At 35.7% G+C, this 62,854-nt stretch overlaps 10 protein-coding genes and 1 non-coding gene across 12 annotated transcripts in view; 8 read left to right on the forward strand and 3 right to left on the reverse strand.

Annotated features, from left to right (window-relative positions):
- Nucleotides 1–2,224, reverse strand: part of LOC132167375 (mitochondrial thiamine diphosphate carrier 2) — a 5,999-nt gene extending 3,775 nt beyond the window's left edge. For both annotated transcript variants that reach the window (XM_059578328.2, XM_059578327.2), the window contains exons 1-3: nucleotides 1,976–2,224; nucleotides 1,541–1,695; nucleotides 695–811 (exon numbers count right to left, since the gene is read on the reverse strand). In XM_059578328.2, the coding sequence (XP_059434311.1) occupies nucleotides 695–811; nucleotides 1,541–1,657 (234 nt within the window). In that variant the 5' untranslated portion in view covers nucleotides 1,658–1,695; nucleotides 1,976–2,224. The remainder of the gene's footprint in view (nucleotides 1–694; nucleotides 812–1,540; nucleotides 1,696–1,975) is intronic.
- Nucleotides 2,225–5,110: 2,886 nt separating this feature from the next.
- On the forward strand, nucleotides 5,111–8,936 carry LOC132187382 (uncharacterized). Its single transcript, XM_088512763.1, has 5 exons — nucleotides 5,111–6,197; nucleotides 6,307–6,538; nucleotides 7,260–7,843; nucleotides 7,951–8,096; nucleotides 8,424–8,936. Exons 1-5 carry the CDS (start codon nucleotides 5,111–5,113, stop codon nucleotides 8,934–8,936), a joined length of 2,562 nt encoding a protein of 853 aa, XP_088368889.1.
- Nucleotides 8,937–10,272: 1,336 nt separating this feature from the next.
- On the forward strand, nucleotides 10,273–10,827 carry LOC148587693 (uncharacterized). The gene has a single exon (XM_088512764.1). The coding sequence runs from the start codon at nucleotides 10,273–10,275 to the stop codon at nucleotides 10,825–10,827; it is 555 nt and encodes a 184-aa protein (XP_088368890.1).
- A 2,688-nt stretch (nucleotides 10,828–13,515) lies between these two features.
- Nucleotides 13,516–19,003, forward strand: LOC132188902 (PWWP domain-containing protein 1). The gene is made up of 3 exons (XM_059603433.2): nucleotides 13,516–13,652; nucleotides 14,020–15,159; nucleotides 16,549–19,003. Exons 2-3 carry the CDS (start codon nucleotides 14,106–14,108, stop codon nucleotides 18,777–18,779), a joined length of 3,285 nt encoding a protein of 1,094 aa, XP_059459416.2. The 5' UTR covers nucleotides 13,516–13,652; nucleotides 14,020–14,105; the 3' UTR covers nucleotides 18,780–19,003.
- A 341-nt stretch (nucleotides 19,004–19,344) lies between these two features.
- On the forward strand, nucleotides 19,345–20,601 carry LOC132188928 (protein SRC2-like). Its single transcript, XM_059603435.2, has one exon. It carries the CDS (start codon nucleotides 19,509–19,511, stop codon nucleotides 20,361–20,363), a length of 855 nt encoding a protein of 284 aa, XP_059459418.2. The 5' UTR covers nucleotides 19,345–19,508; the 3' UTR covers nucleotides 20,364–20,601.
- Nucleotides 20,602–24,323: 3,722 nt separating this feature from the next.
- On the forward strand, nucleotides 24,324–25,678 carry LOC132187296 (glutathione S-transferase F13-like). The gene is made up of 3 exons (XM_059601601.2): nucleotides 24,324–24,470; nucleotides 24,586–24,634; nucleotides 25,227–25,678. The coding sequence occupies exons 1-3, from the start codon at nucleotides 24,324–24,326 to the stop codon at nucleotides 25,676–25,678; spliced, it is 648 nt and encodes a 215-aa protein (XP_059457584.2).
- A 3,333-nt stretch (nucleotides 25,679–29,011) lies between these two features.
- Nucleotides 29,012–29,808, forward strand: LOC132167141 (RNA binding protein). Its single transcript, XM_059578042.2, has one exon. It carries the CDS (start codon nucleotides 29,082–29,084, stop codon nucleotides 29,643–29,645), a length of 564 nt encoding a protein of 187 aa, XP_059434025.1. The 5' UTR covers nucleotides 29,012–29,081; the 3' UTR covers nucleotides 29,646–29,808.
- An 11,434-nt stretch (nucleotides 29,809–41,242) lies between these two features.
- Nucleotides 41,243–42,082, forward strand: LOC132187211 (protein SRC2-like). The gene has a single exon (XM_059601485.2). The coding sequence runs from the start codon at nucleotides 41,276–41,278 to the stop codon at nucleotides 42,080–42,082; it is 807 nt and encodes a 268-aa protein (XP_059457468.2). The 5' UTR covers nucleotides 41,243–41,275.
- A 1,693-nt stretch (nucleotides 42,083–43,775) lies between these two features.
- Nucleotides 43,776–43,846, reverse strand: TRNAG-CCC (transfer RNA glycine (anticodon CCC)). Its single transcript has one exon. It is a non-coding gene; the product is annotated as a tRNA-Gly (tRNA).
- A 5,686-nt stretch (nucleotides 43,847–49,532) lies between these two features.
- On the forward strand, nucleotides 49,533–49,926 carry LOC132167792 (flowering-promoting factor 1-like protein 3). Its single transcript, XM_059578817.2, has one exon. The coding sequence runs from the start codon at nucleotides 49,600–49,602 to the stop codon at nucleotides 49,924–49,926; it is 327 nt and encodes a 108-aa protein (XP_059434800.1). The 5' UTR covers nucleotides 49,533–49,599.
- A 10,481-nt stretch (nucleotides 49,927–60,407) lies between these two features.
- The window catches only part of VAMP724 (vesicle-associated membrane protein 724), a 3,921-nt gene continuing 1,474 nt past the window's right edge, over nucleotides 60,408–62,854 (reverse strand). The window contains exons 2-5 of the mRNA XM_059578918.2: nucleotides 62,207–62,348; nucleotides 61,989–62,112; nucleotides 60,980–61,042; nucleotides 60,408–60,890 (exon numbers count right to left, since the gene is read on the reverse strand). Of these exons, the coding sequence (XP_059434901.1) occupies nucleotides 60,741–60,890; nucleotides 60,980–61,042; nucleotides 61,989–62,112; nucleotides 62,207–62,348 (479 nt within the window). The 3' untranslated portion in view covers nucleotides 60,408–60,740. The remainder of the gene's footprint in view (nucleotides 60,891–60,979; nucleotides 61,043–61,988; nucleotides 62,113–62,206; nucleotides 62,349–62,854) is intronic.

The following is a 62,854-nucleotide window of genomic DNA, read 5'->3' on the forward strand; positions in this document are numbered from 1 at the left end:
TAAATTCATTTAAACCTGATGTTAAAATAAAAATTCAAAATAAACCTCCTAGAGCAGTATTAGATGGTCTTAAACGATCTATCAGGGGTTGGGAGGGGAGGGGGGGATGAGCAGAATTGAGTACATTGCACTATCAGATTTACAATACTACCTGAATACATGCATATGTATTGTAAAATTGTAAGCTAGGCATCCAGAAATAGGCGTGGCAGGAAACTACAAATTAAAGAGTAAAAGAAAGAATATTTTACTTTACAAGGCTCGCTGTATTTGCAAAGTAATCTACTTCAATGATTTTTTGAAATGAAATGTATACACCAAGGCTTGAAAGGCATTAAATCAGAATGATCACGCATTAAACCTTCCCTTGACATAAACAATGTGGTTTTAACCTATAGTTCAATAAAAATTAAAACCCAGTCAACTAGGAGCGAACCATAAGGATTGAGTAGCTTAATTTCTCAGAAGTTCAAAACAGCATGCTCAACTTATTAGATGCCTTCCTATAACTGGCAAGATTGAATTGCCTATTGACCTAAATAAACGTTGTCTATAGAAAGAGCCAAGATACAACAGACATCAACCTACGAAATTGAAAACTTAATATGTTGCCAACATAAACTGACACAAGAAAACATCTATGGGGAAAAGAAAAAGAATAAACGATGATATAACACAAATTGAGTCAACGTACCGGTAAGCCTTCCTCCCTGAATATATCCTTTGTTGCTTGAAACATTCCAGTGTATTTTGACGTTCCAGACACATTGTTCCGAAGCAAAGCCCAAGAAGATGTGGGCTCGAGTTGAACCTGTCAGCAGAAGTTAAAAAAACAAAACATTTACGTTACTTCACCACCGGCCTATAAGATGTAGAAATGCATCAACCCATAATCACAGATCCAAAAGTATAAACACAATTGTACACAAAACTGAATCAGCCATCCCCTTCATCCTTCAAGTCACTATTTTTTTCACAACCCACCAAAAGATACCTAAAATCTTTCACCTTTATCTTCCCCAAAAGTCACAATAACTTTTTCCCACTAGGAAAGTGACTGACAAAGCGTACCTAATTGTAAGCCATAGTATGTCAAAGAGTTTGAGCCTGTCTTACAATAAAGACATTAGTGAATTCATGTAGAATACAAAGATAAAACAATAACCATTTGACATTCAAATATCATTAACATACTATTAAAAAAATATTGTCATGCGTGTGCAAGTGATTGACAAATTGATTCCTAAAATGCGCACAATATAGCAGCCAACACAGTCCCCCAGGAGTAGCTCAATCAGCTGGGGACCAAGCCTCATGAAGTGGAGGTTACTAGTTCTAATCCTCTCACCCTTTTTCCCAACCCTTGTATGGACATGTCAAAATATATATATATATATATATATATATATATATATATATATAGACACATTATGTCGAAGAACTACTATTTTCAGCACAATGTAAGGCTCAAGTTCAAACATTGCATTCAAGATTGGCATTGGCCACATAAAATTGAAAGACATGGAACCAAAAATATAACCTGGAATCTGATCTTAATCACGTCAAGCGGCGATGTGACCGTCCGTGATATACCACCGGCTATGGCCCCCGCCGTAGCGTCTATCAGCGCCCGTTTCAGCTGCCCGGGCTCTTCCATTCCCAAACAACCGCCTCTTTTTCAGGATAGTCTACAACCTAAGAAATTAATTTCAAAAACAAACACTCAGAAAATACAATCTAGACTCCTAAAATCTCCGACGTATATATTCGCGTATAATAGAAAAATCACAGCTAGACAACGTGCGGAAGACTGATAATTACGTTTTTTTTTTTTTAAAAAAAAAGGGAAAGTTGAACCGAATTCACGAGAAGACAACCAAAAGAATTAGGGTTTGCACGATGTGATTGTTACATATGATAACTCAAAAGATTAAGTTCACGGATTAAAGCGAGAGAAAATGAGAGAGAAAGGTACCTGGAAAGAAGAAAAGGGCGGATACGAAACAGAGCCGCCATTAAAGATCTTTGGAGAGAGAGAAAGAGAGAGTTGATTCTTGCCGCCTTATTGGAATGGGATTTTGACGGCGACTGAGAGAGTATGGGCGGGGACTGGGGAATCATACACGGGATTCTGGGTTAGTGGCCCCGTGGATGTGGAGAAGGTACAGGGGAGAGAATGAATAAGATCTTTGCTTTCAGAACAAAAAGAGAAAAATTAAGAAAAAAAAAAATGTAAGATCTTTGTCCTGGAATCTATTAAAATATTAAAAGGTTATAAGATTTTCATTTGAAAAGTATAATATTGGATAATTATGGTGAGTAATTAGTAACCATCTATATAAGGAAATTAACACAAAATAATAAGAGAAAAATACATTTAGTCCCAAATTATCACTCATTTGACGCTGACTTTTAGAAGTGACATTTAACTCCCACAAACTATCACATCCGTACAAAATTACATCTCATGTTACAAGTTGGCCTTAAAATATATGAAAAATATTGCATGTGATTTTTTTTTTAAAAAAAAAAAAAAAGATTATGCATAAAATTTAATTTTTTAAAAAAAAAAACTAAAAGGTTAACTTGTTATTAAGGGATGAATTCGCCACCCTAGTTGAGGAGCGGTCAAACCATCCCTATAGTTGTGGGAATTATTCGACCTACCCTTTATCCATTTCAAAGGTGGTTAAATCATTTCAAGGGTATGTTTGGTTACCTTCTAACCAGTTTGTTGTGCCCAAACTAATTGAAAAAACAGAGTAATGCAATAAGTTTGCTTAGAGTCATTCTGAAGTCATCACAAATATGATGTGACTTTTAAAATCACCAATAGATTAAAGTTTAACACATCACATCTCAAATTCAATGATAATTTTAAAAGTCACATTACATTTGGGAGAACTCTAGGATAACTCTATGAGGACTTATAACATTACTCGAAAAAACATACTCACATCATGGGAATGGCCGAACCATCAACCACCCCTAGGTGTTGGGGGTGGTGGCTTAGCCAAACATCTTTGGATAGTAATATATTTCCTTAGGAATGTGTTTGTTTCCTTTCTAAAAATAGAAAAGATGAAAACAATAAATAAAGGACAAAAATTTCCTCCAAAGCAGTTTGAAGGAAATATCCTCCAACCCATGTAAAATAGTGCCAAATGTTTATAAACATTTAAAAGTCACATTAAATTTAGTCTATTTTCAAAAAAAAAAAAAAAAAAAAAAAGAGTCTAAGTTAGTAAACTGCTATTAATGAGGTTAAGAATTTAATGTACATTTTAAATGTTTATAAACACTTGACACTATTTTTTATTTTTTTTTAACAGTTAAATCACATTCATTGATAAACGAGCATAAGGCTCAAACAACACAGAGCAAAGCTTTGAAGTAACCAAAGTCGAAGTTACGGGGTTACAAGCATAAAAAATGACGTATTACATTCCAGACTCATACAAAATCCTTTAAGCTATGATTAATTTTCAAATTTAACAACAGTTCTACACCAAATAGACTCAAACCAATGCATAGGTAGCTCTTCTTACTCGGCTCTTATTCCTTGGCATTGAGGGCAGAGAACCCCAAGCCAAAACTCATCATCCTCGACCCAAAAGTCAGGATAACCTTCACATCCACAATCCAAAGGTCTAGACCAAATCAACTACCCCTAAGGGCATCAGGCGGGCAGATCGAGAGAGAGGACTGAGCATTATTACAAGCAAAAACAAAACCGATACAAAGAAACAAAACAAGACAGAAAGAACAAAAAAAACGAAAGCCAGACAAAATTACAGAGAAATAACCAACAAAAAAAAAAAAGCACATTAAGAGGATGACAACAGCCAAACAGAAGAGCCGATCGTGCACTCGCCGGAAACTGAAAATAAAAGGGGGCATTGGAAGCTCATCACGGTGGGGGACGCGAGAAAAAAGCCCAACAGAGGATAGTGGGCGGCGGAGCAGGCACGGAGGAGATCGGTGGCGCACTCAAATGTAGATGGAAGTTTGAGTGAAACCCATGAACATCACCCACACCGAGTGCTTAAACAAGCAGAAACAACAAAAGCAAACACAGGAAAAAAAAAAAAAAAAAAAAAAAAAAAAAAAAAAAAAAAAGAAGAGAGAATGCAAGAAAATAAAACAAAGAAACAAGAAATAAGAAACCCAAAACAGAAACCACGTCAAGGAGGAAAGTTGCTCAGGGAAAATGGCCGAAACGCGAAGAACTTGGATGGAGCCGAAGAGGACAAGCGAAGGGGTGAGGGGCGATGTGGGTTCGGCAAAGGCAGTAGATCGGGCAAAGAATGGCCGATCCAAAAGCCTAGAGCAAAAAAAAGAACAAAGGAGGGGGAAGTGGCGGAGAGGAAGAGAAAGGAAAAAATCGCCCAAAGAACTAGGGGCATTAGGTAAATAGGCTAGCTCGTTAAGAGAAAAGGGGCGATGAGAAGGGAGAGGGGAGGAGGGCTGAAGGGGGAGAACAAATGTTCTCCCCCTCCAACGGCGCTCTCTACTAGAGATGAAACCCTAGCAAAGAGGGGAGGGGGAAAGACAACACCTGCGTTATTATTACTAGTCACGCATCACTTGACACTATTTTACATGGATTGGAGGATATTTCCTTCAGACTGATTTGGAAAAAATTTATGTCCATAAATAAAATATTGCCTTAGGAATGTGTTTCTCTCTCTCTATGCAAATCGAAGGAAGGAGGATCATAAAATCCGAGGAATCTTCAAGGAAATCTCTCATTTATTCTCTCTTGACAATCTCTCTTTTCCATGGACTCCTTCTCTCCCTCAATCGATTTTTTTTGGGTAATTGTTTAAGTGTATTTTGAAAAAATTTTAAAAGTGGGTCATGAAGGTTTGCTGAATTGGGTGATGCTCTTTGATGTTTAATTGGAAGTAAGGGGAGACCAAAATTATCTCTTTAAGTGTTGTTCTAAATTTGAAATTGGATGATGATATAGTTGATGTAATTTTGACGAGGTTTTCTCTCTAGACTTTCTAGAGGAGAAGTGAAAAGTTTTCCAAGTCTTTGTAGATTGTGGAGGAAGGTTTGGGTGTTATCTGTAGTACGTTTGATCTCGAAGAGAGTGGGATGGCTAATGATTTGTCTTCTATGTGGCAAGATTTCAACCTTTCGGAAGGTGAGAGTGGAGGTAATAGTCCAACAACAAGCAGTTGAAGAGATTGCAACAAGAGGAAATTCTTGTTTCGTGGGGAAACTAATTGCTGATAGGATTATTGGCAAGGATACTATAAGATCTAAATTGGTGCAATTATGGAGACCTTCGGGGTCGACGTCGTTCAAGGTTATAGGGGAGAATTTGTTTCTGGTCGATTTTGAGCATTCATGGGATAAGACTCGGGTGTTGGAGGGCCGACCTTGGGTGTTTGAAGGTAGTTTGTTTTCTTTGGAAGAATTTGATGGAATAACACCTCCTCTGGAGATCCCGTTTGAAAAGGCGGCGTTTTGGGTGCGGATGTTTAACCTTCCGTTAGCATGTATGGGTCAAGCAGTAGGTTTTCAAATTGGTTCTACAATGGGGATGGTAGAAGAAGTTGAAACTGATGACGAAGGAATTGGCTGGGGAAAATACTTGCGTGTAAGGGTGAAGATGGATCTAACGAAGCCTATTCCTCGCGGTAGGCGTATCACTCTTTTAGGAAACACGGTGTGGGTACCTTTTCAATTTGAAAGGCTTCCTCATTTTTGTTTTCTCTGTGGAAAGTTTCGCCATGGAGTGGTAGGGTGTAGTGGCATTAAGGAGGTGAAACCGCAATTTGGTCTATGGCTTAGAGTTAAACCATCTACTTGGCATAAGGATTCGGGGCAGCAATGGTTTGAAACGCAGAAACGGGATTATGGGTCTCCATCGAGTCCACCAATGAGAATGTCCAATCCTCATTGGTCGAATAGTGGCCAGGAACAAAATAGATCTCTGGTGGTGGTCAATGCCGGAATGCAAGGTGAGTCCGATGAGATGGTAGACCGGGGGAAGGAGAAGATTCAGTTTTCGTCAGTTGTGGAAAGTGGGGCAGTTATGGGAGAAACGGTTAAGGAGATTTCTCAACTGAAAGGGGATGGTAGTGGTACATATGCAACACATGAAGTGGAGGGGGCTACGTGTTTGGTGGACAGTTTGCATGGGGATAATTATGAAGATATTTCAGATGATTATGGGAGAAACGGTTAAGGAGATTTCTCAACTGAAAGGGGATGGTAGTGGTACATATGCAACACATGAAGTGGAGGGGGCTACGTGTTTGGTGGACAGTTTGCATGGGGATAATTATGAAGATATTTCAGATGATTACGTGTCTTCTTTCAGCTTGGTTTCTAAAGGTGGTTTGTCTAAGCCCAAGGAAAATCCAACCCAAGTGGAGGGGCCCATGTTTTTACAAAATTATGGGCATGTAGTTAAGGCCACGCAGGTTGAGTCTCCAGAATTGAGTGGGAATCATGAAGTCGGGGTTCTTCAATTCCGAGCAGTGAAGGAATCTAAGAAAAATGGGGTGACGAATTGGAAGAGGCGTGCGCGGGCTGATTAGATATTACCATCTGTAGTTCGGCTGGTTGGCCATGATAGGAAGAGGAAGAAAGGTGATTTTATGGGTGATAGCTCGGCAAATGATGTGGGTCAAGCTGCAGAAAATTTGGGGATAAGTTCGAAAAAAAAGAAAATCTGGTTTGGGGGTGGCGGTGGCTGATTTTCAGCCCCGCCAACCGAGATGAATCTTTTAAGCTGGAATTGTCGGGGGCTTGGGAACCCCCAGACAGTCAGAGACCTTCGCCGTTTGGTGAAAACTAAGAAGCCTGGTTTGATTTTTCTAATGGAAATGAAACTACATAAGAAAAGAATTGAAGAGGTACGAATTAAAACAATTTCAAAAACTTGTTTGTGGTGGAGAGTTTGGGTAGAAGTGGTGGCCTTGCTCTTATATGGAACAGTGAAGTTACTGTAGAGATTTAGAATTATAGTAGACGCCATATAAATGCTACAGTTATATCTCCTTCATCAATAATCCCGTGGAAATTTACGGGTTTTTATGGGCATCCAAAACCTCATAAAAGAAAGGAGGCATGGAGTTTATTGAAATATCTGAGAACCTTCGAACCAATTCCTTGGGTTTGTGCAGGGGACTTTAATGAGATATTGAGTAATTCCGAGAAGTGTGGAGGGCGTGGACGTGCTAGGGGTTTGATGAATGATTTTCAAAATGCTTTGGAAACTTGTGTTTTGCATGATATAGGGGTCCAAAATATACTTGGACTAATGGTCGGGAGGGAATTGATTTTACACAAGAAAGATTGGACAGAGTTGTTGCTAACCAAGAATGGTGTGAATTATTTCCTAGAGCTGAAGCTATTGTGAAGGCAACTATTAATTCTGATCATAACCCAATTGTGTTGAGGGTGCAAATAAAAGGAGGAGACATGAGAAGGAGGCGTGGTTTTCGGTATGAGGCGAGTTGGGGATTGGAACCCGAGTGTTACAAGATAGTAAAGCAGATATGTCGAGAAAAAGATAGAAGGGTGGGTCTTTCTATGGGTCTACGGGAAATGATGAATGAAAGTGAGAAAGGATTTTTGGTTTGGCAGCATGTTAATGGCAGTCAGGTGGGAGCCACAATTAAACAAAAAGAAGCTTTATTGGTTGAACTCCAAGGGCGTGAAGGTCCATTGGAAACTCAAAGTATTCATACTTTGAAGCTTGAATTAAATTGTTTGTTGGAACAAGAGGAGCTAAAGTGGAGACAAAGAGCAAAAAAGCATTGGTTGAAAGAAGGAGATCGTAATACAAAGTTTTTTCATGAAAGCGAAAATCCAGCCAGTTGTATAAGATTTTAGACGTTGAGGGTCGGGTGTGTGATGAGCAGAATTCTATCGGCCAAGCCTTCATTCGGTACTATAGTCATTTGTTTTCCACTGAATCCATATCAGATCTGGAAAATTGTTTGAGGAGCTTGAAGAGCTGTGTTACACCAGCAATGAATGCATCCCTTGTACAGCCATACACGGTTGAAGAGGTTTCTATAGCGCTTAATCAAATGCCTCCACTTAAAGCTCTTGGGCCAGATGGTTTTTCTGTAAGTTTTTTCCAAACACATTGGGGTACTATGGGTCCAGAGGTTAGTAAAGCTGTGATTGAATCTCTAAATACGGGTCATTTGATTCTTGATATTAATTCTATCTATATAGCTCTTATCCCAAAGTTGAAAAATCCTGTTTGTGTAACGGATTTTAGACCTATTAGCTTGTGTAATGTATTGTATAAATTATTGTCTAAGGTGTTAGCTAATAGACTTAAAGTTATTCTACCTCATATTATCTCAAAGAATCAAAGTGCTGGTATTCAAGGCAGATTGATTTCAGATAATATCCTGGTAGCATATGAGACATTGCACACTATGCAGGCACGAATGTGGGGAAAAGATGGGTATATGGCAGTTAAGCTTGATATGTCGAAGGCTTATGATAGGGTAGAGTGGGGATTTCTTGAAGCAGTGATGAGAATGATGAGTTTTGATGCCAAATGGATTCACCTTATTTTAATGTGTGTCAGCTCAGCCACTTATTCAGTTATTGTGAATGGTACTCTAATGGGTAGAATTGTCCCATCGAGAGGAATAAGGCAAGGTGACCCCATCTCTCCTTATTTATTCCTTTTATGTGCAGAAGCCTTAAGTTCTATGTTGACAAGAGCAGAGTCCAGGGGTACACTTACTGGTGTTCCTACTTCGAAAAAAGGCCCCCGTATCAGTCATCTTTTCTTTGCAGATGACAACCTGTTGTTTTGTAAGGCTAATCCTCACCATTGGCGAAAGATGTCAGATTTATTGCAAACCTATGAGAATGCATCGGGACAACGATTGAATAAGGATAAGACATCTATCTTTTTTAGTCTTTATACTTTGCTTGAAGTCTAACAAACTCTGTTGGTATTGATGGGGATCCCAGAAACAATAAGGTACGATAAGTATCTTGGGTTGCCAGCTTTGGTTGGTAAATTGAGGTCTCAGGCTTTTAAAAGTATAAAGGATCGGGTATGGAAGAGAATGCAAGATTGGAAGCTGAATTTCCTTTCTCAAGCTAGGAAGGAGGTATTATTGAAAGCTGTTGTTCAAGCTATACCTACATATAGCATGAGTATTTTCAAGCTCCCCAAAGGTTTAAACTTAGAAATAAATGCTCTAATGTAGAAGTTTTGGTGGGGCCATCAAAAGAATGATTCTAGAATTCACTGGATGAGTTGGAATAGAATGGGAGTTTCTAAGTCTCGGGGGGGGAATGGGTTTCAGGGATCTTATGTGTTTTAATAAGGCCCTTTTAGCTAAGCAATGCTAGAGATTATTTCATGACCCGGACAATTTACCTGCCCAAATCCTAAGGGCTAAGTATTATCCAACAGGTTCAATTTTAGAGGCTCAGCTGGGTTCCAAGCCATCATATGCATGGAGAAGCACTCAGGGTGCGATTGATCTTCTTGAAAGTGGGCTTATATGGCGAATAGGAGATGGGGTGAAGGCTGGAATTTGGGGAGAAAAATGGATCCCAACCCCCACTATTTTTATGATTCAAACTCAACCAAGATTGATGTCTGCCACAGCAAGGGTTCGGGAACTAGTTGATACTAACACAAATTGGTGGGACTTTCAACGTCTGAGAGATAATTTTAGTACGGAGGAGGTGCGGGCAATTGCTTCTATTCCTATAAGTGGTGTGGGAAATCCAGATGTGAGGGTATAGAGGGGTACTGATTCTGGGATATTTTCAGTTCGTAGTGCATATCATTTAGCTATGGAGTTAGAACAAAGGAGTAAACCGAGGTGTTCTAGACAAGTGGAGGAAAGTGAGATTTGGAGGGTTCTATGGCAGCTTAAGATGCCCAATTCTGATAAGAATTTTTTGTGGAGAGTTTGTCATAATATTCTTCCGACACGTGACAATCTTTTGAAGAGGAAAATATTAATGGATTCCCGATGTCCTATATGTGGTCTTGTATCAGAAACGGCCACTCACATTTTGTGGTCTTGTCCTTCGGCCTCTGACGTGTGGAGTGTTAGAGAAGTGTTTTTTCAAAAATTTAATTCTTCAGGTTCGGACTTCTTGCAACTTGTGGAAGAAATATATGGGAAGGGAGGTGTGGATATGCTCACTGTATTTGCTAGACAGTCAAAGAATATTTGGATGAGGAGGAATGAGGTGATCCATGGGGAAACTTTTATTGATCCGAATGAGTTGGTTCGGTTAACAAACTAGGCAATGGTTGAGTTCAGTCAAGCAAATCGGTCAGCTACTCTAGCAGTGACGCAGGAACAAATGAGACCATCTTCATTATGGTTGAAACCTACTGTGGGTTCGTTCAAGATTAATTGGGACGTGGGTTTCAATTGGGCCATGGACAAATTTGGTATGGGCGTTGTGATTCGTGATTCAGATGGTAGGTTTGTAGCTGCTAGAACAATCTCACGGAAGGGTTGTGTTGATCCATCTACAGGTGAAGCTTTGGCATCTTTTTCTGCAATGTCTTTTGGTAAGGAATTGGGTTTGTTATGTATTGTTATGGAGGGAGATGCACAGGTAATTGTAAAAGGGATTAATTCTCTTGGAAGGAATTGGTGCAAATATGGACATATAATTGAAGATATTCGGAGGGTGCTGCAATCTTTTCATGGCTGGAGTTATCAACATGTGGATCGAAAGGCAAACATGGCAGCTCATACGTTGGCTAAATTGGTAGTCGACACTTTCATAGATAGGACTTGGGTGGGTAATACCCCTAGCTGTATCTGTGATATTATTGAGAGGAAACTATAAATCCCCTCACTTTGATTTCTTCTGGAATGAGATTTCTTTGAGTTTTTTTCACAAAAAAAAAAAGAAAAAAAAAGAAAAGAAAAAGAAAGTTGATGTAATTTTGAGTTTTAGTGAAACCCATAAAATTTGTCTGTGTTTTATGAAAACCAAAACTCTATTTATCATTGGTTGTGTCCTACATCCCACGATTTTTATATGCATTTATCTAATTTTGGGAATCATGAAGACAGTTATTGATGTGCTAAAGGAGGGGATCAAGTATCTATACATCTATTCTTGGATCGGTTGATTGGTGGACAAAATAATGAGTCTGTAGGTCCAAGAATAGTTGAGTTGTTAAGAAAAAAAAAAATTAAAACTTGATTTAAATTTTTAGATGTTGTATATGAGTATATGGGTAATGATATATTGCATGCCGAGCGTGCATCAACAGTGATGCACGCCAGACATATATATATATATATTTTAAAAAAAATTAAAATAATAAAATAATAATAATAAAAAATTTTATGCCCGGCGTGCATCACTGTTGATTCACGCCGGGCGTGCACTATATCATTACCCATGAGTATATATTATATTTAAATAATTTAAAATTCATTGGTTAAGATAAAATGATAACTATTAATTGAAAATAATAATTAAGATTTAAAATCATATGGAAGTACTTGTAAATTTTTAAAAACCATTAATGAAAATATGTATATATAAATATTTTGGCATCTCCCAGCCTATGCACAAGAGACATGACCACATTGCGCACAAGAGACGGTGGCTTCGTTTGACAAAGTGAATATATATATATATATCAAACGAAGCCACCGTCTCTTGCGCCATATATATATATATATATATATATATGTAAAATTGGTTTATGTAGCTGATCTAATTTACAAATCACTCTCTATGTCTAAAAAATAATTTATAAGTCTCTAAGGTAGGCCAAAATAATATTTTACTCTCTAAACTCATTTTCTGTTAAATGACTTAACAAAAACCGTTTCATTGCCACCTCATACTCAATAAAAATAAGACTTGTGTTTTTTTTTTTATTTATACTTTTAAAAAATGACAAATAAGTTTATCTATATCATTTTGAGGCTTCAGCACACACTCTATGTCAAATTAAATAAATCTAATCCCTTTATATTCCCCTGTGCCGTCGTCATCTTCATCTTCCCCTCCGATTCTTGCGTCCATCTCCAGGTGAGTTGTTGGGTTTCGTAGCACGACTGAAATCGCCACCAAAGAATGAAACATCACGACGGTAATTAAGACACCTTGGTTTGGAGCTTTTTTACTTTCGCTTTTAAGATTATGGACATCTTTGATCTATGAGTTTCTTTGAGATTTTTGGGCATCTAAGTTTTTGGAGAAGTGCACTTTTGGGCAGTCTTTCTATGAAAATTCAAATTTGTTTTTGGACATTGAACCATCTTCAAAATTTGTTTATGGGCATCGGAAACAATCTATCACTCTCTCTCTTTGTGTGTCGCATGTTTTTTTATTATTATTATTTTTTTATCTATGGCAAGCACAATTGTGTTGTTTACTGGTAGGCACAATGATGAACATCAGATATTATTTTGAAGTAATATTTTCATTTTGGAGTAACATCAGGCACAAAGTACGAATGGTGGATACCACAACAGTGTCTTAGGAAAGGAAAAAATAAAATAAATAAATAAATAAAGGAGGAAAAAATTGGGTGATGGCTGGCAGTCAATTTTTATTTTTGTTTTTGTTTTTGTTTTTATTTATTTATTTATTTATTTTTTGTTTTTTTGTTGATTTTCAACTCTAAGAATCAAACATGAAGATGACAGCATGGACAGTGAATTAGTGGGAAAAATGAAGACGGCGGCAAAGAGATTAGGTTTATTTAATTTGACGTGCAGTGTGTGCTAGAACTTCAAAATGACGTGGAAAAACTTATTTGCCATTCTTTAAAAGTATAAATAAAAAATAACACATGTCTTATTTTTATTGGGTGTGAGGTGACAGTGAAACGGTTTCTGTTAAGTCATTTAACGAAAAATGAGTTCAAAGAGTAAAATGTTATTTTGGCCTACCCTAGGGGTCTATAAATTATTTTTTAAACCACAATGAGTGATTTGTAAATTAGGCCAACTACATGGATCAATTTTGTATTTATCCCAAAAAAATAAGGAAAAATGTTTGGTATAAAAAAATGAAAAAAATGTAATGAAAAAATGAAAAAGTTTTGTTTTGTAATGATTTTTTTTATTTGAATAGTAATAAAAAGTAAATGATGTAATATAAAAAGTGAAAAAATTAAAATATTTTGATGTTAATTTTTTTGGAAAATTGTGCATAAACAGTAACCAAGGAAAAGAAAGACTTTGCGGAACAAAGCCGGTACCCTTGGCTTTGTTTGCAAAAAGGGTGGATCGGACCCAAAAAACTCATATTATTCTTCTTCTCAAAATTAATCGTAATATTCTTACTTTTTTATATTATATTAATCACTTTTTATTAGTATCTAAATAAAAAAATTATTACAAAACAAATCTTTTTTCACTTTTTCGTTGAAAACATTATTATTTTTTCTTATACCAATCAAATCTCTCCATTTTTCAATGCCGCCAAACACACTCTTTAAGCCTGGGGCTCAAAGGATAAGCCATAATTCTCTGTGCACACTCTGTACGAGTACGACCTGCCTTTTCCACGCGCCACGGACTACCTTTGCTCTCTCTCTCTCTCTCTCTGTGGGTTGATGCTGAAACGCCAGTGAGCTTTTTGAGCAAAGAAATGGTGGAAAGCTCGGCATCTTCGATTACAGTCGAAGGCCAGCTTGAGAGGTACAACTTCTTCTGGGTTCCCAACCATTTTCTTCCTTCAACTCTTTAGGCGCTCAAAACTTTAGGGTGTAATGGCAAAGGGGATTGATGCGGGAGAAAATGTAAGAATGTTTTGTATTAAAAAAAAAAAAAAAAAAAAAAAAAAAAGTAAGAAAAGTGATTTTTTTATTTAAATAATAATAAAAAAATGATTGATGTGACTTAAAAAGTAAAATTGTTGAAATTGATTTTGAAATTTTTTTTTTGAATTTTTAGGTCTGGTCTGGCTCACTCCTTTGCCAAACACAGTCTTAGGGTTTTGCTTTAGCTATAATCTTTATAATGTTCCGCGAATATCTAATGAGTTTGCTCATTTGTCACTTTCCAGGGGTTTTGCAATACGTGCATACAGTGTTATAGCATGTTATCGGTTTGGATTGAGCTTTTGATGTCGAAGTCTATCTATGGTTGTCTATGAAGATGGGGTCTGAGGAAACTAGGATTTTTGAAGGTGGGGCTAATGGTGTACAATGTGGTAGCCGAGATGGTGATGTTGGTGTTAAAACTTTACAGGGTGAGAATAATGAGTATGGGGAAACTATACTTTGCTGCGAGATTGATGATTCTGAAGAAAGTGAATCTGTATTCGAGGCTGCAAGTATGGTATTTAGTATGAGGAATAGTAAATTCGGGTATAGAAATGCTAGAACTGCGAGCAGTCCAATGAAAAGGGTCACTAGAGAAACAAAAATGGATAACATCATGACTTATGATTTTAAAGAAACTGCAAATTCAATCAAAAGGGTCAGTAGAGAACCAAAAATTGAGAAAACTATAACTGATGATTTTGAAGAAACTGCAAAGAAACCATTGGGATGTGGATATGAGGTGGGAGATATGGTGTGGGGAAAGGTGAAACCGTATCCTTGGTGGCCAGGTCAGATATTTGATGAAGCTTTTGCGGTGCCTTCGGTTGGCAAAACAAAGAAAGAGGGGCATGTACTGGTAGCGTTCTTTGGGGATAGTAGCTATGGTTGGTTGAAACCAAAAAATATTATCCCATTTGATCCTCACTATGCTGAGAAATCAACCAAAACAAATGACCAGGCCTTTTTGAGTGCTGTTGAGGATGCGGAAAATGAGGCCTGTAAGAGGGCTGCACTAGGATTGGCGTGCCGGTGTCGCAACCCTTCTAATTTCCGGCCTATGGATGTTCCTGGGTTTTATGTAGTTGATGTGGGAGGATATGAGCCTTGTGGGGTGTATTCAGCGAAGCAAATTAGAAGGGCTAGAGATGGGTTTCATCCACCTGAGATGCTTTCTTTTGTACAGCAATTGGCTTTAATGCCATATAGTAGGTTGCAAGGAAATGTTAATCGGATAAAAAGTGCTGCTAAAGTACTTGCCTTTCGGATGTCTGTCTTTGAGGAGTTTGATGAGACCTATTCACACGCATCTGGGATTGAACTAGTATGCCCTGCAAGTTCAAAGAAGGTTGCGAATCAGCCAGAAAAAGAGTTGTCTCAAGGTTTATTTTTAATCATGTTTTCCCCTGAATATCTGCTATACGTTTTGTTGTTCACATATACCATATTCCATGAATCCTTGTACATCTAAGTTTGATGCTCCACATTAATATTTTTAATCGACTAAGATGTCTCTTTCATGGCTGATTAGTCTTGCTGGTAATGGGTTGGGTGTTTATTTTACTGCTGGCTTGTGTTGTAAGAACCAATTCATGCCCTGATTTATATTGTTACACTATTATGTTGCTTGCTGGGATCAGCTTTGGGAAAAGTAGCATAAAAAACCATTGCTAGAATTTTCAAGAACAAATATACATGTCCAAGATTTGGGAATGATGTCTCAGGCATAGCATTTGGTCTGAACATAAGATGGCTGCAAGTCTTGTTAGGCTATTTTATGGGCTTATAGTAAATAAAGCCTCCTTTTGAACTCAGTTTTGTAAAATCTTTATTTATGGAAATATATCTTCACATTGTTAGCCCTAGCTTAGGCACATACGTTTTAAATTTTATTCCTTTTCGGATTTGATAAAATAATGGGATGGAGTGAAAAAGAAGTGCAAATTGCTATCGATTATGTAATGCATGGCTAAATTTGTTCAAATGTTAACATCAAATTTGAACATCTCATCCTATATCCTGTATACATCTCTTTGATGTATTATATTTTGAATATTTAGTACCTTCATGTTTCTGATATTCCAGTGCTTGTTTGACTCATCAATGATATATTTTGTTGTCATTTCTTACAAGATTTTTTTTTTGTCTTACCACTTCATTTTATTTATGTTGAAGATGGAAACTTACGATAGGCTTTGTTAATTCTCCATGACCTGATTTCCTGATTTTGTTCCTATTTATTTCCAATTGTAGTATGCAATGAGCACCTTTCTATAATAGTTTGTAATTCTTTTTTAATTAAACTTATGTAAACGTATGAAGGATTATGGTGGAACCAAACTTTTCTTTTTCTTCCAACTATTTCATCCTATTCATAAATGAGAGGAACTTAGTAGCAACAGCACATGAACATTTCTTAGCTTTTTTAATGAATAGTAACAGTTCTTAACTTTTTTCAATCTAACTCTGTGGTCCTGCTATTTTACATGTAGAAGTATCCTGAACTGCTCTTCCCGGTTATTGAAGTGTGATATGCAGGAATTATAATCTCCATATGTGCTTGAGATCACATGTCACTTTTCTTTTTGTTTGTTGAATAGCACTCTGCATTTGAACTTTTTCCTGCTCTACTGACTAATTTCTCTTGAAACTACATGTGCGTGCAGACACACACATGTATATGGATGCAGACACACATGTATATGGATTGATGAATGCTGAACTCATCTTTTTTCTTTGCTCTTATACCGTGACTCTGTTACTGTTTGCAGAAACCTTGAGCAGTTCTCTCCAAATTCCTGAAGCTCGTTGCAAGAAGTCTGCAACTCCTACAAAAAATCAACATATGAGAGAAGACAAACGGATTGATCATCCCAACATTTTAAAAGCCGATCCCTTTGGTCAAGAGCAACAAAGTGTCTTAAGTCCTTCAATGTATGAGGAGGGGGCAACCTTTTCAGATAGAGAGTATGCCTTGGAAAGAAAAGATCCACCTTTTTCCATAAATACCAAGTTCACAGGCCAAGAACGTGAAATTTACACGCACAGACTGAGTTCTGGCAAAAAAATTGTGGCTATGGACAAGCAAGCAGTGTGCGAACAAGTTAGTTCAATTAATGCTATGGTCTACAGAGAACCAAATAGAACAGAACTAATTAACAGATCTCAAGGTTTCCAACAACCTCTGTCAAGTTTGCTGAAAACAGTCGGAAATCACAATAAGCTGGAGAACATGTATATGGCTGGAAGAATTACCTCTCAGTTGACCACCCCACACCCCAGAAAAGTTTTTCCTTTTACTAGCAGTCGAAGTATGAATGAGAACCCAAAGGCACTTAAACGTTCTGAAGAGGATTTGAGTTCTGAGAAAGCTGTCATGGTAGATGTAAAGAAGAAAAAGGAATCCAAATCTAGTTTGGATGTTGGCAGGGAGTATACATATAAACACCTTAAACCTGCAAATATCCAACCATTGGCAAGACAATCAGTTGGAAAATCCAGCCAAACTATTTTAGTTCATAGAGAGAGTTCACTGATGGAGCAACAGAGGAAAGAAGACGGAGCCTACCATTCCATTTCCTCTGGTTCTGTGGCTAGACAGCAAATCGATACAAGAAATGTTGAAAATGGACTTCTTCAATTAATTTCTGAGCTATTAGCTCTTGCTCTAGATCCTTTCCATGGTACGGAACAGAATATACCAGAAATTGTTTTTCAGTTCTTCACGAAATTTAGATCCATTGTCTATCAGAAAAAAATGGTGGCGTCTCCTTCTGAATCAATTGAAAATCGACCCACCAAACCGTTTGCATTTACTGTGGCTGCTGAGAGCCTTCCTGTTGGAATTGCTTGCGACCTGCCTTTTTCTTCTAAACCACCAAAGAAACGGCTCAAATCCGATCATAATGAAAAGGCTGGGCATGATGACCACATCCTTGATTGCGAAGAAGAGATGTCCACAAAAAGCCTAAAGCACCTAAATGACTGGAAGTCACTGACTGCAAAAAAGAAGGCTAGCAACCTGAAACCTCTGAAATCTCAAGAAAGAGATTGCCAGGAAATGGGTGAGATAGTTCCAAAAAAGCATATAGAAAACTTGCTAAAGAAGGTAGTCATTGCGGAAAGCGTTTCTGAACCTACAATGCTAGTGATGAATTTTCCTCGTCAATCAGCACTTCCCTCAGTTTCAGAGCTGAAAGCAAAATTTGCACGCTTTGGACCCCTTCATCAGTCTGCCACTCTTGTGTCTTGGAAATCCTCACAATGCCAGATTGTGTTCAAATGCAAATCTGATGCTGAGGCAGCATATGTGTATGCCGCCCAAAGCAGTTATCTGTTTGGCAATGTTAAGGTATATTACCAATTGCAAACCCTAGGAACTCCAGCCCCTGAATTAGGCAAGCAGCTTGTGGAAGAGGCCCAGGATAAGCTTCCGCAATCAACATCGTTGAGCAGCTCTAATTCTGCAGAAACAGAGCTCCAGCCAAAGTCATGTCTGAAGAAGCCACCAGGTGATGAGGTGAGGTCCACCACAGCTATTCCTAGTAAAACCCCACATGTAAAATTTATGTTGGTTGGGGATGAAAGTAGCATAGGAGAGCAGTTGGTAATTGGAAGCAACATCAAAAACTTAAATGATAATCATCCAGGTGGCGGTTCATCATCTTCCTTTGCAACTGTCAATGTTAATGTCGGGAACTTCCAAAGGACTAGAAACTTCCAAAGGGTCAGAAACTTCCAAAAGGTCGCACCTTCTTCACCCCCTCTCATTCGTCTCCCTAACCAGCTTCCAGACGCTCTTCACGGCTATGAAGTCGACCGCTTCGTTGAAGCTTGTAATTTGAGATATTGTCAAGCTGGGGTCAGAAACAACTGCATCTATACTTCCACCCCTAGCCACAACGTAGACATCTCCAATCAAATGTTAAGCCTTCTGAGTAGGTGCAGTGAAATCGTAGACGAGCTCAAGTACTCGTTCGGATATATGCCTTTTTGTCTCTGATCAACTGAACCATTGCAGTCATAACATCCCTGGTTTTGTTATACACCACAAACACTGAAGTAAAAGCCTGCTGAGCCTTGGATTTTCATGTAGAAAGACTTAGTCCGATGCTCGAGTAAGAAGTTAGTGTTAGGAATGTACACTTCTAACTTTAGACAGCATGATATGCTCTAATTTTTGCTGCCTTTATGATCGACTACAGTAATCCAACTTGGTTTCTTACTCTTTTTTGCGTTTGAGACATATCTTTGTAAGCATGCTGAGACATCTCCTTCCTCTTGTGAAGTTTCATCTCCTTTTCATTTATTATCTTACGTTTTAATATGATGCATATGTACATTTTGGGACCTTCTTGTAAGCTGATTTCTATCACGTTGGTGTCATCTAGATCCCAACATAAAAGATTATTTCCTGTTTATTTATTTATTTTTTTCTCTGCTGGTTAGAGTAAACAACGCGCGTTAGATGAAAAGTCAAATACAAACCCAAATTATGGTAACGACAAAGGCTGCAGGAGAAAAACCTTAACCATGGTTGATGCTTTCCAATTAACACCTTCCTTGAACCATCTTTTGTTCCAATCTATGGTTACCAAAAGTCAACAATTCACGAGCGTTGACGCAAACCCAATATAATATAGAACAGAAGTTGAGGTTGCCAACTCCAGCAACCCCTCGTCTCTCCTCTCTCTCTCTCTCTCTCTCTCTCTCTCTCAAAGATCTAGCTAACATGGAGCACAGGACCTTAGAAATCAATGTTATCTCTGCCAAAGACCTCAAAGATGTGAACCTCTTCTCCAAAATGGACGTATACGTCGCCGTATCGCTCTCCGGAGACTCACAAAACAAGCAAAAAGCCAAAACCAACGTTGACCGAGACGGCGGCACCAGCCCCTCCTGGAACTTCCCCATGAAGTTCACCGTCGACGAGTCCGCCGCCAAGCAAAACCGGCTGACCCTCGCCTTCACTCTTCGCTGCGACCGCAGCCTCGGCGACAAAGACGTTGGTGAAGTCCACGTGCCCATCAAAGAGCTTCTCAACTCCACCGGAGACGGCAACTCCATGCAGTTTGTGAGTTATCAGGTGAGAAAACCCTCAGGAAAGGCCCAAGGCGCGTTAAACTTTTCCTACAAGTTTAGCGAGAAAGTTGCTTATTATGCTGCGCCAAAGGCTGAGCCTGTCACTGCGTATCCGGTTGGGGGGCCTAGTGCACCGCCGTCCGATGGTTCATATCCTCCTCCTCAAGGAGGATATTCATATGCTACCCCACCACCATACCAAGCATATGGTGGATACCCACCACCATCTCAACCGGGTTATGGGTACCCACCAGGGCCACCACCTCAACCGGGTTATGGGCACCCACCACCTCAGCCTGGTTATGCGTACCCACCACCTCAACCGGGTTATGGGTACCCACCGGTGCAGCAGCAGCAGCAACAGCAACCAAAGAAGAAGAACAAGTTTGGGATGGGTCTGGGGGCTGGACTGCTAGGAGGAGCGCTTGGAGGCCTATTGATTGGAGATATGGTGTCCGATGGATTTGATGGAGGATTTGACGGTGGATTTGATGGTGGATTTTGATGTTTCTGGTGCTTAATTCTGTGAGAGTTTTCATCATATTATAAAGAAGATGGTTTGGTTGGTTTTGTGGAAAAGTTGGGTTTCGACTTTTTCTGAATCTTTTAATTTTTAATTTTTTTTTTGTCTTTTTTCGTGTTGCTTAGGAATTAAGAATCATGTGACATCCATCATGATTTGTACTATTATTGTATGTAAATGTAACAAAAGTTGGATAATGGACACTTCTGCATATTTTATATATGTTTTTATTTTTTATTTTTTTACATGTCTATCAAGAAAAAGAGATGGGGGATTCGAATTAGTAATCTACGCTTTATTATGTGTGATTTACAGCCGATTGAACTAGCCTTTGAAGACCATCTTTATGTGTTAATTTGTAATATATGCTTGGAAATAATTATTCCCAGCTAATGCAATTGGACCACAACACCAGGAGGAAGCCTCCTCCACCATTCTTTCTTCATTTTTTGTATATTTTTTTTTCTTATTTTGTCTGCAATTTAGATGCTAGATTTGTGCTTTGTTTGGCACTCTCCACCGGCACGCATGCACTTCATGCGCCATCCAAGCGCACGTGTTGCACTCGCTACTATCCCAACAACTCTGTTTTTTGCCACGCGTCAAATCTATGGCTTTCTCTCCAAATTGGTATCCTCCTTTTGTCTATGGAGATTCATAGATTTTGTTGCAGACCATTTTGCGATGTCCCTATGCCTCTATCGTCGGGACATCGCAAAATGTTTTAACCCATTCCCAATAGTTTGTAGGATCTATTTACACTATACCGGTTATTTTGGGCATTTGTTGCTTCGCACAATCATTTTTTTTGTGTTTGATGTATGATGTATCTTTCCTTTTCCGCTTCTTAAAAGTCCACATGCCATCTTTAAATTATCACACTCTATTGACAATGTCATCACAAAACATTTTGAGCCGGTGCTTAAATACTTGGCTGGAAATTGCAAGCCATTGGGATGGATAGTGATATTTACTCCTAAATTCTTAGGTTTGTGAAGAAAGTAAATGTGTACATGTATGCGTTAAGAAATATGACGTTAATTGGGCATGAAAAGGGAGTGTTTCAAAATTCAAACCCTCCACTTTGTTTATTATGGGTGGATCAAGGAACCTTCTTCAATCTTGTTGGTCAACACGGCATGTCACTTTACCCTGACCAAAGGCGAATAGCAAATAACAAGTAGTTTCTTTGAAATTCTACTCTCTTCTTCCTTAAACTGAGACATACAAAATTTGTTGCTATTGACTCAAAGTTACCAAAAAAGAGGCAGAGAAATGTTAAGGATATAACATGTTTAGGGTCAGCTTCCTTAAGCTTGTTTCTAATTCCTGTTTTTAGACATGTTCTGCAGAACGATCATATCATATATATAATACGATATGGGCCAAGCTCTGCAAAGCATTTGAAAATTCATTGATTGCAGGAGATGGAAGGAGCAATTTCATTTGCTTTTCCTCTCTATCTCCTCCCTATAAAAACATATAATAAGATAAATATGAAGGAAATTAAGGTGGTTCGGCATATAGCCTACATCCACACACTAAAGCCATTATAGGCTACATCTTTCCTTGATAAATGATTTGATTACATAGCTCTATTTATAGAGCTTTAACATAATTTCAAATACAAAACAAATCCCTTGAATTAAGGGTAATTAATAACAAATCAAATCATCAATAATTACAAATCAAATCCTCATTAATCAAAAGGATTTATATCCTTAACATGCCCCCGCAAGATGAACGGTCCGTTAGTGATCGTTGATCTTGAACATATCGAGTGGCTGGAGTTAATGGCACTTGATTTGAAACATGCTCTTGAACTTGAACTTCGGCGACTGTGGCCGGCACTTGAACATCGGCAATTTTTTTTTTTTTGGCCGGCATCGGTTACTTTGACCGGAATTTTGACATCGGCAACTTTTGGCCGAAATTTTGTCATCGGCAACATTTGGCCGGAATTTTGTCATCGGCAACTGTGGCCGGAATGAGCCAACTATGGACTTGAAATGGGCCACAAGGCCAAAAGATTTGCCTTTTTGGGCTTTTTTTCCAGACCAAACAAAAAGTCAATTTCTTCTCTTGCCGTTGGACCTCAAACCAAAACTTGATTCTTACCGGGTGAGATGAACAAGAAGACACAGTAGGTGTTTAATGCGGCTGCAATGACAATGAGGAGCCGTGTTGAAGGAGAAGGCACCGGATCAAAGCCGTGGATGGCCGGGACGGCGGCAAAGAGATCAAATCGGGCTGCGAATGGCGGAACTCGACACTGGGCCATGGCAAGAGGCGGTGCTGAGTTGGTGGATTGTTGGTGAAGGCACAAAGCTGCCGGATTGCATTTTTTTTTTGTTTGTTTTGATATGGTCATATATAATTGTAAGATCTACTGTGAAGAGATCTACAAAAATATTGACTATCAAGAACAGGTAAACAAGATTGAAAGAAGAAGAAGAAAAAAAAATCAAAGGAGCACTAGATCGAATAATGGCGTTAGCCAAAAGGCTCTGATACCATATAAAAACATATAATAAGATAAATATGAAGGAAATTAAGGTGGTTCGGCATATAGCCTACATCCACACACTAAAGCCATTATAGGCTACATCTTTCATTGATAAATGATTTGATTACATAGCTCTATTTATAGAGCTTTAACATAATTTCAAATACAAAACAAATCCCTTGAATTAAGGGTAATTAATAACAAATCAAATCATCAATAATTACAAATCAAATCCTCATTAATCAAAAGGATTTATATCCTTAACACTCCCCACGTATGGGTGTACAAAGTTTTGCAACTTTATTTTATATTGTTGCTGTGTTTCCTTTGCATATGTGTTCTGAGCAAATACATAGCAAAGAAAGGGAAAAACTAAACAAGACTGTTAATCCTAATAGAAGAAAAAAAAAAAAAAAAAAAGAGAGAGAGAGAGAGGAGTTGAGAATGTTTCCAAATACTAAGTTTGAAGCGTCTCACTTGACAGTATAGCATGCATGGGAATTGACACTCCTAAAAATCTTAGTAGCAGTCCATTGAGGCATAAACCGCAAATGGCGATGGACGTTGCCACGTCGGTATTCCATTCTTATGCACATCATGTCATGACTTAATTAAAAAGAGGTTACATAATTGATATTTTTCAAGTATTAACAAGAGGAGAATAACTTCAATGCAGTCCTTACACAAAACAAGGATTTATGCCAACCATTAAGAGATTGCCATGTCAACTTGGAACAAAATAAATACATGCAAACAAAACACAGGATTTAACCCACCATTCTTATTTAAAAATAAATAAAAAACCTTCAACATTGACACCGCCACCACTCGCAGCCACCCCACCCCATATGAGGTGGCACTAAGTTTTTTCTTCTTCTTATATTTGATTAATCTGGTATGGCTATGTTTTTTTTTTTTTTTTTTTTTTTTTATAAACTTTAGTTTGACATAATGGGCTTAAGTGTCACTTCTTAATTGGTGGCACAAACCCACCCCTTTGTGCATGATTGACCGCATGCAAGAGTGATGGAGCTGATGGAAAAGAGCTTTCCTAGCCGATTAATTTTCTAGAACAGTAAGTACAATTATTGAAGCTTTTATTTATATTATATATATATATATTAACACGTACAGTCTAATTGCAACTTGCACCAAAGTTTGCTTATATTTTAAAAGAATAATAAAGGAATTTCCTTTCCAAGCCAGCAAATTATTGGTAGCAAAACAACAAAAAAGGCCGGCAACATCGTATAGCTATGGAAATAAGAAAGAACATGTTTTTCTCTTGTTCATATATTTAAACAAGGAAAAACCTCAAGACCTCCTCTGTCTACTGATCACTTTTTTCAACAAGAAATTCACAAGGAAAAACCTCAAGACCTCCTCTGTCTACTGATCACTTTTTTCAACAAGAAATTCTTGCCTGGCTAGTGGGCATGGCAATTCAGGTCCATGGAGTTCCAGTATCCACGTGCACCGCAGGAGTTTTGCTTTGCCTCCATGAGAAAGGCCTTCATTACGAGCTCCTGCCCGTTGACTTGGCCGCCGGAGCTCACAAACAAGACCCATATCTTTCCCTAAATGTGAGAGCTTCTCTCTTTGTTTCTATCCCCCCCTCTTGGCTTATTTACATCAATAATTAGTACTTCTAGAATGCTAATTAATTAATAGCATGAATATTTATCCTTTTACTTGCAGCCATTTGGCCAGATACCGGCAGTAGAAGATGGCGAAGTCAGTCTTTTTGGTAAGAACAACCTACTCAAAAACTCTATCTTAAATATAATTGTGATTTTAAAAACTATATTAAATTTTGAGAGAATAGAAAAGATGGCCATTAACCGTACTCAAATGTTATTGTTCTATGAGCCAACAACTTTGTCGTGAAATAATTTTTTTTGAAATAAAAGGTTAATGACGGATGCATGATTTGAACTCATGATTTCTGTTCTGATATCACGTTAAATCATCATTAATCCAAAAACACTTAGTGCGTGTCCGTTAAACACCCTCCCACCCCCAAATACTATTTACCTCTTTTTTTTAAAAAAAATTAACATCAAAACATTCTCATTTTTTATATCACATCATTTACTTTTTACTACTATTTAAATACAAAAATTATTTCAAAACAAAATTTTTCTACTTTTCAATACAACTTTTTCACTTTTCTATACTAATTATTACACTCTTTCTTTTTTTTCTTTTTTTTTTCCTCACCAAACAATAAACAGTATTTAGGGATGGCATGTTGTTTAACAAACAACCCCTTAATTGATAGGAAAAGATGAATTCAATCATTTAATTTATATTCTAATATATACTATCCCATTGGCTAGAATCAAGGGCAATCAACCGATACTTGGCACGCAAGCACAAAGACATCGGGACGGATCTCCTCCGAGCAAATAGCTTACCAGAGTCCGCCCTTGTGGAAACATGGATGGAAGTGGAGGCACATCAATTTCATGGTCCAGCTACAGCAATCCTGCACGAAATAATTGTGAATCCCATGTATGGGATTGCTTCTAATGAGCAAACCATTGAAACAGAAATGGAGAAGCTAGGAAAAGTCCTAGATGTGTACGAGGAAAGGTTGTCTAAATATAAATACCTTGCCGGAGAAAACTATACCCTGGCTGATCTGCAGCACATTCCCAACCTTGTTTACTTCATGAAAACAACAAAGGCCGAAGCCATTACTTGTCGTCCCCATGTGAGGGCTTGGTGGGATGACATTTCCTCTAGGCCTGCAACTCTAAAAGTTTCTGCAAATATGAAGTTAATTTAGATCTAGACATGCATGAATGTATCCATTTCCTTTTCTTGTAATATTAAATAAATTTCATGTGGTAATTTTCTTGTATATATAATTAAAAAATTTCATGATATTGATGATCATCATTATGTTGAAAATGATAAATTATTGCACACTTATAAGCAGGAACAGGCCATAGGGGTGTGGCCAGAACTCTATTTTTTTTTTTCAACATGGGGAGGAGGGCCACTTCTATGCATGTGTACCTTTTGTTGTTACCATGCACAATAATTGATGAATAAAATAGAATCGAAAACAAAGAGATTAAGAGAAAGAGAGTCGACACACAGATTTACGTGATTCGGCAATTTGCTTATATCCACAAAGAGGTGTCTGTATTTTTTTACTCTTAATTCGCTAGCGCGACGTTCACTCCGTTTCCGTCTACTTTGCCTTCCACTAGTATTAATATAAGCCACCAGTTCCTAACACCTTTCTTCTATAACTCACAAACAAGGATTTTTGATAAGTGTTGGACATTGTATAATGATGCCTCTCACGTTCAAATTTAAAAGAACTCAACAGTGGTATTTTATTAGTTTTATTACAAGAACAAAACACATATGCCCACATGGCCACAACCCAAATACATTTTTTTTTACATGTCCTCACAAGGGAAGGAGAATGGAGATTCTAACTAGTAACATCCGTTTGATGAGACATGGTAACCTAAATATTCTTGAGAGAGAATATAAGAAAAATTCCCAAATAAATGAGGGTGAGGGAGGGGGCGTACTTGGGAAGCCTTCTCACCAAGTAAGGGCCGGAGGTGGCTGATTGCCCCTCTCTAAGAGGGATGCCCTTTCTCAGGAGTGGTTTAATTGCAATAAAATGATAGTTTACTATATTTAAATGTCACAACTATCAGTTTATAGACCCAAAAAAAAAAAGAAAAAAAAAAAGGCTATTAGTTTAGGGAGGTCAAATTATATTTATCCCTTATTATTATTATTGTAATTACACAATAGGCTAGTAGGGCTGGGAATTTCAACTTTTAGCCTTTAGTTTTAATTATTATGATTATTATTTATATAATTTTAATATATATAATATATTATAAACCCGGTTAGTACCCTCTTTTATCAGTTCTTATAACCGGTAATTGGAATTGACCTAAGGAGTTATTCGATTATCCGGTTGGAATTATTTGCGGTTAATAATTGTCATACTTGTACAATTAATTACAATAAAATTATAATTTGATGTATTTAAGCATCACACTTGTCAATTTATAGGGCAAAAGAAAAAAAATATTGTTTGTTGAGGGGGCAAAAATATATTTATCCCAATTTTAATTATCCAATTTGAAAAATAAATAGTACAATGGGTTAAGATTTTAATACATGCATTTACTAGGATGGGCGCGGGTCGGATTGGGTTGGGTATTGACTATTTCAAACACCCGGCCGGCATCATGCGGGTATGAAAAATCATACTTGAGACCCGGCTAGAGTAAACAGAATCCACTGGGTCTCGAGTTTTGCGGGGCGGGGTTGGGCAGGGCGGGTAATGCAGGTTAGGTGGGCGAGGCAGGGATTATTTCCCTGCATTTTTGTAATGGGTTAAATACTAAATACCCCCTGTGGTTTCGTTTTTTTATTTTTTCCCCCTAGGGTTTGATTTTTATTACAGGATTCCCTGTGGTTTTGATAATAGACTAAATTAGTCATTTCGTCAGTTGAACGTTAAGGAAGTTCACGTAGACTAATTAAATGTTGACATATGGCACATAATTAAATTTATTTATTTATTTTTTTAAAATTAAAAAAAAATGTTTTTTTAAAATTAAAAAAAAAATGCTTTTTTTTTTTTTTTTAAAAAAAAAAAGCGCAAAAAAAATTGGGGGTGGCTCTTTGGCCATGGGGTGCCAGATGGCCACATCCAATTTTTTTTTTTTTTTTTTTTTCTATATATATATATAAACATTTTTAAATTTTTTTTTTAAAAATAAATTAAAAAAAATTAAGTAAGTGTCACGTGTCAACATTTGATTGGTCCACGTAGACTTTCGTTGAGTCAACTAACGGTCAACTGACCAAATGACTAATTTGGTCTATTATCAAAATCACAGAGACGTTATATAATAAAAATCAAACTCTAGGAGAGAAAAAAATAAATAAACGAAACGCCATGAATATTTAGTATTTAACCTTTTTGTAATAAAGAGATGGGAGAGATAGACAGAGAGAGAGAATGAAAGAGATCAGAGAGATAGAGAAACCTGAAGGCTAGATGTCTGATCGTTGCTCTGAAAGGGGAGGCTGATTGAGCAGCGGCAAGGTTAGAAAGTGAAGAAAGAAAGAAGGAAAGAAATAAGAAAATGAAGAAAGATAGAAGAAGAGAAAATAATAATAATAATAAATAGGAGAAATTTCACCTTGGACTCCTGAATTACCACTTATTTTGACATGTCTCTCCAAACTTCAAAACCTCTTAATTTAGACCCCTGAACTTTCAATTGCAGTCAATTTGAACTTTTTTGTCAAATTTTAAATGTTAAAAGTTAGACAATGACGTTTACACTTCCACTTTTTTATAAAATTCTAAATTTTTCCTTAATTTCAAATTAAAAATTTTTAAAAATATATTATTAAAAAAAAAATCACAAGGTAACCAACTGTTGGGCCACCTTGTGACCTTTTTGTTTTCAATTTTTTTTTTTAATAAAAAGAAAATTGAAGGGTATTTTTGTTTTTTTTTAAGAGTTTTAAAGGCAAAAATGGACGGATATTGTTTAAATTGACTGTAATTAAAAGTTAAGAGGTCCAAATTGAGAGATTTTAAAGTTTGAAGGAGTATATCAAAATGAATGATAATTCAAGGGTACAAAATAAAGTTTTCCCTTATAAATAAATAAAAAATATGTAAAGCTGTGCGGCAGGAAGTGAAGAAAGAAAGAACAAGAAGAAAAGGAAAAAAAAAAAAAACAGAAAAGAAAGAAGAAAGAAAGTGAAGGTGGTCCCTAAGAGGTAGTTCAATCGGTTAGGACTACGCCTAATGAAGTGGAGGTCACTAATTCGAATTTGCTTCCCCCTATTGTATGGACATGTCACACAAAAAAAATTAAATTAAAAAAAAAAAAAAATTGTGAATGTGTGCGGCGGCTTAGGCCCTTAGGGTTTTGTCTGTAAATTAGGGGTAAAGAGGGGCGGGGCGGGTATCCGTGTTTTTTTTAAAAAAAAGTATATCCGAGACCAGCCCGCCCCGCAAGGGTAATCATATATCCAACCCGGGTTTGGGCGGGTTTTGCCCACCCCTACGTGGAAGTCGAGTGAGGGAGAATATAAAACAAAGAAAGGCCCATTTGTTTCGGCGTAAACCTAGAAGAACAGAAGAGGAGAGCAAAGACACAAGCTTCTTCCTCGAGACCCACGAGATGAGACCTCTGGACGAGAAGGAGACCACGGCAGTGTTCGAGAAGCTCTTCAAGTTCACCGGCAACAACCTCAAGAACATCGTCGAGCAACCCTCTCACGAGGGATCCGAATCCACCCCCGGCCGCTATTGCTTCCGCCTCCACAAGAACAAGGTCTACTACGTCGCCGACTCTCTCGTCAAGCGCGCCACCAATATCGCTCGCCCGCAACTTGTCTCGCTCGGGACTTGCATCGGCAAGATCACTCACGGAGGCAGCTTCCACCTCACGATACAGTCTCTGACTGTTCTTGCTCCCAATGCCAAGCACAAGGTCTGGCTCAAACCCACCTCCGAGATGTCGTTTCTGTACGGTAACCACGTTTTGAAAGGTGGGTTGGGAAGGATTACAGAGAATATTGCGCCTGGTGATGGGGTCGTGGTGTTTTCGATGTCCGATGTGCCCCTGGGTTTTGGCGTTGCGGCCAAGAGTACGCAGGACTGTAGGAAGTTGGACCCCAATGGGATTGTGGTGCTGCACCAGGCCGATATTGGGGGGTATTTGAGGATGGAGGATGAGCTTTGAGGGGTTTTGGGGAGGTTTTGGCAAAGGGGTCGGTATTGTTTTTGGGATACAAGAAGGTTTATGTAAGTGGGTCTTATCTGATTTTGGCTAATATGAGGTTGTATTATTTGATGATTATGTTGGATGCTTTTGAAATTACGTATCAAAAATAGTTTTTGTTGCATTCTTTTGAAATCGCCCTTTGGTTTCTGTTACATGCCTACAATGATGATATCATTTTAGATTTTTCCTGTTATTAGCTGAATGGTGGTGTGTTGTTATAGCATATAAACTATGGTCAATCACATTTGCGCAGGTTGATTATACCTGACTACGAGTTCGCTTAGGATTTCATTACTTATTTATAGTTGATATCTTGGGAGATTGGATGTCTTTGTTTGTGGTTATTAGGTCTTTAAATATGAGGAAATGTTAAATCGGTATTCACATCTTCGTTTTCGTATACATTCTATGCTAATCTGTTACTAATCAATGCTAAAACGGGATTAAGGTTAATTTGTTTGGCTAAGATTGAGTTGGTGTAGTTTTACTACATTATAGATATATCTCTTTTGTAGATCATTTACAATATACGTGTCCATACTAAGCAATCTATGCTGGAATTATTCAATATTCATTCAAGGTGGTGTCTTTGAGCCCCAAATGAGATAAAAACACGATGGGCTTTCCAAGGCAGGAACTGCAACTGCTTATAGATGGCCATCTCCTAAGCACCTTTGCTTCTCTTTCTCCCAGGTGCACTATTTTTTATATTAATGTTTATTACTTGATTAGCCATCCAGACATAGTCAAGTTTCTATCGAAGACATTATGGTAGAGACTGTTACATTTCTGGAAAAGAAAAGATAGGGAAACAAATCTAGTGGATGGGTTTCCCATTTATCCGATAAATATCTCTTGAAGGTGTCCATCGTTGCCCGTTTATATGCTTTAATCATTGTCCGAGCTACATCTGGACTCCACATACCAACTGATGTTACCTAGACTACTTACCAAAAACTAGAAAAAGTTTTTATTCTCTACTGTTTCTACTGCTCATTTTTCTTGGACATGATCCATATTAAACTGGTATTTTCATCTTCCTTTTTGTATACATTCTATATTGAAATCATACCGTAAGTTTTTATTCAAACTGTGGATGGATGGGATTAAGGTTAGCTTCTTTGGTGAAGCTTAAGATTGAGTTGGTCTAGTTGTACTACATTATAGAAGTATATCTTTTCTCGATCATTTACAGTGTACGCATCCGTACTAAGCAATATAGACTGGAGTCATTCCACATTCATTCAAGGTGGTGTCTTTGAGCCCCAAATGAGAGAGAAACAATAAATACATCAAGGACTTTCAAATGCACGAACTGCAACTGCTTATAGTTGGCCATATCCCTAAGCACATTTGTTTCTCCTTCTCCCATGGGCTCTTTTTATATTGGTGCTTGCTACTTGATTAGTCATCCAGACATAGTCAAGTTTCTATCGTGTACATTATGGTAGGGACTGTTACATGTCTGGAAAAGAAAGATGGAGAAAGAAATCTGATGGATGGGTTTCCCATTTATCTGATAAACATCTCTTGAAGGCGTCCATCGTTGCCCGGTTATGTGCTCTACTCATTATTCGAGCTACATCTGGACTCCACATACCAACTGATGTTACCTAGACTACTTGCAAAAAACAAGAAAAAGTTTTTTTATCTCAATTTTTAAAAATTATTTTGTGTATCTTTTTAATAATTTTTTGCTTATAACAAGATCTAACTATCCTCTAACTAGAGTCTGAACCAGGAAAAGAATAAATACATCAAGGACTTTCCAATACAGGAACTGCAACTGCTTATAGATGGCCATATCCCTAAGCACATTTGTTTCTCCTTCTCCCATGGGCTCTTTTTTTATTGGTGCTTGGTACTTGATTAGTCATCCAGACATAGTCAAGTTTCTATCGTGGACATTATGGTAGGGACTGTTACATGTCTGGAAAAGAAAGATGGAGAAAGAAATCTGATGGATGGGTTTCCCATTCACCTGATAAGCATCTCTTGAAGGCGTCCATCGTTGCCCTGTAATGTGCTCTAATCATTATTCGAGCTACATCTGGACTCCACATACCATCAAATGTTTACCTAGACTAGCAAAAAACAAGAAAACGTTTTTATCTCAATTTTTTAAAATTGTTTTGCGTATCTTTTTAATAACATTTTGCTTATAACAAGATCTAACTATCCTCTAACTAGATTCTGAACCAGGAAAAAGAATAAATACATCAAGGACTTTCCAATGCAAGAACTGCAACTGCTTATGGATGCCCTTATCCCTAAGTACATTTGTTTCTCCTTCTCCCATGTGCTCTTTTTATATTGGTGCTTGCTACGTTATTAGTAATCCAGACATAGTCAAGTTTCTACCGTGTACATTATGGTAGGGACTGTTACATGTCTGGAAAAGAAAAGATAAAGAAAGAAATCTGATGGATGGGTTTCCCATTCACCTGATAAGCATCTCTTGAAGGCGTCCATCGTTGCCCGGTTATGCGCTCTAATCATTATTCGAGCTACATCTGGACTCCACATACCATCTAATGTTTATCTAGACTAGCAAAAAACAAGAAAACGTTTTTATCTCAATTTTTTAAAATTGTTTTGCATATCTTTTTAATAACATTTTGCTTATAACAAGATCTAATTATCCTCTAACTAGATTCTGAACCAGGAAAAAGAATAAATACATCAAGGACTTTCCAATGCAGGAACTGCAACTGCTTATAGATGGCCATATCCCTAAGCACATTTGTTTCTCCTTCTCCTATGGGATCTTTTTAGATTGGTGCGTGCTACTTGATTAGTCATCCAGACATAGTCAAGTTTCTATCGTGGACATTATGGTAGGGACTGTTACATGTCTGGAAAAGAAAGATGGAGAAAGAAATCTGATGGATGGGTTTCCCATTTATCTGATAAACATCTCTTGAAGGCGTCCATCGTTGCCCGGTTTTGTTCTCTAATCATTATTCGAGCTACATCTGGACTCCACATACGAACTGTACCTAGACTACTTGCAAAAAACCAAAAAAAAAAAAGTTTTTATCTCACGTTTTTTAAATTATTTTGCGTATATTTTTAATAACTTTTTGCTTATAAAAAGATCTAACTATACTCGAACTATCGTCTAACTAGACTCTGAATCAGGATCTAACTAGACTGATATGGTTTTAAACAACCATGTCACTCTGATAAATGGCATATCACAAGCTAGGCTACTGTGTTCTTTGGGTACATAATCAAGTAGGAGCTTACTTTATTCTTCAGATTAACTTAGAATTTTCCAAATAAAGTGCTTTTGGCACCTTAGCAACATGTGTATGTGGCCTTGTATGACAAACTTGTCCATATTTGTTAAACATGGTCTCATGTGATCTCCACTACAATTCTTATTCTCCCGTTTCTACTGCTCATTTTGCTTGGACATGATCCATATTAAACTGTTATTCACATCTTTTTTGTATGCATTCTATATATTGATATCATACCATAAGTTCTTATTCAAACTGGGCATGGATGGGATTAAGGTTAGTTTCTTTGACGAAGCCTAATATTGAGTTGGCCTAGTTTTACTACATTATAGAAATATATCTTTTCTAGATCATTTACAGTATATGTGTCCATACTAGAATCATTCCACATTCATTCAAGGTGGTGTCTTTGAGCCCCAGGTGGGAGAGCAACAATAAATACATCAAGGGCTTTCAAATGCAGGAACTGCAACTGCTTATAGATGGCCACATTTCTAAGTACATTTGTTTCTCCTTCTCCCATGTGCTCTTTTTATATTGGTGCTTGCTACTTTACTTTATTAGTCATCCAGACATAGTCAAGTTTCTACCGTGTACATTATGGTGGGGACTGTTACATGTCTGGAAAAGAAAGATGGAGAAAGAAATCTGATGGATGGGTTTCCCATTCATCTGATAAACATCTCTTGAAGGCGTCCATCGTTGCCCGGTTATGTACTCTAATCATTATTTGAGCTACATCTGGACTCCACATACCAACTGATGTCACCAAGACTACTTACAAAAAGCAAGAAAAAGTTTTTGTTCTCAATTTTTTTAAAATTATTTTGCATATATTTTTATTAACTTTTTGCTTATAGCAAGATCTAACTATCCTCTAACCAGACTTTGAACCAGGAAAAAGAAGAGGATCTAACTAGACTGATACACTTTTAAACAACCATGCCACTCTAATATATGGCCTATCATAAGCTAGGCTACTGTGTGCTTTGGGTACATAATCAAGTAAGAGCTTACATTATTCTTCAGATTTACTTAAAATTTTCCAAATAGAGTGTCTGGCACCTTAGCAACATGTATATGTGGCTTGTAGAGCAAACTTGTTCGTATTTGTTAAACATGGTCTCATGTGATCTCCACTACAATGCTTGTTTTGCTTAGACATGATCTATGAACTCTCCCGTTTCTACCGGTCATTTTGCTTGGGCATGATCCATATTAAACTGGCATTCACATCTTCCTTTTTGACTTCTTTTATATGTTCAAATGTTGAGCCGACATAGCTTCTTTACAGCCTCATGTATACACTCTATATTGATATCATACCATAAGTGTTTATTCAAACTGTGGATGGATGGATGGGATTATGGTTAGTTTCTTTGGCGAAGCTTAAGATCGAGTTGGTTTAGTTTTTCGGCATTATAGAAAATATATCTTTTCTAGATCATTTACAATAATACGTGTCCATACTAAGCAAAGCAATATAGGCTGGAATCATTCCTCATTCATTCAAGGTGGTGTCTTTGAACCCCAAGTGAGAGAGCAACAATAAATACATCAAGGGCGTTCAAATGCAGGAACTGTAACTGCTTATAGATGGCCACATCCCTAAGCACAGCACATTTGTTTCTCCTTCTCCCATTTGCTCTTTTTATATTGGTGCTTGCAACTTTATTAGTAATCCAGACATAGTCAAGTTTCTACCGTGTACATTATGGTAGGGACTGTTACATGTCTGGAAGAGAAAAGATAGAGAAAGAAATCTGATGGATGGGTTTCCCATTCACCTGATAAGCATCTCTTGAAGGCGTCCATCGTTGCCCGGTTATGCGCTCTAATCATTATTCGAGCTACATCTGGACTCTACATACCAACTTATGTGACTTAAGACTACTTGCCAAAGAGTATAAGAGTTTTACCTCAATTTCTTCTATTATTTATGTTTCTTTCCAATAACATTTTGCATATACCAAGATCTAACTATATTCTAACTAGTTTCTGAACTGGGAAAGGAAAAAAGAAAAAGAAAAGATCCAACTAAACCTGATACAGGTGTGTTTCATCGTGTTAATCTGATATATCGCTTATCATGGGCTAGCCTACTGTGTGCCTTGTCTAGATGAGCCAGTAGGACTCTACCTTATTCTTCAGGTTGATTTAAAAATTTCCAAATGGAGTGTTCGGCACCTTGGCAACATGCCCTGTATGTATATGAGTTGTCAGACAAAGCTTTACACATATTTGTCAAACATGTTGTCTGTGATATCCATTACAAAACTTATTTTGCTTAGACATGATCCATGATTCCTTATATTTCTACAGTTCATATATTCAGTTACTGATTCAATCTCATTGCATCTAATATGTATATATATACAAGGATAATTAGGCTATACTCACTTGTTTGATTTAAATACCTTTTATGCATTGGGAATATTCATTGCTATCTTGTGTGTTCTTACGGCATAAAATGTTAAAGCATTCACGGTGGTTTTGTTTTGTTTACTTCAGTTTCTGTACACACAATATTTAGTTTTCCCTTTCCCAGTTCATTGGGGCATAGAGGCTTCACTTTCTATCATTGTAACAACAGCAGTACTTCTGATGTTTGGCATCCATTTGGTTGCTGGTTCCTTACAATTGAATGCAAGCCATTGGAGTGGATTGTGCTTCAGAAGATAAGAGAAGTGATGAATTAATACGTACAGTACTATAGAGGTAGAGTGTATGTGATGAGAGTAATGCTAGATTCTACTTACAATTGTTCAACAACGTTGATGTCTTTTTTATTTATTTAACAAGGATTAATCCAAGGGTTAGTTGGAGTGTAACGTAGCCTTGTTAGATGAATGTTGAATAGAATTATAGTCTTTAGCATTTCTACGTAAATATTTGGTGTTCAATGTAACATAATCAATGCGGGAAGTAGAATTAAACTCTCTCTCTCCATTTTTTTTATTTTTATTTTAAAAAAAAATTATTATTAATTGTATTGTGTATTCAATTGAGTGATATATGCTGTTCCACACAAGTGTTCCTTAATGAAACTAATATAACATAAATGCAAGAACCAATAATAAAGTATAAGATTCAGATGGTTTGACTGTGACCATGGAATCTTTTGTTCCCAAAGCTGTGAATCGAGTGGAATAAGGAGAATTAAGCTCACATAGTATCAATGCTTCTGCAGGGACAGGAAGTTGCTCTAAATGTCTTTTTGTTTTTTTTAGTTGGCTCAACTGATAGAGAAATATTGGTTCAAACTTGAAGTAAAGAACTAGAAATGTGCATGTTCTAAATAGATTGTAGCTTAATTTCTTCGTACCGGAGTTTCTATCATATTGATCTGGTTTTAGCGTTTTTGGACTTTGATTCTAATTTTCAAGTTGATGAATTTTAAATTTGTTTTTCAGACGTTTGTAAATTGAGACTCCGTTAGACTTTCTGGTTAATTAGATAATAGAAATAACGGTAAAATTATAATTAAAGTTACAATCGCATATAAATGTAAATATTCAACCTAATATAGAAAATCCTATATTTTAACAGTTTCAAGTCATGAATGATCAGCAAAGATCCCTAAACAACCCAAAATTAGTGCCGTAATAAAATAACGAAGAATAAGCGGGAATGAGGCAAATAAATGATCCAGTCAATAAAGCGAACAAGAGCAGCCACAAAAGGCTACAAGCAAAGCTTTGAAGGGAGCTTGAACCTTGAAATGCTCTTCAAGCCTTCTGGAAGGAGCACAAACCTTTAAAGGTCATTTAACCTTTTCCAATTTCTCGCAAGGAACACAACAACAGGAGAGGTACCAAAAGAGGCTAGATAGTCTCTGTGTCCCAACCGGTTTCTATTATTCAAGCTAAGCACTATCCGTAGGACCATAGCCGCAACTCTAATTCCCAAAGTTGAACTACATTGATTAGACATCATGATTAATACTTTATTATTATTGTTGGGGAGAAAATATCCTTAATGGGCCTCACTAAATTTCATGCCTATTTATAATATGCTATCACTCACTTACCTAATAACACATATGCATTTCACTTTGATTCTCTTTTAAATAGAAGAGGAGAGGACAAGGTCTTTTCTCTCCTTTCTCCACACAAGGTCTCTCTGCCCTTCCTAAAGAGAGACACTCATGTCTCTCTCTCTCTCTCTCTCTCTCTCTCTCATTTCTTGCATATCTTACTCAACACACACTGATTCATAAATAACTAAAAGCAAATTTTCATTAGATTTCTTATTCACAAATAAATATGTTAACTTAAGCATCAGAGAGTGTTCGGCCTCAACAGAAAACCCTCTGACCTTATTTTTGTTTTGCAGAAACCTCATTGTCGTACAAAGGATTCTTCACAACTTAGCCATCAAGAAATCACTAGGTAACAAATTCTTGGACCTAAAAACACTCCAACAATTATTATTAATATTATTATATAGTCTTCTCCTTTAACCTTCATGTGATTTTTATGATGCTGTAAACTCAGTTTCATGTCTTGTTCAATATGAAATTGATCTGCTGGTACTTTCAAGATTCGAGTTATAGTAACATTGCTCTACATAAGAATTAGGGAATGGATTTTAGGACATGCTTATTGGCCAAATTGTAATAATATTAGGGGGGAAAACCCCAAATATTGTTTAGGAAAATAAATTAACCTATGAATTTTTACAAGGTCTGAAAACGAGAAATTTGGCTGCCTCTATCTTGTACAATATCGTTTTCCAATTGTTATATCATTCAATCAATCAATTGCGACAACTACTCATTGAAAGACACAAAAATAAATAAATCAATAAATCAATTGCAATAGTCCAAAGATTTTTTTTTTTTCACCAAAGATGTGTTGTTAGTTGACTATTGTGTCTCTTGGATTGGAGTTACAGAATATTTTAAAATTTAAGGAGCTTCCTTTCAATTACAAAAGATAAAAAAATAATAATAATAATTGAAAGCTATACATTTTATTTTAAAACGGCTAATAAGTTAGATAAAAGGGTGAAGTAAAACAGCACACGGCGTGCCACGCACGCTGTGTGCAAAATTTATTTATTTTTAATTGTAAAAAAAAAAAAAAAAAAATTTGTACAGGCGTGCGTGGCATGCCGTGTGCTGTGTAGATCCGTACTCTAGATAAAATAGAGGGACGTTTGCAAATAAGTTAGAATGACACGTGGCTACCACCTATGTAATAATCGATCTTACATATATTGTAGTTCTATTTATGGCACCTAAACCAAATCATAGGTTAATATAACCAACATATGCTTCCTTTTGGGATTACTTTATCGTGTATGCTAAAAAATTATTGTATTGATGTTGATTTACTTTTCTACAAGTTAGTATCAATCTAGTATATAATATAAACAAATTTTAAACTGCCTGCTAATCAGCTAACCACTTGCTAACCATTAATCGCGAATTGCAAGATATTACTATATTACACTATATATATATATAGTTTGGGATTACTTTATCGTGTATGCTAAAAAATTGTTGTATTGATGTTGATTTACTTTTCTACAAGTTAGTATCAATCTAGTATATAAAATAAACAAATTTTAAACTGCCTGCTAATCACCTAACCACTCGCTAACCATTAACCACGAATTGCAATATATATATATATAGTGTGACGTCATTTTTTTATTTTTTATTTTTTAATTTTAAAAATTGGTAAATGTTAACCTGCCAATTAATCGCCTAGACGGTTCGCAAATTTTACTAACTTTCTAGGCGGTTACGGTTAGCGATTTTAGCCAATAACCACTAACTATAACTGCTTTTTCAGTATTTTCATTTTACATCCATGCTAGAATTAGATAATTTTGTAATCAACCTTTCCAGAACATTAAATTAAATATTTCTTAAATTAAATTGATTATAAAGATAAATAATTAAATATAGATAAATTAAATTATTTTTATACTACATTTAGTATACAAAAATAATTAAGTCCCATCAATGCTGACATGCTTGCATGGTAATTATGTATTTAGACATTGAATACTTTAGCCAAGCTCTATTATCGGTCTATTAAGCCAATAGTTCAACTAAAGTATTTGAGTTGTAGTTTTTTTAATGGTTTAGATTTTATTTTTATTTTTATTTTTATTTAAATTTTATTATTATTATTTTTTTTATAAAAAAGAATGAGAGTGAAATTAAATCTACTTTTTTTTCTTTTTTTTTTTTACATGTCCACACAAGGGAAGAGGGAGAGAAATTCGAACTAGTGACCTCCGCTTCATGAGACGTAATCCACTACCGATTGATCTACTCCTTAGGAACATTAAATCTACTTATTAGTGCCGCCTCTTTGTTACAGGAAAAAAATGATAAGACTTGCAAAAATGGTTGGCATCTAAGAATATTGTTATTAATAATTGTGTAGATATTTTTTAACTTCTCCTTGTAACTTTCATTCCATCCAAGAGGTGATATTGGTGATGATTGCCTGGCGGCATCTTGACCATACATGTGTCATCAAATTGAAAAGATCAGCTAATTAGCTTATTAATTAGTTGACGAGAAATGTTTGGTGTTCATTTTTCGCCCATCTCTTGTACGTAAAAGATCATCTAATTAGCCTATTACTTGACGAGAAATTTGGTTCTTAGTTTTTAATGCATTTCTTTCAACATCCTTACATTAGATGATGATTATTGAATTTTAAGAAGATAAATACTTCTTTGCATTCTAACGTTCATTTGCATACATCTGATGCAAAAAATAAATAAATAAATCATTTATCTTTGTTAAAAGGCCCATTCCATTGGCCAACATTTAACGAGTATATGGTGAGCCATTTCTCTATTTTTCCAACTTAACAAAAAAAAAAAAAAATCATTTATCCAAGCATGCACACCAAAGAAGGAGGTCACCGATTTCTCTATTTTAAAAGGATATTGGGTGGAAATTGCATGTGCTCCCAATTTGGAGTTCATGGAGCCTGCATTTAAGTTTATCAATTTGTCATTGCTCACAAATGCTTCAAGGCATACATGCAACAGCCAATAGAGAGCTAGTTCCCATTTTTTTTCTTTTTTTTCTTTTTTGTATTCTTAAGTTGAAAATGTACTTAATAAATGAATGAAAAAGTTAGCTTATGATAAGTGTGCGAATTAAATTATATTGTAAGAAGACAAATAAAAATTTGATAATAAGGGTGTACCACAATGAAGAGAATTAGGAACGTATGATGATAATTACTAAATTTAGAGAGAGACCAAAAAAAAAAAAAAAAAAAAGTATAACTTAGCAACGAATCTCTAACTATCTAACATTAAGAAATATTTTAGAGGTCATAATTTTTTTATAGGGTTAACTTCACTGAAAACCCCTAAACTTCTACCCGATTTGACAAACCTCCATAAACTTCAAAATCTCTCAATTTAGTCCCTTAAACTTTCAATTGCTCTCCATTTGAACCCTTTCATCAGATTTAGTGAGACAATGACGTTTATACGTACACCCCTGATTTTTTTTTAAAAATCCAAATTTACCTTCACTTCTAAATTTTTTTTAAAAAAATCTAGTCGAGACCCACACGGGTCTCTGGCACGCTAAGACCTGCATTGGGTCTCTGGCGCCCTGAGACCCGCGTGGATCTCGGCTAGCAAACCCACTGTGGGTTTGGCCTTTTTTTTTTTTTCAAAAAAAAAAAAAAAGAAAAAGAAAAAGAAAATTAGGAGTATTTTAGTTTTTTTAGGGTTTGCCGTTAAAAGTTAACGGCTAAATCTTACGGAGGGGTCCAAATTGAGAGCAATTGAAAGTTCATGGGACTAAATTGAGAGATTTTGAAGTTTATAGGGGTTTGTCAAATCGGTTGAAAGTTCAGGGGTCTTCAGTAAAATTACTCATTTTTATAATTAGCTATTTGGATTGTATGCAATTGAGACAATTTCATAAAGTAAGAGGCTAGAAAACATATATGCCAATAAAGACAAATGCTACGAATATTTTGTGCTTACTTTTTTATGTGATAGTAAAAATCACAATTTTATATTACATGTATTTTCATTCGTTATTTTATGTAATGATGATTTTTATTTTCACATAAAAAAGTTTTTATATGTAACACTCGTCTAAATAAATAAGCCTCATAAACTAGCGTACCCAAAAGGGCCAAAACCGATGGATGGCAAGGGATCGACCCTCATCAAGGAGTTGTAATAAAATATTCAAGTCTAAACATAATACTAATTTTTAGTATAAAAATAATTATTTTTTTTTTTAAAAAGGATTATTTTTCAATGGAATACATGCCTTGAAAGCTTATTATCCAGCAATCTTCTCTCTCTCTCTCTCTCTCTCTCTCTCTAAAGCGTAACATGGAGCACAGAAGCTTAGAAATCAACGTTATTTCTGCCAGAGACATCAAAGATGTGAACCTCTTCTCCAAGATGGACGTATACGTCGCCGTCGCCGTCTTGCTCTCCGGCGACTCACAATTGATGCAAAAAGCCAAAACCAAAGTGGACCGAAACGGCGGCACCAACCCCTCGTGGAATAACTTCCCCATGAAGTTCACCATCGACGACTCCGCAGCCAACCAAAACCGCCTCCTCCTCGTCTTCAAACTCCGCTGTAAGCGCGGCCTCGGCGGCGACAAAGCCGTCGGCGAACTCTACGTGCCCGTCAAAGAGCTTCTCAACTACGTCGGAGACGGCAAGTCCATGCAGTTCGTGAGTTACCAGGTGAGAAAACACTCAGGAAAGCCCAAAGGCGCGCTAAACTTTTCCTACAGGTTTACCGAGAAACCGGCTTATCCGGTTGAGCCTAGTGCGCCGCCATTTCCTCCTTCCCCTCTTGGACCTTCTTCATACCCGGTCATAAAACCCGAAGAGTCGGACACCGCATGTCGGCCGGTTCAGCCTACTGCACCGCCATATTTTTGTCCTCTTCCTCCTCCGGTAACATATGCATATAGTACGCCACTGCCGCCGCTGCCATCATACCAACAATATGTTGGGTACCCGCCTCCACCAGGATACTGGTACCCGCCGCAGCCGGCGGTGCAGCAACCACGGAGGAAGTCCGGGAGAGGGTTTGGAGCTGGATTGCTAGGAGGGATTGGAGGGGCATTGCTGTTGAAGGTCGCCTTGCTGGGATGCTTCATGCAGGCTATGGCGCTGTGAGCCTATGACGCCGGATCCGATGAAGTTTAAGGTGTTCTTATATATGCAGATTGAAAAAATTACTTTATTTTCAGAACATAATTAAGAAGGAAGAATGGGTTGATTCTTGAATAGGACTAAATTTGTATATGTTTCGCTTCATACGTTCTTTCTTTTGATCATATTATCTATTATGCAATGTTGCCGATAGTTTCTGTTTTGAGTTTTCATTTGATATGATAGACATGATTTTGTTTCAATTAAGGTAGTCTTTAAGTAGAAAGAGGCATATACTAATTTGATCAACTTACTCCCTAAGTTTTTAATAGTTATTAAATAGATCATTATGTTGACATTTTGTTAAATATTATTTAATGATGCTAGCTGCAACATCATATCCAATCATAAGACTACACATGTTACGTTTAATAACAAATATAAGAAAAGAAAAAGAAAAAATTAACTCAAATCTTAATAAACAATCTCTAATCTTGAATTTATATGTTTATCTTATAGGATATCCTATAATAGGATGTATTCATTACACAAGCCTTTGTTTTTTTTTTTAAACGAAAATTTTGTCAGATTTCATTGATAAAAGATAAGAACATAAAACTATTACATCACAGAGCGTAAAATTCTGATAAATCATAGTAAAAAATTATGAGGTTACAAAATCATATATACAATGAGCAAATTTTTACAATCAAATACTATTTATGACTTTGGCTTCCACTAACCCGTGTACATTTATTATAGCTATGAAACAGATCTGCTCCGAGCAGATTAGATCTAAGACATGGGTAGTCAAAATTCTCAAACTTTATTTTCCGGCCGTAAGAGATAATCTCCACACCACTATACTCATCTTGGCCAAAAAAGGTCAGGAAAACAGCTCACGTCCTCAACCCAAAGACCAGGACAAAAATAACAAAAAGCTAAAATAACAAAATCCTCAATACAAGCAGTAGCAGAGGAGCACGTTATCATAGAAATTCCCTAGAAGACGCGCATTAGCTAGTGAAGACGAGTAGATCTAAGTTTAAAAAACTAGATCTAGATCTACAAACTATATTTAAAACAAAACCACCAGAAACAGAGCTCTGAAGAGACTACACAGAAGACACCAAACACTGATACCGGGAGGAAGAGGGACAGGGACTGGGAGGAGGGAAGAACGAAGGAGAACGAAGGGATCTCCTCTGTGTTTTCTCGCCAACAGAAAAAAGAGGTTTTTTTTTTACTATTACAATTAATTTACACATAAACTCACTCATATATATATATATATATATACACAAATACAAATGTATATATCTATATCCAAACTCACTATTACAATAATTCAAGCTATATCTATTACATTAATTTATGAAAATGATGCTGAGGTGGCAGGTGAGTCATATGCACAAGATGACGATGCAAAAGTGAGTTTAACATCCTTAATTAAAAATAACAAGGTGAAGCACAATTACCATATAGTTTCTACCCAGGATCTTTTTTTTTTTTTTTTGACTTTATTAATATTTATATAGTTAATTTATGAGAAGGTCTAATTCAAATAGCATTGCAAAATATTATTAAAAAAAAAAAGAAAAAAAGAATTGCATTGCAAATTAGACTTTGCAGAACAAATGAACATTATTAAAGTTTAGCTAACTTCTAAAACGTGCGATATTAATTATTCAAAAAAGGTGACTTGAAAATAGGTATATGCGCATCCAGGGAATCGAACCCTGGTCAGTACCGTGGGAGGGTACTATGATACCACTACACCAGATGCGCTTGGTGATCATATCTACATTAATATATTAATAAAAACCTATCCATATTTGTCAGACATGTTTGGCATCAAAAAAGCCCAATTCATTTTCTTACCAGCAACGTACGTAGGAAGGAAAAGTAGGCAAATTTAGAGGAAGCGTCATTGGAGCCTGGATACAGGCCATGTATGTAATGAAACTTGCCCTATTTTCAGCGGACCATCCTTCCTATCACCTGCAGCTTTGGGCCCAAATGAACGACCCAGAGAAAGAGAGAAAAAGGGCCCAAGAGAGGGGGGAGTGTGGGACAGTAGCTGGATCAAGCACAATATTATGATCATGTTGGTTGCCACTATCTTCGTTAATGTGTTTTTTGAGTGATGATATACATCATTCAGGGCGTGAATGAACAATCATACATACCCGTATTAATTTTTTTTTTTAATTAAAATATTAAAATATTATATTTTAATATTTTAAAATATTAAATCACACGGCCTGTGTGATGTTTATCATCACTCATGTTTTTTAGATGGTGCTTTTTATTTAAATTTGAAAAAGTATTTTGATGTTGTGACATAAAGGTGGCATAAAGATGAAAACTATTTTTAATGTTTTTTTTTTAAAAAAAAAAAACTTTAATAAATATAAGTTTGAATATGTTTGTTAATGTACGTGCTTTTTGTTTAATTAGAAAGTATATATTATGGTGTGACATAAAGATAAAAACCATTTTTGTGTTTAATTTGAAAGTGTTTTTTTGTTTTTGGACGTTTGCTGATGTATTCGATTCGATAACAGATAGCAAAAGACAAAAAAAAGAAAAAAAGAAAAGAAAAAAAGTCGTATAAGTTCTATGAATTCAAAAACTTCTAGTTTCAGAACACAATCGATCTTGTCATTCAATTCTCAACAAATTTATGAAATACACGGATAAAATTCCTCCTTTGATTTGTTTTCATAGGGGAATTGATCCTACATTCCAAATGTTTAGTACTTTATTCTCATAATCAATGTAAATGGCCACATTCCATCCTTTTTTAATCAAAGTTAGGCATAATCCTAACAATAGATAAGTAAATTGTTCTGTACCATTCCCTTTAATAGCAAAGTTTCTCATTCTTTTGGGAAGAAAAATTCCCATAAATCTGAGCACAATCACCATTAACAAATACTCAAAACTTTAATCAACCCAATGATTATGATTGTATTATATATTATTATAGTCTGTAATGGAGAATAGATTCATATAAATGAACTAAGGGGCCATCTGTAATTTAAATTGCAGATACCAAAGTCTAAACTACTATAGATGTTCATTTGGAAAGTCACTTTATGGGGGGGGGAAAAATCCCTTTAATATGTAAACAATTATTATTGCATATTCCATTGAGCTTTTTAGGCTTGTGATATCCAGTTGCCTCTCCTTTGGAAGAGATCAAGCCGTGCATCTCTTCCTCAAATCCCACTTAATAGCTTTGAAAAGAATGGTTAACACTTAATTAAGAACCATTACCATTGGGTTAGTGTTGGAATCAGCTAGCTTATGCCTTTTGAACTTTTGAAGTGCAGAAGAAATGTTTATTAATTAAGATGGTTACCCATGAAAAGTTTTAGTTCTACCATCTATTAATCGTTGGATAGGCAACGCTCTTTACGTGCTACGATCAGAACAGTATCGATTTTTTTAATATATATCCCTAGGTTTTTTGGCTGCAACTCCATACAGTACTTATGGACAATGCTTCATTTAGACGATTGCTAGTGATGATCTTTAATTGGTACATGTTTCCAAAGGATTATGCCCTAGTTAGTTTATATACATAGTTAGTCTTTTGGGGGGAATAAAACGACAAAAATCATACAAAAATCAAACTAGCAGCAGCTTCCATTTGATTTTTTCTAAATTTAAGAAACAAAATTATTTTTTGCTTCCCTATCCAAATATATTTTACCATAGATTCTCTTACATTTCTTTATACCATTAAAATATTTTTTCTCTGCAAAATACAAGTTTCATACCTACCCTCTAATTTTTTACAAAATTCCAACTCAATCCCCAATAAAAGGCAAAAAGATGAAAAATAAATATTTTTATTAAAATAATGTATAGGGAAGCTTTTTTGGTTTCCAACACATTTGATAGCATTGTAGTATTCCTAATGTTTAGGGAATCAATAAGGAAGCTGCTGCATGTGACTTTTTCTAGTATTTTTTTTTTCTTCTTCAGATTTTCCCTATATATATAGGGAAGAGAATGGGTTATAGAGTATCTGTTGTTAGTGCTCTTAATACTAGAATTACTAAGAGCATTAAAATCCCCACACCAACTCAAAATTTAATTAGAAAATACTAGCTCTAAGATCTACTTAAGCCCAAGAATATGTTCTTAATTAAGGTTGGCAATTTTTGCCAGGATATGTAAACTCAACACAAACCTAACACGAAATCAGCGAATTAGAGTTGAGGGACGTGGCCCATTTAATTAAATGTGTCGAATTAGGGTTGACTTATATAATCTTATACTCATACCTCAATATGACTTAATTGAACCCGACACGTAACATTTTAAACTGACAATTTTTGACACAATCCGTGAATTCGACAGAAAATTAGCGGGTTATGTAAGGTTGAAGGATTTGACTAATTTACGTAAATGAGTCGAGTGATTAACCCATATAATTTTATATTCATACCTCAACACTACACAATCAATCACCAACACGCAAATACAAATCACCACTCCTACATACTACAAAAATTTGGCAAATTTAATAGTGTTACTATTCACGCATCCATACTCATAAAATAGGGATGTGTGAATAGTATTACTATTCACGCATCCCTATTCATCCGTGAATAGTAATACTATTCAAACGACCATCTATATTTTATGAATATGAATATTCAAACAGTAAAATGTCTCAAATTAGTGACTTTTTCCAAAAACGTCGCCTAAATAGGCTTTTTTTTTTTTTTTTTGGGTAGTAGCTAGTGATCATGACATATTCGGTTGAGAAGGCGCGTAAGATGATGAAAGATATTACACCAAACTCTTACTCAACATAGAACGTCATGAAGAACATGACAAATTATTCCCAGCTATATAACCTATATATGTATACGTTAGTTACGTAGGCATACTGTGCGAATTCGAATAAAGCATGCAGTACAAAAATCGTCTACTTTTTCAAAAAAAAAAAAAATTATTCCATTTCAAAATTCATCAATCCTTAATAATATCTATCTGATCTCTAATCGATGATCATGGCATAAACCCTTGGGTGGCCAATCACAAGATTATTGTTTAGTAGAAGACCAACAATTAGCTTTAAGTGATGAAGATGGATCCTTGCTTTTTCTTCAAAAAGAAGAGGTTACTATGGAAAGGCATATACATTTGGAAAAAGATATGCAATAAAGTATATTGCTCGTTAAACATTGGACTCAGATTTTGGCACATTTGTGAGGGACAATCACATGGGCTTGTTGTATTTTTTGTGGAGCCGACACCCCCGGCCTCCTTAATGATTCTCACTGCTCTTATTATAGGATTAAAGCAAACATTTTTAGAAAGACGGTCGGATAAAATAATAATAAAAAAAGAATAACTTTATAAAAATTCAGGAAATTAAGAATTAGGTGGCTGATGTGGAGTGGAGTATTTACGTCAAGATCTCTAGAGGGCTTTTAACTATTCTTTCCGTGAGTGTTTGTGATATATATATATATATATGTGTGTGTGTGTGTGTGTGTGTGTGTTGTGAGTACTAGAATGATCTGGAAAGAATAGGTGCATGATGAAGGGTGTTATGTGTAGGCAAGTAATTTGACAGAATAATTTTCCGTCAATATTCTTGAAAATGACCCAATAAGCAGCTTTTTGGAAGGAACTGCTAGCTAGCTAGCTAGCTGCAATTTTTAGATTTATTCAATTTACAAGGAAAACAACAGTTTGGGAAAACAACATTTGGGAAAATTCAAAGGTGGTCCAATGAGATGATGGAGTGGAATTTAGGGAAGAAGATGACAAGTGGGATATTATTTAAGGAGGTAGAGAGATCATTGTCAAGAAGGGGCAATGCTGGGTTTGGTCGGGAGCAAAGTTTTGCATCTTGGACCATGTGGCACAAGGAGGAAGGAGCACAAGGTATATTAGGTATGCGACCGTAGTGCTGGATAAAGGAAGAATGTGTGTCCTGAGCCCTACATGGCTATCCATCACCTTTGGTTTGGTTGGGATTGGGCACCATTAATTGGGTGCTACAATTAATGTACAACACTACTTTTTTACAAGTTACGTGTGAGATATATATACTTAGTAGCTAGCTGAATTCCACGTTGCCGACGACTCATTTTGTGGATAATGACCTGATGATAGTCATTTCTCTTTGAAGAATGCTACACTCACTTGAATTGTTTTTATATTTATAGGTAGCTTTTGAAACAATGGAGATCAAAATTCAATAAAAATTTATCTCATATCTAATAGTAGTAAAAAATTGTGTAAAGAAGTGGCAGTAAATGTATCATTATTATTTCTCTTTTGGTGGCTCCACTTGCATACAAGTATTTATTGACGTACTTAACATTATGCCCACATATAGTATCGAGATATTTTAATCCAACCTATACATCATTCCCTTCATAACTCGACAAGGTGAATTCGATTTCACACTCGACATGGCGATAGATCTGATACCAAATGATATAAATTTTGGATGAAACTCGTCATTGAAAACCGGCTTGCAATGTAAGAGTGTCAGAGAGCTTATATACACAAGATTAAGAATATTATACTTAACCCATGTAAAACAATTGATGATCATTAATACTTAAACCATGGGACATATTATATACCCATGCCAATTCAACCTAGTGTTATAGTGTACGTTGGATTAATTTGAATGAGAGAAAAGGTGTAAGGTCTTCTTGCATTGGGGAAATACACGAGGAAATTGAAGGAAAATGAGGGGTGGTATAGTCAACGTACAGTTAGGCAAAATCCATTAATTTTACCAAAAATATAAAATAAAACAATAGTTAGGCAAAACAAGTCAGGCCACGAAAGCCTAACAACCAGAATTGAGAATTCCTCTTTGTTTTGGTCCCACCCCACGCCCCCACTTCTCCATTGTCTTTTCCCACAACCATTCACAAGCTTCGGGAAAAGATGTACGTATCCACTTTCCAATTGATTAAGGAAATTTATTCGTGCATGTCACACATGCATAAATATAAGATTATTGAGTTTATTCATTTCTTAATAATATTAACTAAACGGTTTTAAACTAAAATATAGAAATTAATACAACTATATATATATATATATATATCCATCAATCGATCTCGAAATTCCTTTGGTCGATTCCCCCATATAGGAATTGGACAACGGTAATCGATCCGTAGTGTACAATTTCGACAACGACATGAACAGTATGCAATTCTTGATGTCGTTTTCGATCTACTAACCTTTCAATCTTAATATATATTTCTACGAACAAAACAAAGATTCCCTTCTAGTGGGGTTAAAAAGACTTGTAAATAAACGAATCATGATTCCCCTCAATCCGATTATATATACACCCAAACACCCCCCCTATAATATGCACCCCAAATAAATACATTAAATTTATGCCACACTTTCACCTATATATATACCCTACTCAACTCCCTTGCTGCTCCATCTCCAAGCTAACAATTAACCTCACTCATATTCTCAACTCTCATTTTCTTCTTTCTCTCTCTTTGCAAGCTAGCTAGCTTCCAAAAGACATGTCTGGCGTTTGGGTGTTCAAGAACGGGGTCGTCCGCCTCGTCGAGAACCCAGCCGCAGAATCGTTGGGCGCGAGCTCCCGCGGCCGGAAGGTGCTGGTTCACACTTCCAGCAACGAAGTTGTTACGTCATACGCCGTGCTCGAGCGGAAGCTGCTGTCGCTTGGGTGGGAGAGATATTACGACGACCCGGACCTCCTCCAGTTCCACAAACGGGGCACCGTCCACCTCATCTCCCTCCCCAAGGATTTCAACAAGTTCAAGTCCATGCACATGTACGACATCGTCGTTAAAAACCGCAACGTGTTCGAAGTTAGGGATATGTAGTACTTGCTGCTTCGTAATTCTTGTCTGCTAGTTTTCTGGTGTGCTTGTTCGTCGTGTGTAGTTAATGTATGTTTCTGTACGTTTGACTGTTTTTTTTTTTTTTTTTGAATTTGTCAGTCTAATTTAATTAGTTGGTCTTTCTCTAATTATTGATCGTATAGGTCAAGTTTGTGCTTCGGTATAGGGAAGCCAAATGTGGTTGGTTGATGAGTGTGATGGTTGTTATGGTTCTGTAAATTCTTCTAGTCATTGTGCATTAATGGAAAATTGGTTTCTTAATTAATTCTCTCTGGTTTTTTTTTTTTTTTTTTCTGCAATATGGGCATTTTTGCAGAGATGATTAAGAAAATTTGAAGAGAAAAAGATTTAATGAAGAAAGAAAAGTTTTGGGGAGGAAATGTGGAAAAGTCTATCAGATTTTTATGGAGAGGAGAGGGAGAATTTGCATCTTTCGCTTCTTAATTTGAATAAGAGTATTGGAAATCTCTAAAAAGCCCTCATACTATATATGCGAGATACATGTGAAGGAAATTTCATGGGCAGGGTCAAGACTGGACTATCGAAAGAAAAAAAAAAAAATTACACTGGTGGCGTTATTTAATTTACCTGCATGCCTGCGGTAACAAAAGTTTAGCAATCTGGCATGCCGAAAATAGAAATTCGTTCCAGAAATAGAAAGGACAATATTATCAAAATCAAAAGGCCAGGTCACATTGCTAGCCCATGCTGAAGAAAAGGGTAGGACAATTGCCTTATGGTAAGTTGCCAGCTGGAGCACAACTCTGGAAATATCTCATCCTACGTAGCCAATTACAGATACCCACTTGGCACTAGATCACCATTTATTTTTGTACGTAAAACGCAGATTAAATTCGCCATTTACAAAAAAGTATCGATCTTTAATTTGTAAGTAATTCTATCGGATGAAAAGATATATTAATTAGCAGCACATTCCTTGTAGAGTCAGATTATGTTTCTAAGAAAAGATTTCCCACATTTTGCAATATTAATTAAATAATTTAACATAAGAGTTAATAATTCTTCTACCTATATATATATATATATATATGATCTAAGCCAAGCCAAGCCACCAACATTAATTTTCTTTCTCTTCTTCCTTCTTCTTCTTTTTTTTTTTTTTTAAGGGACCACCCATCTTGAATATATATAATAATTAAATTGATAACAATGGCATATATCCACGTACATACGTATGGCCGTAACGTTAACAGGACATGCTAGAGTAAACGAGTTTTGCGTAGAAAACATAAGAGGTTTGGTCGATCAGAATATGCTGGCTATATATATATATATATATATATATATATATATATATATATATCGAGGACTTATAATTATAAGACTTTGGCTAATTATTAAGATCTTGTCCCTTGTCATATATATATATATAAAATGGAATCTTTTTTTTTTTTTTTTTTCAAAAAATTGTGGTTGAGATGCTGTCATGTATAGACAACGTTGATGATATATGTTGTTTTATTTTTATTTTTTATTTTGTGGGAACTATATAATCTTGTGTTGTGCACGTAAATATATTCCCAGGAAATTGGATTCCACTTCCAGCAAGGGGGCCATGCATGAATGCTTCCAAACACGTCCAAAGGTTTGGGTAGATCGAAGATCTTTGCTGGACCCTCTCTCTCTCTCTCTCTCTCTCTCTCTCTATATATATATATATATATAGTTGATGATAATTAATTAAGATGAGAGGCATTACAAATTAATGAGCTCGTGTGGATAAGAGCTGCCCTTATCAGCACGTGCGTGGCCAAAGAGTAGTAGTGTAAAATTAGCTGGAGTACGTGGAGCCCATGATGAATATTGATCATCGCGTATAAAAAAGAGGTAGCTAGCTAGCTAGCTGTGGAGCCGATTTCTGATAATTTGATGCAACAGCTCCCAAACCCCATTCCTTGCTTGAATGGGCAGCAATGCACTTGTTCATTGAGTGGTCAGTTCCATATATGGCTTCGAATAATTCATCCAAAACTGGATCAGAATTATAGCAAAGAAGACGAAGAGAGTTTCTTTTCTTTCACCCTATCCACAAACAGGATGGGGTCTTTCTTTGTCTTCTCATGAGTTTGCTTTTATTGACCAACATCAATTGCTTCTGTCTTGTCATGCATGCATTCAGGTTTCTTTCATTCACAACACATTATTTTGCCTTTTTTTTTTTTTTTTTTTTTTTTTTTTAAAGAGTAAACAAGTTGGTTCATATCCAGCTTCTCTTGGCAAAAACTTTTCACTTTCCATTACATCTTGATCTACATGACTTAAATACAACTTTAATTATTTATGCATATAAGTTTTGGATACTCTTCTCTTTTAAGTTGATTTTTAAGGATACTATTTCTCTACTCAAAGTTTATATCATTTGCTATCAAAACCAATCACTATTTCAAGTATGGGATCGGACACAGTTCGTAGAATATGAAATCGAATGAGTTACGACTTTGTGGTCGCATTACGGAATGAGTGATCTATAGGTTGTATTAAATTTTTTTGGTATTATCAACAAGGCTGGCAAAACGGGTTGACGTGTTATATTCATGTCAACCCGTTTATGACACGAACCCGTTTATGCCAACCCGAACACAACACGTTTGCTTAACGGGTAACACGACACGACATGTGTAACCTGTTTAGTTAAACGTGTCGTGTCGGGTTGACACGACACAACCTATAAACACGTTTATAATTTAAATGTTAATAGGTTCCAACCCGACATGACCCAACCCGTGAACACATTTAAACATATATATACAAGTTTAAGATAAAAATAAAAAATAAATAAGTGTGTGTGTGTGTGTGTATACGGGTCAAACGTGTCTAACCCGCGGGTTAATTGGCGCGCCCCAACATATTTATTAAACGTGTCATAAATTACTCGTTTATGACCCGAACCCGTTTAACCTATATCCTAACCCTAAAATTACATGTCGGGTTCGCGGGTCACGGATTAAATTGCCAGCCCTAATAATATGTATGAGCATAATATTAAGTCATTGACTATTGATAGACGAGTGAAACTTTCATGGGAAAGCGCTTTCACCATATTAGTGTCAATAGATTAATGGGCTAACGTGATCGTCGACTACGAAGCATGATGATATTTTATGATTATATATAAGTGTCTCACATAACTCAAGTACAATCTTAATTGTATGTATATAAACTCTTAGACACCCTCCTATTATAAGACAGTATTCAATTGTGAGTTATTCTCAAAATTTGTATCCTCCTAAAGAGAATATGGGAAAAGAGTTGGACTATAATTTTTTAAAACTTGCTTCTGATAGTTTTCAATCCTAAGAATAAATTGAAACAGACAGTTTGATTTTCTTGTACCATGTTACACCACTTCATCATTGTTTTATTAATCTACCGTGCCCTATCTTAGAGTAGGTCATGACAATGCATGGTGATTTAAAAACTAATGCCAAAAGTAAATTATATGCTTCTTAATTTGATTTTAAATGAAAGAAGCATCCATCGATCGATCAAGCTGTAATCAGTTAAACTGGGAATTAAGTAAAGTCAAATTAATTAATTATATAGATGTAACATTCTTCTTCTCAAACTTTCGGTAATTAATTAAAAATAGGCCCAAGTACCCATGGAGTTTTTTCTGATCCCATGAACAAGAGATTAATTGCCACTTTTCCTCCACAAACAACCGAAAGAGTTGTACCACTTTCCTAGAGCCAATCATGATGGCTATATATAGCAGAAATGGAATAAGACTCTGAGCACGCCATATATATTATATAAACCCTTTTTGAATCCAATTCCTCAAGAATTTGGAATTTGGGTGTCTTAGTGGGTTAGATTTATCTGTTTTTCAAACTGCGTGGAACAAAGCTATTGTTCAATTGGCATACTTTTTCCCTGCGCCCACCTTAATTTGATGGGCAGAATTAGACTAAATACATTTCCTCAAAGTGCATGCACGTGGGTTGGCAACCGATGACTTGTGATGCTTCTAAGTTATAAACTAATCATAGGGGCCCTACCATCTCTACTCCCAACCTTGTGAAAATCATCATGTCTTGGAAACGCAAGTTCAATTAATGAAATTTTACCTAGTAATTGGACCGTTTGAAGAAAGTTGAGAATGTTACAAGGACATGTCTTTGAGTTCAAGAACATGGGAAGAACAAATAAAGCGAGATTTTTTACTAAGGATGTTGCAATTGGTGAAGCTCAAGCTACCTTTTTGGACAATCAAACTACAGTTTCTTTTGGTTCTTATTCTCTAATTTTTGAAGGGGATGCCCTTAATTAAAGTTGTTCTTACAGTTCAAAAGCCACACTTAGGTGTGCTAATTGGTGACGTGTGAAATTCCACACGTCAGCAATTGGTGTCGTGTGCCAACTCGATACGTCACTAAATTCAATTCTCAACCGGTAGATTAGTGACACATGACCCATGTCACCATCCAATTGGTGACGTGTTTGGCCATTGACACGTCACCAAACTCTAATTACTAAAAACTCTTTTTTTTTTTCTTTTTTTTTTGTAGGCCTATTTGATGCCTAGAAAAAATTAAGAGTGCTAATATTAGAGCACGTGCTTCTCGTCTTGTGTTCGAAACTATTTCCAACAGATCGATCACTCATTCTCTTTTTCATTCTAACCAAGAGTAGAAATAATATATATCTCCATGTAATTCTTTTCCGCTTTCAATTAAAAAGAAGAAGAAAAAAATTACATGTATTATCTACCGTCTAAACAGTAAAGGCATGATTTATTTTTATGAATATTTTATTTTATATGACTGGTATTGAAAATAATTCATTGTATACACATTCCTATGTACTCACAAGAACTTCTAGAAGTGTTATAAGAGCACGTGTCAACAAGAAAAGTATTGGACAATGTTATATATATATATATATATATATATATATATATAGGATCTTGATCCTTGTAATTTTTTGTTCAAAGAAAGAAACACTACAAAAAAAAAGGTGTTTTTTTTTTTTTACGTGGCAAACAGTAACCCACTTTTTGCCATGTCAGTAATTAGTGACGTGGCAAAAGTACCACGCCAATAAAAATTTTATTGACGTGTAAAATGTGTTACATCACTAATTACCGACATGGCATTGTGACATGTCAATAATTATTGACGTGTCGAAATGACACAATAATTATTGACATGTCACAATGCCACGTCAAGAATTATTGACGTGTCAAAATGACACGTCAATAATTCTTGGCGTGTCCTTTTAACATGTCAATAATTTTTTACGTGTTATTTTCACACGTCAATAACTAATGACGTGTAATAATAACACATCAATAATTCTTGAAGTGCTACTATTTTACACGTCAAAAATAAATAAATTAATAATATTAATTATATGTTTAAAAAAAAAATTAAGGTAACAATTTAATTGGTATACCTATATATGTGTATATATATATATATATATGTGTGTGTGTGTGTGTGTGTGTAATTATATATATCATTGTAGTTGAGGGTTTTTTTTTTTTTTTTTTTTTTCTCTATATATATATATATAATGAATATTTTAATTAGAATTAAATAACTTATTGTAGAGAAATTAAATTGAATTTTTAGGGCTTTAAATTAAATGTCGCATATATTTTGGTTTAAGTGTTGCAAACTTAACTAAACTCGTAATTACTTTCTACAACTTCAATTCAGTACAAACTAATTAATTAGTTCGTTTCTGTAAGAGATATATTCAAACCCATTAATTAAAATTTTATAAAATTCTAATGGGTTCGAATTATATGCTTATAATTATAATAAGGTGCTTAACTATATGGACATCCAGATAGGACGTGAGTTATACTATTATTTTGTATAGTTTCATTAATTATAATTGTGTTAGTGCTCACATATTAAGATTGTTAATTGTGTAGGAGTATGCTGCGCATATAAAGAGATTGCGAGCATTGAACAATACGCCCCATTGCACCGGCTCGAAGAGCTTCGCTAGGCTGACACATGAGAAAGTATGTGTGTAATTTACCCTATACTTATAAATGTAAACATTTGAATATATATATATATATATATATATATATATATATATATATATATATATATAAACATCTCTTTATGTTCTATTTTTTCGGCAAACCGTAACTGTGGGCACTCCTCCTACACGAGCACAGTCTTATATCAAGACACACAAGAAGAAGGATAATAAATATTCGAGTGACATAATCAAGGAGAGATGTGTATGCTACTCACCTTTCATATGTTGTTTTGCTTATATATATGTGTGTGATAATTTATTTACGATTAACAGTTGTATGACGCACCAATAATTAATGTAACATACAAGAGAGGATGGAGGAGCTAATACCCACTAACCTTGCAGCATCGTCGAGCGTGATAGAGGGGACAGTACAGTGAGCGTCAAACAACGCGTACGCCCAAGCGATTGAAAATAAGCATGAGTATGCTGGTAGGGTTCCACAGATTGGATCGAATATTCTACCTGTGTGGGGCAGTATACACTCATACTATATACCGTCACAGGCACGGTCACAGAACCTCGAACACTCCGTGGTCTTACAAGAATTTCTTGACAGAGCACTTGAGGCTGAGAAGGCACAACACAAGGCACAAATGGATGTGCTGTTGGCCGCAGAGCGAGAGCAGACAGATGCGCGGGTAGCTCAGCAAGTGGCTGCGCAGATGGCTGCGAAAGATTTGCAGTTGGCTAAAAAAGAGGCTCATATGGCGGCGCAACTTGCGGAAACGGAAGTTCAGAAGACAGCAAAAGTTGCCATGTTTGAGGCCTGTTTTCGCCAGCTCGAGAAAATAATGCAGTTGAGCTCTGCGCCCGAGGTGACTCAATATAAGGCAACGCCAGACAGAGCTTCTCCACCCTTTACAATTGTGAGATCGTCGGTCGATAATGGATCATGTAATGACATTTTTTAATGATCAATGTGGTTTTAGAATTGTCCCTATATATATATATATATATGCACCTCTAAATTTAGAGTTTGAATATTTTGTAGTGATTGTCATTAATGATGTTACAAATCCTGTTGAATTTGATTTATATCTCGGTTGGTTTGGTAGTGGATGTGGGTTAGAGCTTTGCATTTAAAGTATTTGGCATTGTGAGATGGACCACTATGGTCCTTGTAAAATGTAACGTCCATTTGATTTGATCACGAAAATATGTTGGGGGTGTAGATATAAATCTAAATTTGTTGAGTATGATTACATTTGTTTACATAGTGACGTTACTCAATGATTAAGACTTGATAAGATTCTATCATATTGTTTGATGATTGTTTTTTTTATTATTTGCAGCTAGTGGCTATGGAGAGGATACTATTGATATCAATGATGACTTGGATTGAGCAAATGGTTGGCCATTGGCACTTGGTGAACATAAGTTTTTTTGTTGATGTAATTGTATTTGTGATAGTTTTCTTAATATAGTTAGATATATAGTTATACATATGTCTTTATTTGTGATAACAGAGATAGTTTTATTATGTCTTGAAGCTGGTTTTGTTGATAGCTTGTTAGATGTACATCGCACTTGTATGTTTGTGATTGACGTTGATTGATATGTTATTTGCATGGATCAATGGATAATTCTTTTGTAGTACATATGTAAATTGTATATTAGGTTAAATCTGAAATTCGGGTAGAACCCCGAAAAAATTCAAAAAATATATAGGGGGAGGCAAAAAATTAAAATTTAAAAATTACCAATTTTTTTGACATGTTAAGTTATGACACGTCACAATTTAGTGACGTGTCATAATGTTTGACACGTCAAAAAATTTCTGACTATTACTGACGTGGCAGTTGTAGCACATCAGAATTTTTTTTTTACGTATCAGTACAACCATGTCAAGAATTTTTTTGACGTGGCAATATTTCCAGTTTCCACGTCAATAATTTTTTTGATGTGGCATCAGTGTCACGTCAAAAAAAATTCTTGACGTGGAAGTACTGACACGTCAAAAAAATTTCTGATGTGCCACTACTGTTACGTCAGTAATAGTTATTGACGTGGCATTTTCTGGTACGTTAAAATTTTTTTGACGTTTTAGAAAATGACACGTCAAAATTTTTTTTTTTTGATGTGCCACTTTTTGACATGTCACAAATTATTAACGTGTCAAACAGTGACACGTCAAAAAATTTTCGTTTTTGACACCTATAATCTTAACGCCCGACGTACGTCACTAATGACACGTCAATAAAGTTTAGTGACGTGTCAAGCCACCTAACATGTCAAAAACACCCTATCAAAAGCAAAAAAAAAAAAAAAAAAAAAAAAAAAAAAAAAAAAAAAAATCCATTTTTTGTAGTGAGAGATGAAGGAAAATAAGAGGGGATTGTGGGAGAGCCCTTACCCACAGTTCTTGCCAAAGTCTTAAAGTAATGATAAAATGAGGACTCTCTTGTCCTCCCAAATGTAAATATGTAATGAGATTTTTAAAATTATCAATAAATCAAAATTCAATAATAATAATTTTAAATTTAATGATAATAGGTGTGCTATAGATATGCACTTAGTTATGCTTCTTATTCAGATGGGACTCTCCTACTTGGACAAAAAAGCTTTATATATATATATATATATATATATATATAAAAGAAAAAGGAAAACAAATAAAAGAAGAAAACTCCAATTGTTTGGGATGAGGAGGTTAAAAGCTAGCCTTGGTAGTCAGACTGTGAGCGAAGTCCAAAACATGGGGTTGGGGAGCAGGATTTGAAGGGCTATTGTCAAATTGTCGGAGAAATGTCAAAGGAAGATTTGGTTTGACACAAAGGATAGAGGGTCGGCCCACATTACATCAGTTCAAAGGCTTATTATTGGGCCTAATTGTGGGTCCATACTTATAGTCTCACCAAATTGGCTCACCCAGGACCAGGAGTTAAGAAGATTTTTTTTTTTTTTTTTTAGAGGGGGCTGCAAATCACTCTTATATCCCTTCAAAAATAATGTGGCTCTTAAAATTACGATTGAACTTGTGATTGATCATTATTGTATTTTGATCAAATGGTGATTTTAAATAATATAAATAATGCATGTTAAACAAAAGACTAAAGGCCTGTTTAAGATTGTGTTTGAAGTGCCTAAAAGTGCTTTTAACACACAAAAAGTCCATTTGAAGAAAAAAGTACTCGTTTGGTAAAAAAATTAAAAGCGCTTTTAATGGTTCAAAAAACCTAAAAATGGCAAAAACACACTTTTAGCAAAAGGCTTAAAATTGAAGTTTTTGCCCAAAAGCACTTTTTTATTTAAAAGTTTTATTTTTTAAACGTAATTCCAAACAAGCTCCTAACTTAATAAATTACAAATAAAGACTAACTTAATTTAAATAATGCATATTAAACTAATATAAAAAATATAGATGTTTAGAGAAATAATAAAAAAAATCTTTGAAAAATAATATTTAAATGGAATAGTAAAAGTAAATAGCTAAAATTGTGAGGTTGTTGTGAATATTTTAAAAAAGTTAATAGCTAAAATAGAGAAAAATGATTTTTGGCTAGTAAAATTTAGTGAAGCTACTAAAGATACTATAAGATATAATATTGATAGTTCATTTCATGATAAAAAGGAATGCAAATTTGATCCATGTTGTTTATTATTTTATAGTTAATTACATTTTTAGTACTTAGGTTTTCACCTTTTTTATTTTTTTTCACCTATGTTTCAAATCGTATCATATATGGTACTTGACTTATGGGTAAAAACAAGTTCAATACCTCCGTCACATTCTATTAGCTCAAATTAACATGACAAAAGTATATATATATATATATATATATATATATATATATATTGAATTTTGAAATGAAATTCCATTATAACTTAATTACATCCAATCCAATAATAATGATTAATATAATGTAATCATTATATTACATTTCCTAACAAGAAAATAGACCCCCACAGACAAAATTCAATAAAATAAATAAATGGGGAAAATATACTTTACCCCTTCTGAACTATCCACCAATTTGCACTTTTAACCCCAATGTTTAAAAAGTGACACTTTATCCTCCCGAACTTCCAAATTATTGCAATTCGACCATTTTAACTTTTTTTTTTCCCAAAATGCCCCTATCCCAAGTTAAAAAAACAAAAATTTAAAAATTAAAGGGTGACCGGTCTGGGGTGGCCGAAGCCACCTCCAGGCCCAATTGGGGTGGCCGGCCACCCCTTAATTTTTAATTTTGTTTTTTTTAAAAAAATAATTTAATTTTAATTTAATTTTTTTTTAATTTTTTTTTTAACTTGGGATGGGGGCATTTTGGGGAAAAAAAAAATCAAAATGATCAAATTGCAACAATTTGGATGTTTGGGGGGTAAAGTATCACTTTTTAAACATTAGAGTTAAAAATACAAATGGGTGGATAGTCCAAAGGATAAAATGTATTTTCTCCTAAATAAATAATTAGCCACAATTGCAACAAGACTTTGACTACCACAAATTATTGCTATATTAGAATCGAAAACAACATATCATTGTATTATTTTACAAGACCGACCATGACATCATTGACATACCTCTCTCTCTCTCTCTCTCTCTCTCTCTCTCAACACACACACACACACCAAAAAAAAAAAAAAAAAAAAAAAGATCTACTCTCCAACTAGCAAAGAATTTCTGGACTATCCTTCTGAGCACAATTTCACTTCTGATTTTGCAGATATATCCAATTACAGAAGATTGTTTCATTCACACCAATTGTTGAGTCAAAAGCGCCTAATGATTTTGTTCTTTTTTTCCATTGCTGTGCACTGAAGAATTTCTACTAGTTGGTGCAGTCAAATCCATGGCAAATAGAGAGCCAGATTATCAGAACCAGAAGTAATAAGATTCCAAGAACCACCAACTTTATTTTCATGTTTTGATACCACATCTTCCGTTTAATTTGTGTTCCCATTACTTTGTATCGTTGAGCCTGAAAATATTGCAACAAAGAAAGTTGTTCAGCAATCAGCAGTCAGCAGAGCTAAAAGGCCCAAAGTTGATCCAGCTCTTGTCAATTACCTGATCACGTAGGTCTTCAGCCTTGTCAGCAATACTAGTTATGTGTTCCCCTCTTTTAATAGTCTGAAAAGCATATGAATATAGTCAAATAACATAAAATGCAGCTTATGTTACTTGGTTTTTGCTATAATAAAAGTGATCTTCAGGCTTCAACCCATGGAATTTAAGCAAGCAAGGTTGATGATTGTGAGAGAGCATCTAAATACATTGAATTGGTATGAAGCCTTGTGATACCATTTGAGTCATCAATTTCGAATAGAAGTTTCACTAAGCAGACCTTTCAAAGTATCAGAGATAATCATTTAATCAAGAACATAACATGAACACTTTAGATCAGACAGCATGGTATACCACTGAATCAGTCATTTAACTGCAATCAAAAGATCACACCAAATGCAGGGAGAGAAGACAATTTGTTCAAGAATTTTCATCCTTTTTGGCCTTTCAAAAGAATTTTATAATCTTTATTAGCACCTAAAAAGCCAAAAATAGATTCATTCTGAAATTGCACTGTTTTGATGAATATCTTCACCTTGTAAAGTTTCCTCCCAAGTACAGCGAAAGAGAGCACCCATACTAACTTCTAATCCTCATATTCCTCAAATTACATGAAAATAACAACATATCATTGTAAAGCAAAAAAGAAAAGAAACCCCGAACACCAAAAGAGGCGGGGGGAAGAGCTCTAACTGCATCTAGCGCTCATTTTTTGGTAGCAAATAGATATTTGAGCAGCTTAGGAAAAAGAAAAACATATATTTGAGCATTGACAGCTACCCACTCACCCCCCACCCCTTTCCTATTTAAAAGATATATATATATATATATATATATATATATATATATATATATAAATGAAATCCTTTAGTGTCATCACTCATCAGAGCTATGCATGTGAAGAGAATAAATAGATGCATATGGTCAAAGCCGAACATGAACCCCCAAATTTGAGCAAATGAATGGTATTGGGGAAAAGCGACCGTATTTATATTCAACATGAATTATTTACCTGATCAACATTGTCTAACATGATGCTTTTAACTTCTGAAACTTGAGCCTTCAGTTTTGCCAACTTGTCAATCTCTTCAGCAGCATGGTCAACAATATACTTCATGTGCTCTTTCATGATTGGTCTGCAAATTTAAAGTTGCTTTATTTTGAGCTTTTTAGTAAGAATTATCTACACAATTGCATAATAGAGATTCAACATTTCATAGATGAAAATACCCAAACTCCTTGTTAAGGCTTTTGGCCATAGCTGTATCTGCTTTACCACCCCCATATCTTTTCTTAAAGTCTGCCTTCACCCGTTCCAAGAATGCAACAGATATCTGCTTGCCAAGAGATTCTTTGGCAACAACGCAATAAGCTGTACAAAATACAAATAACTGCAGTAAGATGGTCAGAGCCACAAATTTAATGGATCAATGGTTAGATTCTCTCAACTATTATAACTAAGTGACTAAAAAACACTGTTTAATTTCAATACACTCGACTATTATAACTAAGTGACTAAAAAAACTCTGTTTAATTTCAATACACTCGACTATTATAACTAAGTGACTAAAAAAATCTGTTTAATTTCAATACAATTTGTGCAATTATGCAGCTCAAAAGAAAAGAAACTATCCATTATTGATCATATGACCTTCTATCATATCAAAACTACTTGTAATCAAAACATGTAATATACCTCCACTATTTTGGCCACTTCAGAGACATTCAAAAGCCTCTAGAACAAAAGACCCATAGCAATAAATTACTAAAAGAAAACACATAGAACAGTCATATAGATCCAGTATTGGCTCATCAAATAGGAGCTACCTTGTATGCCACATGGCCAAGGATATATACGACGAAAATAGGTCAACAATC

Source organism: Corylus avellana, chromosome 2 (genome assembly GCF_965113065.1).
Source record: "Corylus avellana chromosome 2, dhCorAvel1.hap1.2, whole genome shotgun sequence".
Classification (NCBI taxonomy): domain Eukaryota; kingdom Viridiplantae; phylum Streptophyta; class Magnoliopsida; order Fagales; family Betulaceae; genus Corylus; species Corylus avellana.

Excerpts from the sequence above, each read along its gene's own strand:
- LOC132187211 (XM_059601485.2), top strand. The coding sequence starts at position 41,276 with ATGGAGCACAGAAGCTTAGAAATCAACGTTATTTCTGCCAGAGACATC.
- LOC132188902 (XM_059603433.2), top strand. The coding sequence starts at position 14,106 with ATGAAGATGGGGTCTGAGGAAACTAGGATTTTTGAAGGTGGGGCTAAT. Across the intron at positions 15,160-16,548 it reads AGAAAAAGAGTTGTCTCAAG|AAACCTTGAGCAGTTCTCTC; the intron begins GTTTATTTTTAA and ends TACTGTTTGCAG.
- LOC132187296 (XM_059601601.2), top strand. The coding sequence starts at position 24,324 with ATGGCAATTCAGGTCCATGGAGTTCCAGTATCCACGTGCACCGCAGGA. Across the intron at positions 24,471-24,585 it reads ACCCATATCTTTCCCTAAAT|CCATTTGGCCAGATACCGGC; the intron begins GTGAGAGCTTCT and ends TTTTACTTGCAG. Across the intron at positions 24,635-25,226 it reads TGGCGAAGTCAGTCTTTTTG|AATCAAGGGCAATCAACCGA; the intron begins GTAAGAACAACC and ends CCCATTGGCTAG.
- LOC132188928 (XM_059603435.2), top strand. The coding sequence starts at position 19,509 with ATGGAGCACAGGACCTTAGAAATCAATGTTATCTCTGCCAAAGACCTC.
- LOC148587693 (XM_088512764.1), top strand. The coding sequence starts at position 10,273 with ATGGTTGAGTTCAGTCAAGCAAATCGGTCAGCTACTCTAGCAGTGACG.
- LOC132167141 (XM_059578042.2), top strand. The coding sequence starts at position 29,082 with ATGAGACCTCTGGACGAGAAGGAGACCACGGCAGTGTTCGAGAAGCTC.
- LOC132167792 (XM_059578817.2), top strand. The coding sequence starts at position 49,600 with ATGTCTGGCGTTTGGGTGTTCAAGAACGGGGTCGTCCGCCTCGTCGAG.
- LOC132187382 (XM_088512763.1), top strand. The coding sequence starts at position 5,111 with ATGATTTGTCTTCTATGTGGCAAGATTTCAACCTTTCGGAAGGTGAGA. Across the intron at positions 6,198-6,306 it reads AGATGATTATGGGAGAAACG|ATATTTCAGATGATTACGTG; the intron begins GTTAAGGAGATT and ends ATAATTATGAAG. Across the intron at positions 6,539-7,259 it reads GGGGTGACGAATTGGAAGAG|GGGTCCAAAATATACTTGGA; the intron begins GCGTGCGCGGGC and ends TGCATGATATAG.